General features: G+C 44.2%; 2 protein-coding genes across 9 annotated transcripts in view; both read left to right on the top strand.

Annotated features, from left to right (window-relative positions):
- The first annotated feature begins 28,776 nt into the window (after positions 1–28,776).
- On the top strand, positions 28,777–54,621 carry LRRD1 (leucine rich repeats and death domain containing 1). 6 transcript variants are annotated; one of them, XM_056518358.1, is made up of 7 exons: positions 32,835–32,856; positions 32,955–33,056; positions 35,903–37,466; positions 41,630–41,828; positions 44,522–44,683; positions 48,054–48,174; positions 54,417–54,621. In XM_056518358.1, exons 3-7 carry the CDS (start codon positions 35,964–35,966, stop codon positions 54,598–54,600), a joined length of 2,169 nt encoding a protein of 722 aa, XP_056374333.1. In that variant the 5' UTR covers positions 32,835–32,856; positions 32,955–33,056; positions 35,903–35,963; the 3' UTR covers positions 54,601–54,621. The 6 variants fall into 6 exon arrangements, 5 of the variants coding, with proteins under 5 accessions (XP_056374331.1, XP_056374334.1, XP_056374332.1 ...); XR_008843580.1 differs by lacking the exons at positions 32,835–32,856; positions 32,955–33,056 and adding an exon at positions 28,777–29,164 and having other exon boundaries at positions 48,058–48,174; positions 54,417–54,553; XM_056518356.1 differs by lacking the exons at positions 32,835–32,856; positions 32,955–33,056 and adding an exon at positions 28,782–29,164.
- An 11,811-nt stretch (positions 54,622–66,432) lies between these two features.
- The window catches only part of FAM133B (family with sequence similarity 133 member B), a 21,974-nt gene continuing 18,406 nt past the window's right edge, over positions 66,433–70,000 (top strand). The window contains exon 1 of one of the 3 annotated variants that reach the window (XM_056518354.1): positions 66,433–66,534. In XM_056518354.1, coding sequence (XP_056374329.1) covers positions 66,511–66,534 — 24 coding nt within the window. In that variant the 5' untranslated portion in view covers positions 66,433–66,510. Of the gene's footprint in view, positions 66,601–70,000 lie in introns of all 3 variants that reach the window. The other 2 variants (XM_056518355.1, XM_056518353.1) reach the window with 2 other exon arrangements.

The raw sequence follows: 70,000 nt of genomic DNA, 5'->3' as shown, positions 1-70,000 counted from the left end.
GCGGATATGTACCCCAGTCCCCAGGTGGCGGAGGCTCAGGATTGGCCTGCAGAGCACAAAGAGGTAAGTAGGGTAAGGGACCACAGGGATATAGAAGGACACCCCCAAAATCCTGTTACATATATATATGAGATGATTGCAGAAATGTTGTTTTTCCGCACAGACTCCGGGGGCCGTGACCTCTGATCTGTGATGATCCATTCCTCAGGAGTTCACCCTGGAATGTCAGGAGATTCTTTCCTAATTGCTCGTCCCTCCGCACAGACCGACCAATTCATCCCCTGCCCCTCACCGTATGGCTCCAGACAGCAGCAAAGTGACAAGTCCTCCCTGTTCCAAATGGAACAAATTGTTAGGAGTCACCGGCGGCTGCGGAGCAGAGAGTTTACTTATGTCATCTATTTAAGTGAGAATTATATTTAAATACCCTGCACATGTTTTTTGAAGAGTCCAGGCGAACTTAAAGGGGCATCTGTCCCAGCACAGAGGCCATGATGAGGGAGCAGCTAAGTGTTAGTGTATGTATCCGATCCCTTTACAGGGGTACTCCGTCCCTAGACATCTTATCTTATAAGATGTCTGATCGCGGGGGTCCCGCCGCTGGGACCCCCGCGATCTCTGTGCAGCACCCGACATTCGTTTAGAACTCTTGGAGTGGGCGGCGGTGATCGTGACATCACCGTCACGCCACGCCCCCTCAATGCAAGCTGACACGCCCCCTCCCATAGACTTGCATTGAGGGGGCGTGACGTGATGTCACAAGGGGCGTGGCAGTGACGTCACGACCCCCGCCGCCTGCTCCAAAATGTTTGAACGCTGGGGCAGCAGAGTACCCCTTTAACAACCCCCTCAGAAGCTTACCGTGTATGCATTATATAGCTCCCATAGACTTTAATGGGAGCTGTAAAAACCCATCTGCAGTGACCGCCCCTTAGTGGTGACTATAGCCGCTGGGTCGGGTGAGCTGTTTAGTGCACTATACGCACATAACATTTTATTACATCAAGGGATGAGGAGAATGCGCCTGTATATCGTTGTTAAAGGGCTACTCCGGCCCTAAGACATCTTATCCCATATACAAAGGATAATGGATAAGATGTCTAATCGCAGGGGGGGGGGGGGGGGGATCCCGCTCCTGGGGACCCCCGCAGTCTCTCATGCAGCACCCACCTGTGTAAGCTGCACACCAGGCTCCGTGTCTGAAGCCTCACAACTACGGGGCCGAAGTATCGTGACATCACGACTCTGACCCTGTGTGGTTACGCCCCGCCCCCGCAATGCAAGTCTATGGGAGGGACCGTGACGGTCATTGATGTTTTTAGAGGTGGATTGCTGTAGTGTCTTCCTTACAAAAAATTAAATAATAATTTCACCAATAGTGAACTTTTAACCTAATAAATTGACGCAATGGTGACGCATCCTTATTGATGACAATTCTGGTAAAAATCACTATGTATAAGTATGTTTTACCTATATTTCAGTACCAGACCTAAGTTTTATACTAATCCACCAGAACAGCAAAGGATCCTTCAATGCCACTGTGATAGCCTGGGGGAGTAGGGTATATGGGAGTGTAGCTGTGCGGTTACTAAAGGGTGCTTGCTTAACCCTTTCTATTCGTGACGCCAGGGTGAGGGCTATTCTCTGTATGCTTGTCCAACCGCCACCCTTCCCAAGAGCGATAGGGAGATAGGAAATAATTGATTGTCCACAACCGGAGATTTGCAGAAACTTGTCGGAACTTTTACTGAAGATTTTAGGCAATAATGAACAGGAACAGTCCATACAACAGAGTCTATTGGAGCTTGACAAGTGGTTGGAACATCGTGAGTCTATTGAGGTTAAGAAGGTAATTATTGCGGTGATCCACTGGATTTAGGGGTTTAGATTCGGTCCAGTAATCACGCTAGCTTTAGTGGGGATTTAGATGTTAACTCACGGTTTAGTTTAGGCTGAGGCCGGCAGGTTTTAGGCCCAGCTTGTCTTTGAAAGTTGCGCAGATCCGTCCTGCTAGTCCGGCATCCACGAGAGCAGCAACCCAAGAGAGCGATAATTGGCTACAGCTCCCTTATATGGGCAGGGGCTGGACTAAAGCTCACTGGTCCATAACAACTGTCAATCTCCTGTACATAGAGTTATGGGTAAACATGTGACCCAAGGACCTCCAAAGGTCCTCCAACATACCATAGAGGAATTAACATAATCACATGGCCGAAGGTCCTGCGACGCTAACAAGGTAAGTAGACTTATATACACTATAATAAGTATACACATTATTAAATATATACATAATAGAATTATAAAACTAGGAAAGGATGAGGCGACTAGGGGCTGTCCCACCTGGGAGACTCTACCTGAACGTAGTAACTCTGGCTTTGGGGACCACCACACTAGGTACGGTATGCAATACGGTACCGGGACACCACACCACAATATTGGGGCCCTAAATGTCCAGCATAAGACGACCTCAGTATTGACGTCACTTACCCCTGGGGTCTATTTCTTATGCAATAATTTTTAACTAATCTATGCGATTTTATTGATGATCTGTCTTGTGTGTACAATGATAATCACAAGATTACAAGAAAATAAGTAGTGGAAGGGCACATGTTCCCTATGGATAGAGAAAGGACCTCAGATTCACGTCATCTGTCAAGACCCTACTCCAGTGTTTCCCAACCGGGGTGCCTCCAGCTGTTGCAAAACTACCACTCCCAGCATGCCCGGACAGCCTTTGGCTGTCCGGGCATGCTGGGAGTGGTAGTTTTGCAACAGCTGGGGACACCCTGGTTTGGAAACACTGCCCTACTCTGTGCCAGATACACCAAATGACATAAAGAATGGAATGACACAGAAGCATGAAAGCTCGAGCATTTCTCCCCCGTGCTGGAACTTGTCTGGTTGTTTCTGTAAAAGCAAATGAGAGAACTTTATATTTCCTTCTTTTAATCAAGTTACAACAAATATTTGTCTCTGATTTCCAACTAAAATGGGTCCTCGCCATGCTTCTCAAGGCCCTTCCGACTCACCTAAAGGCTGTTATTATGTGTATTGGTGTGGTGCATGTGGTGTGGTGTGGTGTGGTGTGGTGCGGTACTGTATAGAGCATGTATATAGACTTTTATCTATAGAATGTTTATTTATAAAATAGGAAAGGATATATTACCTACCTATCTATCTATCTATTGTGGAGTCCCGGTACCGTATTGCATACCGTACCTTGGTAGAGGTCCCCAAAGTCAGAGTTCCTAGGAACGGTGGGGTTCCTCTTTTCTAGTTAGCCCCTCGTCACCCCTCAGTTAGCTAATATTCATATAAATATCAGTATAAATATGTATATTTAAATGCCTACCTGTTAGCATTGCAGGACCTTAGGTCATGTGACTCGGTGTTCAGAACTCTATGGTTTGTTGAAGGACCTTCGGTGGTTCTTGTGTCAGGTGTTCACCCACAATGCCATGTAACGGTGAGTGACAGCTGTATGGACCAATCCAAAACCGCTCAGCCCCTGCCCATATAAGGGAGCTGCAGCCAATAATCACTCTCTTGGGTTGCTGACACTGGATGAGGTAGGACCTCCGCAACTTCCAAAGACAATTACTAGGCCAAAGCCTTGCGGCCTCGGCCTACGCTAAAGACTGCGAGTTCTTACAATTACCCTCTCACTCCGCAAGATCACTGGACCTAAACCTACCCCTAAATCCAGCGGATCTATGCTACAAAATCCTCCTAAACTAAAGAGAACTTATCCGGTCCCAACCACTGCCAATCGCTGCTCAGCTGTATATAGACTCTGTTATCTGAACTGTTACCGGTTACTGCTGCATGTTACAGAAAATCTTCAGTAAAGTTTCAATAAGTTTTCAGCTAAGCACTGGTTGTGGACAATCCGTTATTCTGCACTCACCTATCGCTCTTGGGAAGGGTGGCGATAGGCCCAGCATTACCTCAGCATTTAACCCTCACCCTGGCGTCACGAGTGACAAGGGTTAATAAACCCCTGATACCTGCTCAGCATCACCCCAGCTACCCTGCACCCCCCCCGAGGCTTATCACACTATCATATGTAGCTACCAGGTTTCAGGAAGCGAAAATCCCATCCAGTCAAAGCTGGGTGAGATTTGAGGAATCCAGGAATCCATAGCTTATAGAGACCTTGGTAAAGTCTGTTTTTAGGCATGGATTAATATGGGAGGTTGGTAGTGGGGTCTTTCATTCTGTTTCTGAGCCAGTCCAGGTTTTCAGTGCGGCCTAGATCAGCAAAGGTGCTGAAGACAGCTAGGTACTGGCACAAAACTGGGTGTAACTCAGCGTCGCTTAGGATGTCAGCACCAGGGACCCCCAACAATCTATTCTTTTGACACATTACATTTTTTCCAAAACTGCAGGCATGCTTTAATGATAGGAAACCATTCAACTGAATAATAATGCAACAATTGCCAACATATGGAAGGTGCAAGAAGTTTTTCCATGCCCTGCATGTGTACTTGGTATTAGGGATCATGGCATATGCTTGTGGTGGCCCAGTACGGGATTGTGTTTCCCCATACCTTCCCTGCCCTGTCAGGTAGTGTCCCTCAGTGTCCCCAGGGCCCCCTGCAGTTGTTTCCCCCATGTAAATAGGTTATGTATTATATTGTGTATTGTACCTTTAATAAATGTACGATGTGATTGTTACCCAGGAGGTACTAGTGACCAGCTGACCCCAAAGGTGACCTATGGGCTCCCTGCTAGTCTCCCCTATATAAGTCCTGGGTGGAGCTAGCCTCTTTTTCTTTGAGATCTTTTGCTCCAATACTTTGCTGAGGTCAGTCGTGCCTATAGTGTGTGTCCAGAGCAGTGGAGGCTTCAAGTCAAGTTCTGCAGCCACAAGTCAAGTGCAAGCTGAAGTCACTGTCCTGTCAGTCAAGTCAAGTCTTCCATCTACTCAGCGTGGCCTGCATTAAATTCTCCTATCTACTACAAGTCCTAGCAAACCTGCGAGGTCTCTGTGTCACTGGTCACCTCCTTGGGTCCCGGCTGTACTGTATAGACTGTGTCATCTGTCTACCTTCAGTAAAGCTACCATTGTCCGTAACTTGGCATCGGTGTCTTCATTGCCCCCGTGCCTAGCCCAGGATCCAGAGGTATACCTTCGGGTGGTTAAGGCTGAACCATGCCCTGGCGTCACGAACACAAGGGGTTAATACCATCTGCCCCTAGGGTAACAACATCTGCCCTGCACCTCACACCCCGCCGCCATACCACATACTGTATAAAGATGGTGTTGTTTATGCCTATGTAACAGTCAGGTAATGTCTTCAGTGTAATAAAAACGGAAATTCACCTCCAGACATGAGAAAGGTTTCTTGTCATAACATTATAAGATTTTCTCAGGAGGTTTAAAGAAACCGTCCTGCTGGAAATCCAGCCTGACGTCATCTCTTTGTGCCAGCGGAATAAGGAGCCCATTATATATGGAATGTTGTAAGCTAATTAATAAGAAGGGGATGAGCAATAATTATTGTTATAGTGTGAACGCTCCCGTGATCGCCAGAGAATGTGCTGCAATTTTGTGGTCATAAACTTCTTATAGGATCATTAATTTTCTCTTGTGAACAATGTGGGATGGAAAGGATTGTCAGTACTGGGCAGAACGAGTGTATGGTAGGCATACAGCAAAGGAGGGCGCAAAATATTTTAGTGAGGGTGTTTCTTCATTGGGTAAAAAACTGCACGTTAAAGTGTCCATAGAAACTGTCCATACACATCTGATAAAAGTTGCCTACACAGGCCAAGCTGATGTGCATGGCGGCCTCCTATAAAATCTACTCTGATGGCAGATGTCAAGTGAGAGAAGGGTTGGGCATGTTAGATTTCAGCATTCTCAATCCTTTTTTTCTTAGGGAGATTAGAGATGGAGAAATGTCTGGCAGAGTACATGGGGATCGGAAGAGAGATCTGAAATGTATGGCCAGCTGTAGATCCGCACCAGCATTATACAACTGTCACTTTGAGACAGCTATTCTCCAGTCTACTCAAAAAGATGGCAGCCTATTCACACTTGTTTCTTGCCCAGTGATGTGTGTGTGTGGGGGGGATTTGGGGGCAAATGGGTGGTGACCTTAAAGGGTACCTCTCATCAAAAAAACTTTTGATATATTATAGATTAATGTATGCAGAATAACTTTACAATTGCATGTTATAAAAAAAATATGCTTCTTTCTATTTAATTTTCCACTTTGAAGGAATGACCACTAGGGGTCTCCCTACCAGTCCTGGCAGCAAGCATTTCAGACTCATGCTGGAGTCCTAAACACTACGAGCTGCCAGTCTGCTTTGTTCACAAAGGAGAACACTCAGAGCTGCCAGCCTGCTTTGTTCACAGCCTGTTTGACTGTGAACAAAGCAGGCTGGCAGCTCTGAGTGTTTAGGACTCCAGCATGAGTCAGAAATGCTTGCTGACAGGACTGATCGGGAAAAATACAATAGAAAGAAGCATATTTTTCATTAACATGCTATTGGAAAGTTATTCAACATTCATTAATCTAAAATATATCAAAAGTTTATTTGATGAGAGGTACCCTTTAAGTGTCCCTAGTTCAGTCTCCATTTCCTGGGAGTAGGAGTGCACCCAAACCAGTTAGTTAGTAAGTCTGGCCCATCTGTGAACATCTCCTAGCTTCTGCTAGGCATACATACCTAGGCCACATGTGTCCTTTCTAGGTAAAATCCTGTTCTACAATCAAGTTACTGTTCCTGTTACAGTTCCTGTCCTCACTGTGACGATAAAGATCAAGTTTTCATCTCCAAGAAGGATTTTTTGTCTTAGTCAGAGGAGAACAGGAATGCTGAACAAGAGTCCCTCTGCAATACACACATTTTTTCAGTGAGTCTTCTCTTCTCTATGGTCTGATTTAGTGCTGGATGGCTGCCACAGCATAGAAAGTTTTCCTGCATACCTCCATCTAGGTATTGTACTGCAAATAAGAGTTGCGTAAGTAAAGAAAGTCTACATTTTTCACCACAGTTAGCCAACCTGTAAAGATCCTCATCAGTAGAGAACAAGCTATGTGAACAATTGTCTACATCTGCATTAGTTATTGCACTTTCACATGTTAAGAAGCACCTCAGAGACTTCCAACTTCAGTAAATCTGCAGTAAAAACATAATTAAAGGGACAATGATCAAATATCTGTTCATCTGACTAAAAAGCTGTGATACTCTAAGCCATGCCAAACCAACTGTATTATATTGGATTTTAACATGAAGTTGAAATGAACACTGTCAGATGTAAAAACTTTTATATGCTATGTATCTCGGTAGAACATAAACATTTTTGTATCTTCTTTTTATAGAAATTATGGCTTATAAAAAAGACCACTAGGGGTCCCCATACCATCCAGAGCATAATCCCATTTGGCTGCAGCATCATCTTTGTCCCAGCTAAAGCACAGGCAGGGACAAAGTCCAGGAAGTGAGGGTGGGACTAGCACTCCTCTGTGCTTACTCCTGTCCAATCAGACTGCAGCATAAAAACAGAGAGGAGGGGTTAAAGAGCAGCCTGCAGTGACTGGATAAAGAGACCCAGCACAGCACAGCAGACTCAGGGAGAAAGTGAATGCATGGTGAGTGAGGACATGCTTCCTTTAAAGCACAGAGTGACAAACCAAGTGAGCAACAGATAGAAAGATAGAAGGTACTTGTGAGAGAAATATAGGCGCTATACACATAAAATGTTATGCACATGATCATGATTAGGTAGTAACAGGAGTAAGGGTGGGTTCACACTACGTTTTCTCCCATACGGGAGCGCATACGGCAGGGGGGAGCTAAAACCTCGCGCTCCCGTATGCCACCGTATGTGCTCCCGTATGTCATTCATTTCAATGAGCCGGCCGGAGTGAAACGTTCGGTCCGGTCGGCTCATTTTTGCGCTGTATGCGCTTTTACAACCGGACCTAAAACCGTGTACAATAACACTCATGAATAACATACATAGGCATAACTTAACAAAATAATTATAAAAATATGTTAACTCTTGGTAAAGTGCTGAGACATAATTAACACCGCAAGAAGTCTCTCAGTGGGCCCAACACCTGTACCGCAGGGCTGCCCGAGACAGTCTGAAGCCACAGGACACCCTTTGGTGCTGGGACACCCCACTACTACTACTCCCAGCTAGCCTTCAATGTAACATTTAATAACTCCCTGACCTCCACACATATTTTGTGACCCTTTATATACCCTAATGCTCGCTTGCTTAGAGAGGGATATTCCCCCATTGTTCGGCTGCTTTGGATTTACATTTGTCCTCGATTCACTTTTTTTCGAGGCCTGTTCCTTTAAACTCAGGAGACCTAGGATGAAAGCCCAGGGGTGTGCAGGTTATGGAAAATGCACATGAATAAGCCACGTCACCTTCATCTGTAATGAGAAAGTATCCGAATGTTTAGACAGCGCCATTTATCATGTGTGAACTGCGGCGCGTAGCATCAAAGAGCATTGTTCTCTCCCGGCCGCTCTCCAATCACTGTCAGATAAATATTTGTTAACAGCGAGCGATGGATGGAGGAATGCGTCCTTTCATTTCTCCTGCTACAGAATTACAATAGCTTTACTAGGCCGCTAAAACAATCACTTAATATGTTTATCCTCCCCGGAGATGTTGGGTAAATGACTTATGTCTCATCTTGTGAGAAGCATTTGCAATTCGGCTCTGCAGTCTATATACATGACAGGTACAGAATGAAACGAGAGGATTTTGGGGGTTTTCCCAAACTTAAAACTGTGGGGTCTGACAGCCTAATACAGTGGGGGGGAGGGGGGGGGGGATTTACCAATAGTGTGGGTTTGCATTCCTCATGTTGTTATGCTCCCTGCTGAATAAAACCCTTGACATATTAATGTGTCTCATGTTGGACAGAGTTTGGGTGCATCTCAAATTGTGGCTTATTGCACCCAAATCTCTCATGATACATGAAGCATCTTTACCTCACAACTTTATCTTGCATCATTACCTCACACCTTTACCTCACATCTTCACCTCACAACTTTACCTTGCATCATTACCTCACACCTTTACCTCACAACTTTACCTCACATCTTCACCTCACAACTTCACCTCACAACTTCACCTCACAACTTTACCTTGCATCATTACCTCACACCTTTACCTCACACCTTTACCTCACATCTTCACCTCACAACTTCACCTCACAACTTTATCTTGCATCATTACCTCACACCTTTACCTCACATCTTCACCTCACAACTTCACCTCACAACTTTATCTTGCATCATTACCTCACACCTTTACCTCACATCTTCACATCACAACTTTACCTCACATCTTTACCTCACAACTTTACTTCACATCTTTGTAGAGGTCAGAGGAGTAGGGACCGCAGTGCAGGATTCAAGTACGGTACAGCAGACAATGAGGCTGAAGCAGAAACCGGTTTTATTAACCAACAGAGTATAATGGCCGGAGAATGATGTTAACAGAAATAACAGATTACATAGATTTACAGCAAAGTTAACTGTAACGTGATACATAAAATGGCGCTCCCGCCAACGCACACACAGAAATACAGGCTACTCTGTTATATTGTCCTATCTGATTCCCTGTAACCGGGACACGTTGCTGCAACGTTCTGTCTAAGGGAACCTGCTCTATGTCCTACCACAGGTCAGCACCGGTTCACACTCACAGTTCTGTAGGTACAGCTGCTTTATCTCAGTCTCTGTGATGGTGGTTGCAGTCAGGTCTCTGGGTCTCTCCCTTGCTGTCTACAGCTGAAGTCTCTTATGCACTGTTCTGTGTCTCTTTGCAGGTTGCTTATCTTGTTCTGTCACTTGGAGGTCACTGCAGCCTGGTCCCTTGCTCTGTAACTTGCTTGAGGTGTTCTCTGGTTCTCAGCTGCAGTCTGTAGCATCACAGTTCAGCTCTGTCTCCTCTGACAGGATCCTGTTGCTCAGTCCCTGGATCTCACAGTCTATCTGCCCTTTCAAGGCCACTTTATCCAGACTCTTTCCTCAGCTCTGCACAGCCATAGAGAGCCGAACACCACACTATCCCAGGGACTTCCTGCCCCTCCTCCTCCCCAGAAAGATCTCTTCTCTTAAAGCAACAACAACAACAACTGTGTCTTATTCTCACTTACAACAACAGTGACATCTTGTGGCTGAAAGATGCATGACAGTCTGTGGGACTTTCTCAATAGAAGTACAGTGTAAATGGAGTTTAGTCATTCAAGGGGCTGACCCCCTACATCTTTAACTCACATCTTTACCTCACAACTTAAACTTTGGAAAAGAGGAAAGATGGAGGCTTGTGTTACTCGGTGTGGAGACTCTAAGAAGACACCAGAGGCCAAATCTATTTTTAAAGGATTCATAGAGACACATTTCCCTCAGGAGGATGAACTTAGGTGCTAGTGTCGCCAGCAACCAAGATGTGACTCCATCTTCATCTACAAGAACAGCCAGAGCCATAACAACTGAGGCAACCATGGTGGCTGAGGAGAACCCTTCTGGTAATGAGGATGAGACTTGGTTAAGAAGCAGGGGCGTCACTACGTTAAAACTTTCGGGGCACGTGCCCCGAATGTGAACCGCTGGGGGCCAAATGTATGAACTCCCTGCTGTGTCTGTGCTGGCAAACAGTAGCCGCGCAACCATGAGTGTCCCTCATATATAATGGCCCTTTGTCATGTGCCACATCATATATAAGGGCCCTTTTATGTGTATCTGCCCCCATGCAACCGCCCCTGGGGGCAAATGTCGGGGGCCCTTATATATGATGTGGCACATGACAAAGGGCCATTATATATGAGGGACAGATGACAGGGGGATATTATATGTTAGGGGTCATGTGCCTGCCACATATAATGACCCCCTGTTATGTGCCCCTGACTTATAATGTGCCCTTTTATGTGTAAGTCAGGGGCAGATGTCAGGGGGCCATTATATGTGAGGGGCACATGACAGGGGCCATTTTAAGTGAGGGGCAAATGTCAAGGGGGCATTATATGTGGCGGGCACATGACAGGGTGGCTCCCCTGTCATGTGCCCCCTACATATAATGCCCCCTTGACATTTGCCCCTCACTTATAATGCCCCCTGTCATGTACCCCTCACATATAATACCACCCTGTCATCTGTCCCTCACATATAATGGCCCCTTGTCATGTGGCCCTCACATATAATGGTCCCCTGACATTTGCTCTTCACCTATAATGCCCCCCTGTCATTTTCCCCTCACATATAAGGCCTCCTGACATGTGCCACTCATATATGTACTGCCCCCTGTCATGTGCCCCTCACATATAATACCCCCTGTTCTGTGCCCTTCACATAAAATGCCCCATGTCCTGTGCCCCTCACATATAATGCCCCCTGAGGGGCAGGACAGGGGGAATTATATGTGAGGGGGCAGGACAGGGGGCATTATATGTGAGGGGGCAGGACAGGGGGCATTTTATGTGAGGGGCAGGACAGGGGGCATTATATGTGAGGGGGCAGGAAAGGGGGCATTATATGTGAGGGGCACAGCACAGGTGGCATTATATGTTAGGGGCACAGGACCGAGGGCATTATTATTATTATGTGGGAGGGGGTGGGGGGGGGGGCAGAGTGTTTACTCCAGAAATTCTTTATATATACACTATACCTCTGGAATGCTAGTTTGGTTTTTATGGGCCACAATACATTACGGTATTGTATTTAGAGGATGCACGGCAAGGTTATATTCAGAGAGTGCAGTATGTGGTAGTATTATATTCAGAGAGTGCAGTATGTGGCAGTATTATATTCATAGAGTGCAGTAGGTGGTTGAATATAATACTACCACATACTGCACTCTCTGACTATAATACTGAGAGTGCAGTATGTGGTAGTTTTATATTCAGAGGGCACAGTGTGTGGTAGTAATATATTCAGAGGGTACGGTGTGTGCCGGTTTTATATTCAGAGGGTACAGTATGTAGTAGTATTATATTCAGATGGTATGGTGTGTGGCAGTATTATATACAGAGGGTACAGTGTGTTCTAGTGTGTACAGTGTGTCAGAATTATATTCAGAGGGTGTGAGCCAGTATTATATTCAAAGGATACAGTGTTTGTCAGTATTATAATAATTATTGTTTTCATATAAACGATCAGAATGCGCTGACATAGTGAGGAGCCATCTGGGAGTCAAGTTCTGTAGAGAGAACATTTAGCTGGACCCGGTGGTATGTACATCTGAATTAGATAAGGGAAAACTATAGAGAAGGTGTCACCTGTAGTCACTGATATCATTGTGTATTCTCCTCACTATAGAGAAGACGTCACCTGTAGTCACTGATATCATTGTGTATTCCCCTCACTATAGAGAAGATGTCACCTGTAGTCACTGATATCATTGTGTATTCTCCTCACTATAGAGAAGACGTCACCTGTAATCACTGATATAATTGTGTATTCTCCTCACTATAGAGAAGATGTCACCTGTAATCACTGATATCATTGTGTATTCTCCTCACTATAGAGAAGGTGTCACCTGTAATCACTGATATCATTGTGTATTCTCCTCACTATAGAGAAGATGTCTCCTGTAATCACTGATATCATTGTGTATTCTCCTCACTATAGAGAAGACGTCACCTGTAATCACTGATATCATTGTGTATTCTCCTCACTATAGAGAAGACGTCACCTGTAATCACTGATATCATTGTGTATTCTCCTCACTATAGAGAAGATGTCACCTGTAGTCACTGATATCATTGTGTATTCCCCTCACTATAGAAAAGATGTCACCTGTAGTCACTGATATTATTATGTATTCTCCTCACTATAGAGAGGACGTCACCTGTAGTCACTGATATCATTGTGTATTCTTCTCACTATAGAGAAGACGTCATCTGTAATCACTGATATCATTGTGTATTCTCCTCACTATAGAGATGTCACCTGTAGTCACTGATATTATTATGTATTCTCCTCACTATAGAGAAGACGTCACCTGTAGTCACTGATATCATTGTGCATTCTTCTCACTATAGAGAAGATGTCACCTGTAATCACTGATATCATTGTACATTCTCCTCACTATAGAGAAGATGTCACCTGTAATCACTGATATCATTGTGTATTCTCCTCACTATAGAGAAGACGTTACCTGTAATCACTGATATCATTGTGTATGCTGCCTGACTGTCCCATCAGAGCAGTAGTTCTGCAGTTATGAAACAACTCCCAGCATAACCTTTCCACATACTTAAGGTCATACTGGGAGCTGTAGTTTTAAATGGTAAAAATTGGTATATATTTGATTATTACAGTTGAAGTAATTTTCGGCAGCGCTCTACAGCACAAGCATCCATCACTTCACGCCAAGTAAGGGAATCTGTTAAAAACTTGAACCCCCTGCTACTGCTGCTGTCACCTGAACCCCACCTCAGCTTAGAACATAGAGTGGTCTCACCTAATAATCCGTGCTATGGCTATAACGCTCCTCATTTGCACTTGTGTTCCCTGTCCTGAAGTAACATCAGCTGACAGCCAATAAGACTAACCCCTACCTCAAACCCCAATGCAAGGAACAACATTTCTTTATAGTCATGCGACATTAAGTGGCCCCACCCCTTGGCCCCTCCTTTTTGTGGCTCCACCCTCAGCCACGCCCATGGCCCGTGCCCCGGATCTTTTGGAGACCTAGGAACCCCCCCTGTCAAGAAGAAAAAGATATTTGCATATAGTGAAAAATAATTTATTATAGAGGAGATATGTGTGTAATTTCAGATTTATATATGTGTATAAGTGTATTGGCATCCGTGATACAGGCTCCATTCATGGCTCCCACTTAAAGAGGTTATCCAAAAAAAACTGAGATAATTTCTTTCAAAAACAGCAACACAAATGTCCTCAGGTTGTCTGTGATATTGCAGCTTATTTCAGTTGTAGCCAATTTGTAGTACCACAAAAGCATAGGTGTGGCGCTGTTTTTGGAAGAAATTTACTCTTTTTTTCTGTTTCCTATAACCCCTTATGCCTTCTGCTTTAATGCCCAAGCAATTATTTTTTTTGTCTTTCCATCTTCGCCTTCCAAATAATGTAATTATTTTTTTTAATGTATTTATTAATAAAGCCTTTTGAGGGCTTGTTTTTTTTGCACGAAAAGCACCATTTTGGGGTTCATATATATTCTATTGTTTAATTTTATGGCAATATTATGGCTGATCTGTGTATGTCATACTGTGGTGTCCCTGTACTGTATTTCATATTGTACCTTGTATGCTGGGTCCCCAAATTCAGAGTTCCTTAGTACCATTGGGGTCCGCTTGCTGAGATAATCCCTAGTCACCTCTTCGTTCTTTAGTTCTATGTGTTTTATATGTATAATTAGTGTAAATGTATTTATCTATATAGTGTCTGCAGGACCTTAGGTCACATGACTAATATTTATACTGTGATGGTATGTTAAAGGACCTTCCAGGTCACGTGGGTAGTCACATGTTCTACCATAATTCTTTGTGTAAAGGACTGACAGTTGGGATGAACCAATCAGCTCAAGGCCAGCCCCTGCCCATATAAGGGAGCTGCCAGCCAATCCTCGCTCTCTTGCTCCTTAGCTGCAAAGCAAGCAGCATCTCTTGGGTTCCAGACAAGCAGAGAGTAGAGATCCGTGCAACTTTCAAAGACAAGACCAGGCCGAAGCCTTATAATACCGCAACTTACCAAATCGTGAGTTACAATACAACTCCCCGCTAAAGTCTGCGTGACTGCTGGACCTAAACTCAATCCCCTAAATCCAGCGGGACAGCGCATATAAATCTCCTGAGCTTAAAACTCACAAGGTCCCAACCAACTGTCAGGATCCTAATAGACTCTTATTGTACAAAGTTCCTGTTTAATTCTGCATAAAACCTGCAGTAAAAGTTCCGACAGTTTTCTGAAACCTCCGGTTGTGGACAATCATTTATTATACCTCCCTATCGCTCTTGGGACGGGTGGCGATAGGACAAGCATATACAGAGGAGTCCTCATCCTGGCGTCACGACAGTTAAGGGTTAAATCAGCACCCTTTAATCACTGCACAGTCATATACCCTATACCCCCACAAGCTTACCACAATACCCCAGGAGGCCTTCAGAGGTATTGAGAAGTCCCAGGTCCCCAGTTTTGGTGGCCTACACTATATAAGCTTTACTATTATGGCTGATCTGTATATGTGAAATCATATCTAAGCAAGGTTACCAGTTTTAGGGTACGTTCACACGAGCGGATCCTCAGCGCGTATTATGCTGCGGATCCGCCGCTGAAGGAACTCTGTATGCTGCCTTTACAGGTGCCTGCTCAGAGCGGCAATACGCATACTACAAGCAGACACACTGAAGTGCGCTTGCGCGGTGTACACGCACACATCACGGCCGCTCCCCCTGCTCTGTGAGCTAGGCTGAGAGCTGCCGCGGTGTGCAAGTATACTGCGCATGCGCAAGGCAAATCGCACATCGCAGCGTGTCTGCTCGTATCAGCGTTTTGCTGATCCGAGCAGGCACCTGTAAAGGCAGCATGCAGCGGTCCTTCAGCGGCGGATCCGCAGAGTAATTCAAGCTGGGGATCCGCTCGTGTGAACGTACCCTTACAGTGGAATGTTCCAGCTCCGGCCAATTTACACGAGAACAATTTCTGCTGAGTAACTCAGATAAGTCTCATTTTGCAAAAATAACCGGATAGAGACATTGAAAAAGCTACAGTAATGGATATTTTTAAGGGGGAAAAAAAAAAAGTATAGTATAGCCAATGTAAACATATATCTGTAAGAAGAAAACTGCTGGCGCATGTATGAAGAGCCGTAATAATTCATTCCATACTTGGAGAAATGCAAGGAAGGATGACATAATCCTATTACTGCCAGAACAGATCTACAAAGCTGGAGAGAAAGTTCTTCTGCACCTTGGTCCATGTCTGTAGTTATCTTCACTCCTAGGAAGACCTGACAGTTCTCCAAGAATGTTTGTATTAGTTATGGGCAGTAGTCTCCAAACTGTGGCAAAACTACAACTCCCAGCATGCCCGGACAGCCAACAGCTTCTGCTCGCTTATCCTGACATCCACTGCTTAGCAAGGGGTGTGCCTAAGGCAAGCACTGAGCCCACTGTCACTCACCATGCATTCCCTTCTTTCCTGAGTCTGCTGTGCTGTGCTGGGTCTCTTCATACAATCACTGCAGGCTGCTCTGTAACCCCTCCTCTGTTTTTATGCTGCAGTCTGATAGGACAGGAGTGAGCACAGAGGATTGCTAGTCCCGCCCACACTTCCTGGACTTTGTCCCTGCCTGTGCTTTAGCTGGGACAAAGATGATACTGCAGCTAATGTTTTGCCAACATACAAAGAGTATCTTTTTATTCTGACAGAGCCCATTCTAAAAAAAAATTAGCAAAATTAAAAGAGAAAACACAGCAAATGATTCATCCCCTGTAATGTGTGCACTGACGGCTGCTTTTCCATAACCTTAAAGGGGTACTCCACCCCTAGACATCTTATCCCCTACTCAAAGGATAGGTGATAAGATGTCTGATCGCAGGGTTCCCGCAGCTGGGACCCCCCCCAATCTCTGTGCAGAACCCGGCGTTCGTTTACAATGCTGAGTGTGGGCAGCGGAGGTGGTGACATCACGGCCACGCCCCTTGCTACGTCACCCCATGCCCCCTTGATGCAAGTCTATGGGAGGGGGCGTGGCGGCTGCCACGCCCCCTCCCATAGACTTGCATCAAGGGGGCATGGCGTGATGTCACAAGGGGTGCGGAGTTACCCTTTAAAGGGGTACTCTGGTGGAAAACTTTTTTTTTTCTTTTCCAATCAACTGGTGCCAGAAAGTTAAACAGATTTGTAAATTACTTTTTATAGCAAGTGAGAAGAAGATTTCCGGCAGTTCTGGCTGGTAGCTAATTAGCTGAATGGATCGGTGTGGACCGCACTAGCTTATACGAGGCTATGTTTGCTGCAGTATACGGGGGTGCTAGGTAGAGATGAGCGAACGTACAGTAAATTCGATTCGTCACGAACTTCCCGGCTCGGCAGTTGATGACTTTTCCTGCGTAAATTAGTTCAGCTTTCAGGTGCTCCGGTGGGCTGGAAAAGGTGGATACAGTCCTAGGAAAGAGTCTCCTAGGACTGTATCCACCTTTTCCAGTCCACGGGAGCAACGGAAAGCTGAAAGGGAACCTCTCATCAAATAAACTTTTGATATATTTTAGATTAATGAATGTTGAATAACTTTCCAATAGCATGTTAACGAAAAATATGCTTCTTTCTTTTGTATTTTTCCCGATCAGTCCTGTCAGCAAGCATTTCTGACTCATGCTGGAGTCCTAAACACTCAGAGCTGCCAGCCTGCTTTGTTCACAGCCAAACAGACTGTGAACAAAGCAGGCTGGCAGCTCTGAGTGTTCTCCTTTGTGAACAAAGCAGACTGGCAGCTCGTAGTGTTTAGGACTCCAGCATGAGTCTGAAATGCTTTCTGCCAGGACTGGTAGGGAGACCCCTAGTGGTCATTTCTTCAAAGTGGAAAATTAAATAGAAAGAAGCATATTTTTTAATAACATGCAATTGTAAAGTTATTCTGCATACATTAATCTATAATATATCAAAAGTTTTTTTGATGAGAGGTACCCTTGAACTAATTTATGCAGGAAAAGTCATCAACTGCCGAGCCGAGAAGTTCGTGACGAATCAAATTTACTGTAAGTTCGCTCATCTCTAGTGCTAGGTGAAGGTGCACAAGTCGCTATTTCCAATATAAAGGTATGAGAAAAACCGCACTCACTCAAATCTGTAGAAAAGGGAATTATTTCAAATACCTTCGCTACTAAACTATTTCCCTCCACACCTAATTATCCAACCTGGTATTTTATTCCAAAAGTACACAAGACATTGGAGACCCCACCCGGACGACCAATTGTGTCTGGTGTGGGGGTCTCTCTATCTAAGTATATAGACTGGCTTCTTCATCCTATTTTGAATGAAATTCCTTGTATAATAAATGGGAGCAAACGGAGCGGGGGGAACCCCTGGCGTAGTGGCGCCTTGACGGGGGGTTTTAGTGGCCTTCCCAGATGTTAGTAAGGGGTAATGTGGTTAGAGGTATATTTCAAGGAAATGGGGGTTAAAGGGTTAAATGGCTGCTGCTCCTTTAAGGGACAGTAGCAGGTGGCTCGAGAGTGGGGTGAAAGGGAGGTCAGCTGGAGGGGAGGGGGAGGAGTGTATATAGGGGGGTGGGTACTCACCAGTCGGCGTGTAGAAGCGAGAAGAAGGCCCCGCCCTCTTTTAAACGCTTGGTGGGTGGGATTCTGATAAGGGGGAGGCATGTGAAAGGGTCCCGGGGGAGTTAGTAGTTTGAAAGATAAATGTTTGAGATGGTTCAATTGGGCCTCCTGGTGGTGGTTCTGGGCCTCAGGAGTTCGAGGGATTGTGCAGAAGGTTACCGGGGTGCCCCCGGGCCAGGGGTAAGAAGCGTGTTGCACAAATCCGGTTGGGGGAGGGGAGTGCCCTCCAGTTTGGTTATGTTTATATGTAAATATTCAAATGTTATTTATTGGTTTGTTAAATAAATGGGCCACATGACCCAATTTTCCCACAGCAGGTGTCAGTGTCTTTTCTATTGGGTGAAGGGGTTGTTACGTGGTTAAGAGTGGGTTAGAGAGGAAGGGATGTATCTAAAATCCCATCCAGTCAAGATACCAACCATTTCCTTCACGCTTTGGATACGGATAGTTGGAATAAAAAAAAATCCCATATTAGGCGCTATTGATATACAAAGCCTATACACAAACATAAATCAAGAACTCGCCATCCAGTGCGGGAGAGAATTATTGCTGAATGACGGGAAAGGCGTAAAACGTATCGATTTTATATGTGAAGCTTTGGAATTGATATTGACTAATAATGTATTTACATGGTACACACAGACCAGCGGTGGAGCCATGGGTACACCGGCTGCATGTACCCTGGCTAATATTTATGTCGCATTCCTTGAAAAAATATTTATATTTTCAGAAATTAATCCATATAGAAAAGTGTGAAGAAGCAGTAAAAAGGTTTGGGCGCTCTCTCGCGGATGATGGGGGCGTGATGAACTTGTCAAGAATCACTGCACTCTGGGTGGTACGGAAATATTATAACCAGGAAGAGGAGAGTAGAAAATGGGGATACTGGACGAGCGCTACTGCTAGAATAAAAAGGATGCGGAACGCCAATAAAGCACAGGACAGTTTATTGTGGTTTAGAACAAACGGACAACGCGTTTCGGCACCAGCATGTGCCTTCTTCAGGTCCATAAAATAAATGCTAAAAGGGTAGCACAATGGGTACAAGGATACATGTCAATACCTTACCCATGAAATATATGTCAATACCTTACACATGAAAGTGAGGACATTAAAGAGATTGTTATAAAATTGTGTATATACGTGTGTATACGTATATATGTAAAAGCGTCTACAGGGTAGGGGAAACCACATATAGAGTCCATATAGAAAATGTATTGATACAGTAGTAGTCCCTCAAGTTACAATATTAATTGGTTCCGGGACGACCATTGTATGTTGAAACCATTGTATGTTGAGACCAGAACTCTATGGAAACCTGGTAATTGGTTCTGAAGCCCCAAAATGTCATCCAAAAAATAGGAAAAAGTGAGAATTAAAGAAAAATAAGTAGATAACTAATACAGATAAAGCTAATTCTTACATATAAAAGTAATAAAGATCTGCTGGGAGCTGTAAATCACTGTCTATGTCAGTGTTTCCCAAGCAGGGAGCCTCCAGCTGTTGCAAAACTACAACTCCCAGCATGCCCGGACAGCCAAAGGCTGTCCGGGCATGCTGGGAGTTGTAGTTTTGCAACAGCTGGGGGCACCCTGCTTGGGAAACACTGGTCTATGTAGAGGACAGGAGCTTCTTCGGGGTCCTGTACAGAACACGCAATGTCCTAAAAAAGTAACATGGAGTCGCCCTTATCTGGTGTCCAGAGGAGCAGGTAACCCTGGTACAGGTAAAGTGTACAGAACATGTAATACCTCCCTGTACTGTAGGGGGCGCTACCAGACACCAGTCAGTGCATACACTTCAGTAATACAGGTAAAGAGTACAGAACATGTAATACCTCCCTGTACTGTAGGGGGCGATACCAGACATCAGTCAGTGCATACACTTCAGTAATACAGGTAAAGAGTACAGAACATGTAATACCTCCCTGTATTGTAGGGGGCGATACCAGACATCAGTCAGTGCATACGCTTCAGTAATACAGGTAAAGAGTACAGAACATGTAATACCTCCCTGTACTGTAGGGGGCGCTACCAGACACCAGTCAGTGCATACACTTCAGTAATACAGGTGTTTTACCAGTAAATTCCCCATTCTGATTGGTCAGTTCTTTCAGCCATTGACACGTTTCACAGATCTGGACGGTCAGTAGCATTGTATGTTGAGTCTGGTTTCAACTTACAATGGTCCAGAAAAGACCATTGTATGTTGAAACTATTGTATGTTGAGGCCATTGTAAGTTGAGGGATCACTGTAAATACATGCATTTTGTAGATGATGTTCTGATAACTTGGACAAGTACAGAAACTAGATTTATCGAGTTTATACAATGGATTAATAAAACCAACAACACGAATTTATTATTCACAGGAAAAGTAAGTAAACAAGAATCAGAATTACTTGACGTAAAAATGATCATTACAGATAGGGGTTTACGAACAGAGGGTTTTCGCAAGCCCACTGCCGGAAACTCCCTATTGCATTACAAAAGTTACCGCCCACATCATGTAAAAACAGCCATCCCATACGGACAATTTTTGCGTCTACGACGTATAAATGACACACAGGAAAGTTTTGAAAAACAATGTAATGAATTGTCCCTCAGATTACAAGAAAGAGGTTATCGCCTCTCAGTATTAAAAACAGCACATGAAAGAGCCAAAAAAACAAGATAGAGCATCATTATTAAAAAATAGCAGTATGTTTATCAAAAAAAGGTTAAATAACAAAAACAACAAAACAACCCGCTTTTGCTTTGCCTTTAAAGTGTAGCTCCCACCATCCTATTTTTTTTTCTGTCCCTGCCTATTGCACATCTATCCCTAACCCCCTCCCTGCTTTAAATTTTTATTTTTACTATATTAAAAATGCCTTTTGTCTGCCTGGTAGTGTGCTCACTACCAGGCAGACTTCCCCAGCAGGCACCACGTCACTGATGCCTGCTGGGGGGGGGGGGGGGGGGGGGGGGACTTCCGCCCTTACCCTTAGTTCATCTACACAGGGTGCCTCCAGCTGTTTCACCACTACAACTCCCAGCTTGCCCTGACATCTATCGGCTGTCAGGGCATGCTGGGAGTTGTAGTATTGAAACAGCTGGATACACCCTGTGTAGATAAACTATTAGTTACATGCGGTGCTAGCCCGTCCCCTCCGTCTCCCTCCCCGCGCGCCATAACCCGTTCCTTACATCATACCCCCCCCCCCCCCCCCCCCCATTACACTTACTACAGAGTCCGGCAGCGGGCGTGCAGGGACAGCGGCGGTGGCGATGTGCGGGAGGAGTGGCAGGGGAGCCAATGTGCTCGCTTGATTGACAGGCAGGGAGCGAGCGCAGGCTGAATGAAGAAGGACCGATGCCCGGCCGCATTGGTCCTTTTTCAGGTGTGATGTCACGCCAGGCTGCAGCCGGCCACTAGGAGGGAGACCCCTAGTGGCCGGTTTTCAAATGAAAATTAAACAATTTTAATTTAAAAAAAAAATAATAAACGTATATTAGAGATATGTTGTAGTACATAAGTACTACAACATATCAAAAAATAAAGTTGGTGACAGTGCCCATTTAAACACAGTCCAATGTCAGAAATAATCAAGCGTAGTATACACAAAAACTGGTACCTTATTCAACATGATCCCATCCTAAACAAACAACTACAGGGAAAACCACTCATTGCCTTTAAGGCCAGGTTCAGACTACGGAATCTCCAGGCAGAAAATTTCCGCCCGGAGATTCCGAGTTCTGCCTGCGCCGACTGAATTAGTCGGCGCTAAGACCGCGCGGACACTGCAGTCTCCTATAGACTGCTATGTGTTCCGCTAGGATTTCCGCCTGAAGAAAGAGCAACCCCATTCTTCAGGCGGAAATTTTCTAGTGGATTTTTCATCCGGATTTTCCGCTTCACAAATTCCGAAGTGTGAATTTGTGAACGGAAAACCATTCACTACACTAAGCATTATAGTAAGCGGAATTTCTGCCGGAAATTTTTAAGTGAAAATTCCGGTGGAAATTCTGTAGTCTGAACCTAGCCTAAGAGAGTAAAAAACCTAGCAGATATACTCACAAGTAGCAGGTATACCTCAAGTAGCGAGAGAATTTAACAAGGGAGAGAATTTAACATCGGAGGAGAAAAAATGAAAGTAAGAGAATTAAAGCGGTACTCCGCCCCTAGACATCTTATCCCCTATCCAAAGGATAGGGGATAAGATGTCAGATTGCTGGGGTCCCGCTGCTGGGGACCCCGGGGATCGCTGCTGCAGCACCCCGCTATCATTACTGCGCAGAGCGAGATCGCTCTGCACGTAATGACGGGCAATACAGGGGCCGGAGCATCGTTACGTCACGGCTCTGCCCCGGTCAATACAAGTCTATGGGAAGGGGGCATGGCGGTCGTCACGCCCCCTGCCATAGACTTGCATGGGACGGGCCGTGATGTCATGAGGGGCGGAGCCATGACGTCACGCTGCTCCGGCCCCTGTATCGCCCGTCATTACGCACAGGGCGAACTCACTCTGTGCAGTAATGATAGCGGGGTGCCGCAGTGGCGATCCCGGGGCTCCCCAGCAGCGGGACCGCGGCGATCTAACATCTTATCCCCTATCCTTTGGATAGGGGATAAGATGCCAGGGGCGGAGTACCCCTTTAATAAACTGTAAATCTAATTATGTTGTATATGGTATGGTATGTGATTGCGGGCGTTTTTATGTTGGTAGCACCACTAGGTGTCTCAAGATAAGATTCCGCGAACACCTCTACTCAATTAAATCAGGAAAGGGCTGCCCCCGCATATTGGAACATATGCACACTACACATAACAATGACCCTACAGCATTGCGTTTTTTTGGGGATAAAAAGAATGATGCCTAAGGAAGGACAAGATAGAGAAAAAAAAAGTCCTCTTGCAAACAGAAGCCGAATTAATCCTGCGCACAAATGCGCCGGGGAATCTCGGCATGAATGATAAATTAGACTTTAGTGTATTCTTCTAAATCAATCTAATAGATTGCAGAGAGTATTGGTTTTAATTCACATTATTGTTATAAATGTTTTTAACGTCACTTTTTCACCTTTTTGTAAACGCCCTTCCCGGTGACATCAGTGAAAGATGTGTATAAAATACACCTGACGCCACCAGAAAGGCGTGGTCTGACGAAGCGGGCTGAGACTCGTGAAACAGCTGTCACACCTGATGGAACGCTCCTGAGAGTCCTAGCCGACCTGCCACTTCTGTGTTCCATGGACTCTTTTGTCACTATGTTGGAATAAATTTTATCCTGCACGAAGATATACGGGTGAGTGCGGTTTTTCTCTTACCTTTGGATTTGTAAATGACTTCTATTTAAAAAAAAAAATCTTAATCCTTCCAGTACTTATTAGCTGCTGAATACTACAGAGACAATTCTTTTCTTTTTGGAACACAGAGCTCTCTGCTGACATCATGACCACAGTGCTCTCTGCTGACATCTCTGTCCATTTTAGGAACTGTCCAGAGCAGCCTATGTTTTCTATGGGGATTTTCTCCTACTCTGGACAGTTCCTAAAATGGACAGAGATGTCAGCAGAGAGCACTGTGCTCGTGATGTCAGCAGAGAGCTCTGTGTTCCAAAGAGAAAAGAATTTCCTCTGTAGTATTCAGCAGCTAATAACTGGAAGGATTAAGATTTTTTAATAGAAGTAATTTACAAATTTGTTTAACTTTCTGGCACCAGTTGATTTTAAAAAAAAAAACTTTTCCACCGGAGTACCCCTTTAAGAGAACACATTAGAAACTGCCACTATTTATACATATTTTACTTACTGCTGCTTTTTTGTTTTTATTTTAGAACCCAGTCTGTGCTGAAAATTACATTATACACTAGGGGTACTTTGGCACTAAGACATCTTATCCCTTATCCAAAGGATAGGGGATAAGATGCCTGATCGCGGAGGTCCCGCCGCTGGGGACCCCGTGATCTTCCACGCCACACCCTGTTAGAATCAGACCCCAGAGCTTATTCGCTTCTGGTCTGATTACTGGCGATCACGGAGATGGAGCATTGTGACTTCCCATGGGGGGCGGAGCCATGACATCACTATGCTCCGCCCCCGTGATCGCCAGTAATCAGACCCCGAAGCGAGCATGCTCCGGGGGCTGATTCTAACGGGGTGCGGCGTGGAAGATCGCGGGGGTCCCCAGCGGCGGGACCCCCGCGATCAGGCATCTTATCCCCTATCCTTTGAATAAGGGATAAGATGTCTTAGCGCCGGAGTACCCCTTTAAACTGTATCTTCCAAATGAAGCCATTTGAAGTCACAGTTTTGACATTTTTCCATGGAACCCTTTTAACCCTTTTATAGTCTACACTCCCTGATTGAATAAGCAAGCCCTGTTTGCAGGATCAGCGCTGCATGTTAGTGAATCGGTGCTTTGATGGGACTGGGTCTTTCAGTAAATCCTCTGACTATACACGACTATACACACGTCATGCAAAGGGGTCAAATTTATTTATTTTTTTTTTTAAATACTTAAAATGTTTCTATCGGAAAAAAAAAAAATCTATTTAGCTGATGAAGACGGTTCTACCGATATAGAATTATTATTTTTTTTTTTTTTAATAATTAGTAGCTAAAAAGTAAATAATCTATTGAGCAATCAACCAGTTCCGGGAACAACCTGATATCTGTACATACTGCAAAACCTATGCTGGAAAGTATCACCTCTATATAAATAGAGCGATTTACCCATTCAGATGTTATGGGTGTAAACTGCACAAACAGCTCTTGTAAATTTAGGCAAAATATTTGCTGAAGGCTATGGACGCCTTTGAAATGGAAAATATGATTTTTATATATATAGATTATTGGTAGCGTTGAGTTAAAAAAAACAGTAAATTTTTATTGTTTCACATTATATTGTATGGTAACGCAAACAGTGGCGTTAAAAAATAGAGAAAGTCTAATTCAAGGCTCAAGAAATAAATAAAAGTAAAAAGAAAAAAAACAAAACCGAAAATTGCTAAAAGGTTAAAAAGCATTGACTTGCGCTTGTCTACTGCCATCTAGTGGTCACAAATGGAAATTCATAATTGACTCATAAACCATATGATTCACATGAATAGTTGCATTTCTATAAATGTACTTTCTGTATGATTAATAGAAGTTACATACGTGAGTCTCTACAGCAGTGGTCTCCAATCTACGGACCTCCAGATGTTGCAAAACTACAACTCCCAGCATGCCCGGACAGCCAACGGCTGTCCGGGCATGCTGGGAGTTGTAGTTTTGCCACATCTGGAGGTCCGCAGGTTGGAGACCACTGCTCTACAGTATAAGAGTGCATTCACACTGCGGAATCTACGCTCGCTGTATTTAGCGAGCGGAGAGTCCGTCTGGCTGCCACCGCCGAAAATACTTCGGCGCCAGGGCCGCGGGGCACTGAGCCGTCACCATTGATGGCTATGCAGTGCTCGCGGAATCCGCGCAAAGAATTAGCATGTTCTTTCTTTGCACGGAAACTATTTCGGCGGCGGAATTGTCCGCCGCTGAAATTCTGCAGTGTGAACGGGTCTTGCAGAGACCCATTCACTCTAATGTTAAATTCACACGGAAATTCCGTAGTGTGAATGTACCCTAAGAGGATGAAACTGCGGAAGATGCAGTAATTCCTTCTATTATTGTGCAGGCTTGACTACAACATGAATGGAAGAACTAGTGAGGGTGTGTTTTGTATTAGGGTTGTAAAGCCATGTTCACACGTCCGGAATTGCGCCGGAGATTCAGCAGCAGCAGAGTCCATCGCGTTCAATGGAATTCTTCTGTTCTGTGCAGATGGCATAATTTCCGCGCCAGATGTTTATTGCTCGGAAATTATGATTTCCTTGTCCGCAGAAAGAACAAAACTGTCCATTCTTTCGGCGGAACCCTAGCACCGTGCGGCTGAGCAGACACAGAGGGAGCTGCGTGTCACCCGCGCCCTTGCTTGCGCAGTGTACTCCAGACATCGCGGACACTCTCGGCCTATAGCTCAGGGAGCAGCGGAAGCAGCCGTGATGTCTAGAGAGCTGCGCATCGGTGCGCAATTCGGAGCTCCCTTTGTGTCTGCTTGTAGCGGCGGATTGCTGCTTCAAGCAGGACACAGGGGGGAAACAGCTGGAGGCACACTCTAGGGAGGGGCAGTAGTGCATCCGCAGCGTCAAATACGCAGCGGATGCGCTAGATGTGACCCTACCCTACCCTTAGAGTGCCCCTGTCACTTTTAACATTTTACAGACAAAACTGTGCAAAGGAAAAGCTGACTAGTTGTCCATAGATACCAATCAGATTGCTTCTTTCGTTTTTACAAAAAGCATCTAGTAAATAAAAGAAGCGATCTGATTGGTTCCTATGGGCAACTGGACAACTTTGCACAGGTTTAGATAAATCTCCCCCAGTGGCTCAAAATTAAGAAACCGCATTGGCAAAGTATGAATAACAAACCAAAGCCAAATACTTGTCAGTCTTGTCATTTTAGGTCAGGTTTTTTTTTTATTTTTTTTATTGGAAATAACTTTATTAGCAATCAGTCGTAATAAACATCCAAAAGTCCTTCTAACAGTTCGTAAGTTGCCAGACCTCCTGAATAGCCCCAACCGTGCCATGTCCAGGAAATAGGGGGAGATTCATCAAAACTTGTGCAGGGGAAAAGTCAACCAGTTGCCCATAGCCAGGGCTGCCATCAGAGATTTTGGGGCCCCTTACATGACTCAAGGCCTGAACCCCCCCATTCCCGTGGCCCACCACCAAGTCTGCCCCCAGTGCCCACCCAAGAAAAATAAGAGCCTTTTAGAAGCAGTCCAAATAGAAGTAGCACATCCAGTAATGATACACAGCAGCGATGGGTGCCGGCACACTAGAACCTCGGCTCTCCAGTTCTCCACTATAGAACAAATAGATGCAGCAAACCAATATACGTAGAAGAATGTGTGGTTTATTCCATGATGCAGCAGACAACGTTTTGGTGACCTCACTCCACCATTCTCAAGTGTGAGATCACCAAAACATTGTCAACTGCATCATGGAATAAACCACACATTCTTCTACGTATATTGGTGCGCTGCATCTATTTGTTCTATTGTGGAGAACTGGAGAGCCGAGGTTCTAGTGTGCCTGCACCCATCACTACTATGTATCATTACTGGAGGTGCTGCTTCTATTTGGACTGTAGATAGATAGATATGAGATACAAAAAAGGATGAAACAAAATAGGATAAGTTGAAAAGGATAAGTTGGCCAGCACATACTGATACCAAACTACTGCATGGACCCGGCATACAGGTGCACGCTGCTAGGCTAAATATACATAAACAGGAGAATACAGCAGCACACTGCTAGCACAAAGATACAGATAAAACATGAAATGCTATATTGCTACAATGCAAAAAATGAAAAATTGAGATACTTTGCTCACCATTTGGCCAAATAGTTTGGACCATCCCACCGCGATAAGGTGACCTCATTGGGACGGACCCTACACTGTGAATATGCCTCTGTGCAATCAGTTATCAGGCTTGTAATTTCTGGAACATCCAGCACCTTATAAAGATGGGTGGGGTGCAGGAGCCAACATGGAGGTAGCCACTCCCCCATATGTATAACACAAAAAAGGATAAGTTGGCCAGCACATGCTGATACCAAACTACTGCATGAGGCACATTCACAGTGTGAGGTCCGTCCCAATGAGGTCACCTTATCACGGTGGGATGGTCCAAACTATTTGGCCAAATGGTGAGCAAAGTACCTCAATTTTTCATTTTTTGCATTGTAGCAATATAGAATTTCATGTTTTATCTGTATCTTTGTGCTAGCAGTGTGCTGCTGTATTCTCCTGTTTAGATAGGAGATAGATAGATATGATAAAGATAGATAGATAGATATGAGATAGATAGATACATAGATAGATATGAGATAGATAGATAAGAGATAGATATGAGATAGATGAGATAGATAGATATGAGATAGATATGAGATAGATATGAGATAGATAGATATGAGATAGAGAGATAGATAGATATGAGATAGATAGATATGAGATAGAGAGATAGATAGATATGAGATAGATAGATAGATATGAGATAGATAGATAGATAGATAGGAGATAGATATAGATAAATAGATATGAGATAGATAGATACTGTATATAGATTGATAAAAAGCAAAATACGACCATAGCACTCTCAAGTTGAGGTGAAGGAGTAGCTTTATTCCATCACAACCGAATGGTGATGTTTCGGCTACGGAATTGCAGCCATTATCAAGCAACAAGCAAGTGAACAAATGGTAGTATACATATGTATATGCACAAAAAGTGATTGGTCAATTGGTATACACAAAAAAGGTGAAACATACACAGAGAAATAATTAAGCATACAGGCGGTACATATGCAAATAACAAACCTAGTGTATCATCTCCAAAGGGGAGTGCCATGAACAGTGTACAGTGATAAAGTACATAAAAACTCACTAGGGCTTCCTTTTTTGCTGTATTAAATTTTTTTATTTTTTTATTGATAAAACAATAAATAAACAGTTTAAAAAAAAAACTCACTAGGGGCGGCGCTGAAGTGGGGTTGCACATGCGTGGTATGCGCTGCAAAGCCGGCAGATGGATAGGCAAGATGGTCAGGTGTTGCCTCAGTGCTGTAGAGGAATAATGACGGCCATATTGTGAGCTGGCAAACTAGCCAGAACAATTTTCTCTCTTGTTGTTTTCTTGACCCTTAGTTCAATATCCCCATCTCAAAAGAAAAAGGACAAACCTGGATGGTACCCCCACATCCAAGAACCCCAATAAAAGGGACACGGTCTCTCTCAGAAGCATGCCGGTCCTACTGCTCTCACCCCACTCTGGTATAGTCACCAGGTGAGAAGACTGTTTGATGACCTCCTACCCCGTCCTTCCTGTCTGGCCAACTCAGGTAGATGGCTGTTATAAATCTCTATACCAGCCTGACCAGATTTTCTAGAGTGGAGCAGTGGTCTGTAACCTAGGCAACAAGCTGTCAACAAGAGAAGGGACAAGGAATATAAGGAGAAGGAGGCAAGTATGCTAGATAAATGTGTTTGCAAAAACACTTACCTACACAACTTCCTCTGGAGCATACAGCAGCTGATAAGTACTGGAAGGGTTAAGTAATTTACAAATCTGTTTAACTTTCTGGCAACAGCCGCCAGGACCCATGTCTAATGCCAGACATCACCAATCGTGGTTATGCCAAGCATTAACCTCTTAGACACCGCAATTAAATTTGATCATGGTGTCTAAAATGAAAAAAAAATCCATTCCGGCAGCTCAGCATAGCTGATCGGGACTACCGCGGTAAAACCCTGGTGTCCCGATCAGCTGAGAGGATGGCAGGAGGGCTCTTACCTGCCTCCTCGCCGTCCGATCGGTGCTCTGATGCTCCAGGAGGCCTCAGAGTGCCAATAACACTGATCAATGCTATGGCATATCATTGAACGGTGTATGCAATCCAAGGATTAATGTAATAGTCCTCTATGGGGACTAAAAATGGTGTAAAAGAAAGGTAAAAAAAAAGTTAATAAATGGGAATCAACCTAATAAAAGTTTGAATCACCTCCTTTTCCCATTTAAAAAATTAAATAAAATTGTAAACAAAAAAAAACATTAACATATGTGGTATCGCCGCATGCGTAAATGTCCATGCTATAAAAATATAATGTTAATTAAACCGCAAGGTCAATGGCGTATATGTCAAAGTCCTAAATTGCATATTTTTGATCATTTTGTATACCCTAAAAAAAAGTCTAAAAAGCGATCAAAAAGTCCCATCAAAACTACAGATCATGGCGCAAAAAAATGAGCCCTCACACATCCACATATACGGAAAAATAAAAAAGTTATAGGGGTGAGAAAAGGACAGGAATATTAAATGTACAAATTTTCGTGCACAATGTTATAATTTTTTCACAAAATTAAAACGAAATCAAACCTATATAATTTGGTTACAAAATAAAGATAAGGTGTCATATTTACCAAAAAGTGCACTGCGTGAAAACGGATGCCACTAAAAGTTAATAAATGTTTTTTTTTGTTTGTTTTTTGTTTCGCCATACATTTTGTGGTGAAAGGATTGATGTCATTACAAAGTAAAATTGGTAGGGCCTAAAACAACCCCTTATATAGATCTGTTGGTGGAAAACTGAAAGCATTATGATTTTTAGAAGGTGAGGAGTTAAAAACTAAAGTGCAAAAATGGACTGCAGCCGAGACACAGACAAGCTCAGCTGGCAGCTCTGAATCTTCTCCTCTCTGTTTACAACTGCATGTGCAGAGAGAAGAAAGATCGGAGCTCAGATAGTAAAATGAATGAGAGAATGCAGTAAGGCAGAGTCAGGAGTATGCGGAGGTCAGGCGTACCTAGAGCATTTGGCACCCGGGGCGGACCCTTTGTTTGGCACCCCCCACACACACACACACCCACACACACACACACACGCATCCCCCCTTAATTACACCCCCTCCCTCCCCTCCCCCCAGGGGAGGACTGACAACACTCGGGGCCCCTGCTAGGCTCTGCAGCTCGTCAATTTTCTGCCGCGCTCCTATTCCACCCAAATCCCACACACAATAAATTAAAATTTATATATGTAAGAAACACTTTAACGTAGGCAAATTTCCATGACCAATAATACTGGTATACAAGGAGTAAATATATATCACCACACAATAACTTTATAATACGGCCATACTGTACTGAATAAAACCACTATATACAGACCAGTATACTATAAAGAATCTGTATACAATATATACATAGTGTCCCGGACCTCAGCAGCGGCGGTGGCGGGTCAGTCCGCCCCTGGCACCCCCCTTGAGAGTGGCACCCGGGGCGGGCCGCCCCCCCCCTTGGTACGCCACTGCTGTTGTGCTATGAGCACAGTGCTGGCTCCTGCCTGAGCTTGTCTGTGTCCCGGCTGCTGTCTGAGATTTAGGACTCCAGCATGGGTCTGAAATCTATAAAAAGGGCTTGTGGCCAGGACTGGTGGGGAGACCCCTAGTGGTCATTTTTTCAAAGTGGAAAATTAAATAGAAAGAAGCATATTGTTTAATAACATGCAATTGGAAAGTTATTCTGCATACATTAATCTATAATATATTTAAAGTTTTATTTTATAATAGGTACCCTTTAAGGGGTTAATATCTCTTGGCTGGAAGCGGTCTTATGAGCTGTCATATCGTTTCCCAGTAGTTGGCGCTGTTGTGCAGTATATTGCAGACAGCTTTATGTTATGCTGTAATGTGGAATCTACTACTGTACATAAAAATTCACTCGGATTAGGCTAATGTGAACCTGGCCTTAGAGCGTGTTTGTGAGTCGCCTACAATCACTATGTATATATACTTGCCGTCATTGTAAAGTCCACAGTGACTGGGTGTATATATTGTTATGCATTTCAGCCTTTTCCTTAAATGGGCACTGTCAGATACAAAAACTTTTGATGTGTTGTAAAGCATGTATAACCAATAGGTTTTGCAGTTGCTTTCATTAGAAAATTTTCAGTATTTCATACAGAAAAAGCCAGTCAAACAACTGCCCCCCCTGCCTGCTTGGACACATATTAGTCCTGCTGTGTCCATGCGTCATCACCTATGTCATGGACACACTTCTTTGATTGACAGCTGTGAGCGCAGGGAAAAATCCTCCCGCTGTCAGCTTGTGTCCCGCTACTGTCAGTGAGGACAAGCTGGGAGTTGTAGTTTTGCTAAGGCTAGGGGGGATGTGAGCAGACAGCATACTGAGGGAGGGGGCGGAGACCTGCACAGTGAGACCACGCCCCCTCCCTTTGAGAGGAATTCAGACTAGTGAGCTAAATTAAAAGTGTAAAAATAAATAAATAAATAAAGGTGCTAGACACATAAAAATTGGATATACATGGTCAGGATTAGGTACTGAGTGATATATTTAAAAAAATGTTTTTTTTGTTGGACCTGACGGGTACACTTTAAGGAACGGTAAAGTTAGGGTAAGCTTTTGTTTTCTGTTATCTTTTATTTCATAGGCGAGAATGAGAGTTCTTTCCATCCGAGACCCATGTCTTGCATTTGTTAGATGTGTCTGTGAAGCGGATTACTCTCTAAAACAGTGTTTCCCAATCAGGGTGCCCCCAGCTGTTGCAAACCTACAACTCCTAGCTTGCCCGGACAGCCAACGGCTGTCCGGGCATGCTAAGAGTTGTAGTTTTGCAACAGCTGGAGGCACCCAGGTTGGGAAACACTGATGTTACATAATAATTATAATTCCTTTATTTATATAGCACCAACATATTCTGCAGCGCTATACAGAGCTTGTTGGTACCTGCTGTTCTAACATGTAGTTTTGCAACAGCTGGAGGCACCCCCGGTTGGGAAACACTGTTCTAGACCAAGGGTTGCTAGGGGACAGCTTGGAATGGATGTGTTTACTGGCATACCAGAACATAGGCTTGGCCTCCTGGTCTCAGGTCAGCTGTGGCCCTCTATAACCCCTCATAGCTTCTCCAGGGGCGGCAGCCATGCCAGGTTTTAACGTTGTCAGCTGATAAGCTTGTATTGTAAGTTCTATGGGCAGGAATGGTCAGGGATGGGTTGTAATACAAGTTATTACTTGCTGACCACAGTGCTCAAACACCAACACAGTGTTTATGTACAGCTCTCCATAGTGACCGCTCATCTGCTTGTGTCTCCAGTCACTATGCAGAACGTTCCTCCCATGGAATTGTGACTTTCTCCTGAGTCCTACTCCACAATCCAGGTAAGTGCACATGCCCTCATTACAGTAGCTTCAGACGTAGTCACCTGGGGGGGTAGGGTTGCCACCTGGCCGGTATTTTGGCCACCCTGCCGGTATTTTTATATTAAAAACATGCTGAGAGTTGTAGTTTTGCAACAGTTGGAGGCACCCCGGGTTGGGAAACACTGATCTACACTATATAGTCCGACATGCTGGGAGTTGTAGTTTTGCAACAGCTGGAGGCACCCCTGGTTGTAAAATACTGAGGTACCTATACTATATACTACTATATAGTCTAACATGCTGGGTGTTGCAGTTTTGCAACTGCTGGAGGCACCCCTGGTTAGGAAACATTGATCTATACTATATAATTCTATATAGTCCAACATGCTGGGAGTTGTAGTTTTGCAACAGCTGGAGGCACCCCTGGTTGGAAAACACTGACCTATACTATATACTACTATATAGTCCAACATGCTGGGAGTTGTAGTTTTGCAACAGCTGGAGGCACCCCTGGTTGGAAAACTCTGACCTATACTATATACTACTATATAGTCCAACATTCTGGGAGTTGTAGTTTTGCAACAGCTGGAGGCACCCCTGGTTAGGAAACATTGATCTATAATATATACTACTATATAGTCCAACATGCTGGGAGTTGTAGTATTGCAACAGCTGGAGGCACCCCTAGTTGGAAAACACTGACCTATACTATATACTACTATATAATCCAACATGCTGGGAGTTGTAGTTTTGCAACAGCTGGAGGCACCCCTGGTTGGAAAACACTGACCTATACTATATACTACTGTATAGTCCAACATGCTGGGAGTTGTAGTTTTTATTTGGGGCAGCTGCTGAGCCACAGGCTGTATCAGGGCATGCTGGGAGTTGTAGTTAGTAACTAACTGCATCTCCTGAATTAAAAAAAAATTGCAACTTCTGCTTCAGTCCTTTTAACAAAACTCCTTGGAGGAGATTTATCAAAACCTGTCCAAAGGAAAAGTTGCCCATAGCAACCAATCAGATCACTACTTTCATTTTTAACAAGGCCTCTGCAAAATGAAAGAAGCAATCGGATTGGTTGCTATGGGCAACTGGGCAAATTTCCCCCTTAGGCTTTGTTCACACAGCAGAATTTCTGCTAAATTTATTGCACATTGTATTGAATGCGGATTCTTCTGTCTCACAGGGTGGACTTTCCGCAGCGGAAATTCTGCTTTCCAGATGCTGCAATAACATTGGGGGAGATTTATCAAAACCTGTCCAGAGGAAAAGTTGCCCAGTTGCCCATAGCAACCAATCAGATCACTTTCATTTTGCAGAGGCCTTTTCAAAAATGAAAGCAGCGATCTGATTGGTTTCTATGGGCAACTCAGCATGTATTTAAACTATGCGGAATTCTGGGTGGAATCCCATTTGAATTTCGGAGTTTTGAACACACAAAAATTCAGCCGGAATTCCGCTCAAATTCAGCAAAACTGCAAAATTCTGCAGAACGGGATTTGAGCAGAATCACAGAATTTCTGCCGTGTGAACATAGCCTTAGGATGAAGTCAAACATGTTTTGAATTTTGCAGCAGCAGCTGATTTATCGAACGAGACTATTTCAAATTGTTGAAAATTTTCGTAAAATGTAAAAAATTTATGCACAATCTTACTCCAGCCAGGACCAAACTTTTGAAAATTACTTAGATCTTAGCCATTTATGAAGAACATGTGCCTTTTTGATAAATTTGGGGGAAGTACAAAATAATAAGATTGATCACTTCAATTACTGGAATTGCACATTTAGTCGGAAATAAGCACTGGCAAAATTACTGGATTTACACAAATACAGTGGTCCCTCAAGTTACAAAATTAATTGGTTCCAGGACGACCATTGTATGTTGAAACCATTGTATGTTGAGACCAGAACTCTATGGAAACCTGGTAATTGGTTCTAAAGGCACCAAAATGTCTTCCAAAAATAGGAAAAAGTGAGGATTAAAGAAAAATAAGTAAATAACTAATATAGATAAAGCAAGTCCTTACATATAAAAGTAATAAAGAGCTGCTGGGAGCTGTAAATCACTGTCTATGTCCGGGCATGCTGGGAGTTTTAGTTTTGCAACAGCTGGAGGCACCCTAGTTGGGAAAAACTGGTCTATGTAGAGGACAGGAGCTTCTTCGGGGTCCTGTACAGTACACGCAATGTCCTAAAAAAAGTAACATGGAGTCGCCCTCACCTGGTGCCCAAAGGAGCAGCTAACCATGGTACAGGTAAAGTGTACAGAACATGTAATACCTCCCTGTACTATAGGGGGCGCTACCAGACACCAGTCAGTGCATACACTTCAGTAATACAGGGGTTTTACCAGTGAGATGTCCATTCTGATTGGTCAGTTCTTCCGGCCATTAACACGTTTCACAGATCTGGACTGTCTGTACATTGTATGTTGAGTCTGGTTTCAAGTCACAATGGTCCAGAAAAGATCATTGTATGTTGAAACTATTGTATGTTGAGGCCATTGTAAGTTGAGGGATCACTGTAATGATTATCCCCCCCATGTTAACTGATACAACAATATGGGCGATAGTATAAGGCCTTGTTCACATAGGAGAATTTTGGTGGAATGTCGGGTCCGAAAATTTCACATTCCGAAAAAAACAAAAACATAACAGACCGAATCTTATGCAGCGTTTTAATAATGTTATATGGACAACATCTAATGGTGATCACATCTCAGTTACGTATGGTTCTGTCCAATGGTTCAGTCATTCAGAACAACTTTAAGACTTTCCTGATAATGGCAGTGGAGGTTTGTCTGTATATCTGAGGTTACCAGTTTATTGTACTAGTATAAGGATCTTGGTATCATTTACAGGCCATACACAAGAAGAGATTGGTCCTATGATTGTCCCCGATGTGGTGAATTCCAGTCAACCATGTTATCTGAGGCCCTCACAGTCTTTAATCTGAATGACAAGCAGTTGACTGAGATACCAGAAGACATCCTCACCTCTCCAGACATAAAGTATTTACAGCTCAACCACAACGCAATCAAGGAGCTGCCACGAGATCTACAATGTCTCCACAAATTAGAGATATTGTCCATGGAAGGAAACATGCTGAAGTGTCTACCTCCAGAAATAGGTCATCTATCCCAACTCCAAGCCTTAAACCTCAGCCATAACCTTATAACACTTCTACCGGATGACATCTCTTGCTTCCAACATATCAGACAGCTCTTTGTCTCCCATAATCACCTCACACAATTACCTTCATGTATAGGAAACCTGACAACGTTACAGATCCTGGGGTTGAGCGGAAACCACCTGAAGTCATTGCCAGAGTCAATGGCCAACCTCAAGAAACTTCATGTGCTTAACCTAGACCATAATCAGATGTCTATCCTACCCAAATGCATCTTCAGGCTCCCACAATTAGTTAAGCTCTGCCTTTGTGGTAACCAGATCAAAAATTTGCCAAAAGAAATTGGAAGCCTGAAGAACCTGCGCGAACTCTCTCTAAGTAACAATCAGATCGCGTTCTTGCCAATACAGCTGTATAACTTGACCAACCTAGAAGAACTGATGATTGATGACAACCGACTAACTGGACTATCAGACAAGATTGAGCGGCTGCAACAACTCAAAGTCCTTTCCATTGCCAATAACTTACTTCAGACTGTCAACGATAAACTGTGTGGCTGTCAATGTATGCAGACTTTAATCCTGACTGGCAATCAGTTGTGTTCTCTTCCTGAAAAGATCCACAAGCTAACCAACTTGACAGAGCTTTACATTGACAGAAACGTGTTGGAGGTCCTACCTGAGCAACTGGCGCACTTGAAGAATCTATCTGTGATGGCTTGTGGAGACAATCACCTGCTTCATCTCCCAATTGAACTGAACAATTGTTCTCAGATAACCAAATTAGACTTAAGTAGTAACCGGCTGGCAGAATTCCCCGAAGCTTTGTCCTCCATGTTTGCTCTGCTACATTTGAACCTCAACCATAATGGGATTCAAGAAATTCCGCAAACCATCATTTACAACTCGAAGCTAGAAGTTTTAGAGATCAGTGGAAATAAATTACAGGAATTCTCTAGCTACATTTGTACACTTCACCAACTCATTTACTTGGATCTGAGCAAGAACGAGCTTCAAGGTGTCCCATCAAATGTGTCCGCCATGACGTCCTTGTGCGATCTTCTTCTCCATTGTAATAACTTGATAAGTTTTCCTCTTGAACTGTGCAGCTTGCAAAATCTTCAGAGACTCAACCTGTCGGGAAATCACATTCAGTCTCTACCTGCGCAGATCTGTCAAATGGAGTCACTGAAGGAGCTGGACCTTTCCAACAATGATTTCAGAGTTTTCCCAAGAGAAGTGTGCCGTGTTCTGTCCCTGGAAACTCTACATATCCGGCATGGCAGTGGCATGAAGGTAAACTGTGTTTTTGTCATTTACTTATCAGTTATAGCATTTCTACCTCTTAAGATGGCATCATTTGCATTATCTATAATACTGTGATAAATACAACTAAAATATAATATACTTTTGTACTTTATCATATTGTTACCCAATCCCATGATGTTAAAGGGGTACTCCGCTGGAAAAAAAAATATTTTTAAATCAACTGGTGCCAGAAAGTTAAACAGATTTTTAAATTACTTCTACTTAAAAATCTTAATCCTTCTAGTACTTCTCAGCTGTTGTATGATCCACAGGAAGTTCTTCTCTCTTTGAATTTCCTTTCTGTCTGACCACAGTGCTCTCTGCTAACACCTCTGTCTATTCTAGGAACTGTCCATAGTAGGAGCAAACCTCTCCTGCTCTAGACAGTTCCTAAAATAGAGGTGTCAGCAGAGAGCACTGTGGTCAGACAGAAAGGAAATTCAAAAAGAAAAGAACTTCCTGTGGAGCACATAGCTGATATGTACTGGAAGGATTAAGATTTTTAAATAGAAGTAATTTACAAATCTGTATAACTTTCTGGCACCGATTGATTATAAAAAAAATCTACAACTCATCTCTGGAGAACCTTTCACAGACTAACATTTTACAGCAAAAGTTGTGCCCAGAAAGCACTCAACCCCTAATGTGTCCTTACCCAGTAAAACTTTTATTAAAAGGCTACTAAGATGTTAAAGTGCAACTGTCACAAATTTGTACACCCATAAACTAATCACAAGGTAACAAAGTTCTTTAGAATTACTCTCCAGGTATACCTTTTACTGCTTTCTAGCAGCTTTTATCAGGCTAAAAAAATGCTTTATAAGGCTGCATTCACACCACGTTTTGTACATACGGGTGCCGGATCCGGCGGGGGGAGAGGCAAACCGGGTGCTTCCGTACCCCGGCCGGATCAGCCTGTGACTCCATTTACTTTAATGATCCGACCGGAGTCAAACGGTGACTCCGGTCGGCTCAGTTTTGACCCGTATGCGGTTTCCTGACCGGACTTATAACCGTAGTATCCTACGGTTTTAGGTCCGGTCCAAAACCGCATACTGGTCAAAACTGAGCCGACCGGAGTCACCGTTTGACTCCGGTCGGATCATTAAAGTAATTGGAGTCACGGGCTTATCTGGCCGGGGTACGGGAGTACCCGGATTGCCCCTCCCCCCGCCGGATCCGGCACCCGTATGTACAAAACGTGGTGTGAATGCATCCTAAGTCGGATAGGCGTGGCTATGGCCGCCACGCCTATATCCTGTATGTCAGCGCTAGGATCACTGTGTGATTGGTCCCAGCACATAGGCCCCTTTATTATCCTTATCTTTGGCGGCGAACATACAAATGTATAAGTAAAACAAGTTCCCATTTACAATGCCCGTTCTCCTATTCGGTTACAGTGCCGTCACAGCGGGTTAGTTCGCATAGCAAGAGGCAGAGCATTACGCTGCGCACTGGGGCCGGGAGCGAGCGCTTGCTATGAAAACTAGCCGCCCACAGCGCCGGTGATGGTATCACAGCATACTGGGGCCATCAGGAGAGATCGCTTGTGGCCTGCAGCACCAGGAGGCAGTTTTCTTCACATTACCGGCGCTGTGGGCGGCTAGTTTTCATAGCAAGCGCTCGCTCCTGGCCCCAGTGCACAGCGTAATGCTCTGCGGCTTGCTATGCAAACTAACCCGCTGTGACGGTGTGAGGTGAAAAAATTGGACCGCTCCTCCCCTTCGCTCTGTAACCTTATAGGAGAATAGGAGAACGGGCACTGTAAACTGAAGAATGGGCACTTGTTTTACTTATACATTTGTATGTTCGCTGCCACAGATAAGGATAATAAAGGGGCCTATGTGCTCGGACCAATCACACAGTGGTCCTAGTGCTGATGTACAGGATATAGGCGTGGCAGCCGCAAGCCATAGCCACGCCTATCCGACTGTTGCTGACTGTCTTATAAAACATTTTTTAACCTGATAAAAGCTGCTAGAAAGCATTAAAAGTATACCTGGAGAGTAATTCTGAAGAACATTGTTACCCAGTGATTAGTTTATGGGGGTACAAATTCGTGACAGTTGCGCTTTAATTATACTTATTAGTGTAAGTGAAACAAAAATGATTAAAAAGCCAACTCAACAACACGTGCTGAATGTTCCAATCACTAAATCATAATGAGTATTGCACTAAATACTAGAAATGAAGCCTCAAGGTAAGCTGTGGACCACATTCAATAAATGGCCTTATAGACAAAAGGATTATTGACTCAACAAGACACTGATGCCTGTGAACACATTAGATACCATATAGTGACAATTCAGTAACTATTTGGCTTCTTCTGTAGGCAGCTGCCCCCCCCCCCCCCCCCCTGTAGATAGCTGGCCTCCCTCAGTAGGTAGCTGTTTCTCCCTGTAGATAGCTGCCCCCCCCCCCCCCCAATGTAGCAAAGTAGATAGTTGGTCCCTCACCAGAATTATTTAAAAAAACAAAAACACCCATACTCACCCGCTGGTTCTCGTGCAGTCCACATGGCCTCTTCCCCCTCCTCTCTCTCATTTATTTATTTATATAGCGCCTACAGATTCCGCAGCGCTTACAATTATGGGGTACAAACAAAGACAAATATCAGACATGATATTACACTATAAATATTCAAACAAGAGGTGTGGGGATATATTGAGGATATGTTGGGGATATGTTGAGGATATGTTGGGGATATATTGAGGATATGTTGGGGATATATTGAGGATATGTTGGGGATATCTTGGGGATATGTTGGGGATATGTTGAGGATATGTTGAGGATATGTTGGGGATATGTTGAGGATATGTTGGGGATATGTTGGGGATATGTTGAGGATATGTTGGGGATATGTTGGGGATATGTTGAGGATATGTTGGGGATATGTTGAGTATATGTGGGGGATATGTTGGGGAAATGTTGGGGATATATTGAGGATATGTTGGGGATATGTTGGGGATATGTTGGGGATATGTTGAGGATATATTGAGGATATGTTGGGGATATATTGAGCATATGTTGGGGATATGTTGGGGATATGTTGGGGATATGTTGGGGATATGTTGGGGAAATGTTGAGGATATGTTGAGGATATATTGAGGATATGTTGGGGATATATTGAGTATATGTGGGGGATATGTTGGGGAAATGTTGGGGATATATTGAGGATATGTTGGGGATATGTTGGGGATATGTTGGGGATATGTTGGGGAAATGTTGAGGATATGTTGAGGATATGTTGAGGATATGTTAGGGATATGTTGGGGATATGTTGGGGATATGTTGGGGATATGTTGGGGATATGTTGAGGATATGTTGAGGATATGTTGAGGCCAATTAGAGACTGTTATAGGCCTGTCTGAAGAGATGTGTTTTCAGGCCACGTTTGAAACTATGGATGTTGTGGTTGAGTCTGAGGGATTGAGGGATAGCATTCCAGAGAACCGGTGCAGCACGAGTGAAGTCTTGGAGACGGGAGTGAGAAGTTCGGATTATAGAAGATGTTAGTGTGAGGTCATTAGCAGATCGGAGAGAACGTGTAGGATGGTAGACGGAGATGAGAGAGGAGATGTAGGGAGGTGCAGCATTGTGGAGAGCTTTGTGTGTGAGACTGAGGATTTTGTACTGTATTCTGGACTGAATTGGTAACCAGTGTAGTGACTGGCACAGGGAGGAGGCGTCGGTGTAGCGGCTGGAGAGGAAGATGAGTCTGGCTGTGGCATTAAGGATGGACTGGAGAGGAGAGAGTTTGGAGAAAGGAAGGCCTATTAGTAAAGAGTTACAGTAGTCGAGGCGGGAGTGAATCAAAGCAATAATGAGAGTTTTAGCATGCACACGATAATATCACTTGTGCACCGGAGCAGAGGGAAAGAGATGCTCTTCCTCTTGTGACTGCCGGCATAATGCTGCCGGCGTATGCAAGAGTGATTGACAGGATGAGGAGCCATCGGCTCTTTGTTCTGTCAGTCATACAGTCTAGCCAACAATTCTGTGGATAGGGGATAAATTTACTTTTAACTGCATAACCCCTTTAAACCAGCAGAATTGTGAATGCAGCTCTGAAGACCAGGAAATTAATTTCAGATGTTCACAGATTCACTAATATTTTTCTAATAATGTTATATGGATTGTGCTTTTCTTAGATTGCAGATTTTCCTGGAGAATTATGTACAATGAATAATCTAAAGAACCTTGATATTTCTGACAACGCTATAAGATCCATTCCAGAAAGCATTGGAGGAATGAAAAATCTTGTCAACATTACAGCTTCTAATAATCAGCTATCCTGTCTTCCTGCATCTGTTTCTGTGATGGAGGGACTCCAGCACATTAAACTGAATGGTATGTAAACTTACGGCATCCTGGCCATATTGTCATGTGTATGGCCGCCAATAAGTCAGGTTGTGGGGTTATAGGGGTATTCCAGTGAAAACATTTTTTTTTTTCATATCAACTGGGTCCTGAAAGTTAAACAGATTTGTAAACTATTTCTATTAAAAAATCTTAATCCTTCCAGTACTTATCAGTTGAGTTGTTCTTTTCTGTCTGACAACAGTGCTCTCTGCTGACACCTCTCTCTGTCTCAGGAACTGTCCAGAATAGGAGAAAATCCCCATAGCAAACCTCTCCTGCTCTGGACAGTTCCTGAGACAGACAGAGGTGTCAGCAGAGAGCGCTGTGGTCAGACAGAAAAGAACAACTCAACTGATAAGTACTGGAAGGATTAAGATTTTTTAATAGAAATAGTTAACAAATCTGTTCAATTTTCTGGAGCTAGTTGTTATGAAAAAAAAAAAAAAAAAAAAATAATAAGTTTTTCACCAGAATACCCCTTTAAATTCCTTTTCAGATGCCCTATTACTAATATGTAGAACACATTGAAAGTCTAAAATTTGTATTTGCTAATTTGAGTAGAAGTGCTCAAAATATCTTGGAGGAATAAATTAATATAAATCCATAAAATGTCAAATGATGGAGGCAGTAACCTACCAACCAGCTCAATCTTTGCAGAATTAAGGCTGGGTTCACACTATGGTGTGTAATTACGGTTCCCGTATACGGCTGGGAGGAGGGGTGGGTGGGGCTTAATCGCGGCGCCCGCACTCAGCCGTATTCGGGAACCGTATTTAATGTATGTCTATGAGCCGACCGGAAGGTGAACCGCAGCCTCCGGTCGGCTGCTTTTTCGGCCGTATGCGGTTTCCCGACCGCAGGCAAAAACGTGGTCAACCACGTTTTTGCCTGCGGTCGGGAAACCGCATACGGCCGAAAAAGCAGCCGGCCGGAGGCTGCGGTTCACTCCGGTCGGCTCATAGACATACATTAACTACGGTTCCCCTATACGGCTGAGTGCGGGCGCCGCGATTAAGCCCCGCCCACCCCTCCTCCAAGCCGTATACGGGAACCGTAATTACACACCATAGTGTGAACCCAGCCTTAGAGAAATGGGGCTCAACTGTGCCCCAAAAAGGGATTTGCAGGAGTCGTCGTTGGGCTACAAAGAGAGAGCAAAAAAAAAAGAAAAACACTCCAAGAGACCTAAACCTTTTGCCATAGAACAGTGGTCTTCAACCTGCGGACCTCCAGATGTTTCAAAACTGCAACTCCCAGCATGCCCGGACAGCCGATGGCTGTCCGGGCATGCTGGGAGTTGTAGTTTTGCAACATCTGGAGGTCCGCAGGTTGAAGACCACTGCTATAGAACATAGGGGGAGATTTATCAAAACCTGTGCAAAGGAAAAGTTGCCCATAGCAACCAATCAGATCACTGCTTTCACTTTGCAGAGGTCTTGTTAGAAATGAAAGAAGCGATCTGATTGGTTGCTATGGGCAACTGGGCAAATTTTCCTCTGCACAGGTTTTGATGAATTTCCCCCTATGGGGGTATTTTATCTTTGCATTTAGAACATTATTTTTGCTTACTTCGAGCAGACATCATGTTGCACATGCACCTAAGCACTTTTTTTGTCACTTTTCTGGGTACTCCTAAAGTAACACACAGCCTTTCAGTTTTCACTTTGCAGTGGTTGTAAATTTATGAAGTGCGAATGTAAAAAAAAAAAAAAAGTCACAAACCCCTCCAAAATGTCGCAAGTCAAAGCCAGGTCAGACCTGGCATCCAAAACTGCCTTTGTAGGGAGTCTAACAAAAGTGTACAACTCCCTGTGATAGTATAATAAATGTGCCACACATAAGCAAAACCAAGGCAAAAAAAAGGCTTTAAAACTTTCCAAAGACAACAATGATAAATCTCCCCCTTTGGGTCTTAAAAGGGTACTCCATATGTTAAAGGGGTACTCCGGTGGAAAAGGTTTTTTTTTTTTTTTTTTAAATGAACTGGTGCCAGAAATTTAAACAGATTTGTAAATGACTTCTATTAAAAAAAAATCTTTATTCTTCCAGTACTTATTAGCAGCTGTATGCTACAGAGGAAATTCTTTGCTTTTGGAATTTCTTTTTGTCTTGTCCACAGAGCTCTCTGCTGACACCTCTGTCCGTGTCAGGAACTGTCCAGAGCAGCATAGGTTTGATATGAGGATTTTCTCCTGCTCTGGACAGTTCCTGATACGGGCATCAGGTGTCAGCAGAGAGCACTGTGGACAAGACAAAAAAGAAAAAAAATCAAAAAGCAAAGAGTTTCCTCTGTAGCATACAGCTGCTAAAAACTACTGAAAGGGTAAAGATTTTTTTAATATCTGTTTAACTTTCTGGCACCAGTTGATTTAAAAAATAAAATGTTTGCCACCGGAGTACCCCTTTAAAGGATTTCCCTGTAGTCATGAGTTGGCCCTTTTAAGGGGTACACCCATTCCCCAGCGTTCTGAACATCCTGTGAAGTTACGGCCACACCCTTCATGATGTCACACCACACCCCCTCCATTCATGTCTATGGGAGGGGGTGTGACGGTCGCCATGCCCCCTCCCATAGACATGAATGGGGGGGTGATGTCACGACCGTGGCCACCTTCACGCTTTCCATAGGTATTAATTTTCCTTCTTAGTTTCAGCCTAAACTCTTATCTAAATCTATTTAGGCAACAAGCTGACATCATTGCCTGGTGACATCCATCGTCTGAAGAATCTGACGGAGATAAGTCTTGATGGCAATCCCATGATGAAACCCCCGCGCCTTGTGTGTGAAGGAAAACAACTGTATCCCATTGGGCGTTATCTACAGGCAGCTGACCTTATAGAAGGTGCAGTATGGACTCTCAAATTCTTATTTGATTCCTGAATTTCTGTTGTTTTTAACATTTTTGATGGGCTCCATCTCAGGGTTCAGGATCAGGGATGTAGGCAAACATGCTGCGACTGACTGACACAAATTTTTTATCCAATAGCTAGGACCAGTGTCACTTTTTGTGTTTTATTGCTTCCTGGATTCATGGTCAATTTGCCCATAACAACCCCCCCAAAAAAACTGGATGCAAAAACGTAGTGTGACTATGCCCTTACCGCTACTAACGTCCAGTTCCTTTTCATGTCCTTCTGGCTACAGGACCCTCAAAAAAGTAGGACCTAGGTGTAAATTAAAGGATCTCATTTAAATGGGTATTCCAGCCATATACATCTTATCCCCTATCCAACGGATAGGGGATAAAATGTCTGATTGCGGGGAACCACTGGGACCCCCGGCCCCATCCCCCCCCATGGGATCGGGGTGTCTGCTTCAGTCTTGGAAACGCAGGGTTTCCGGGACTGGAAATGGGACTTCATGCCACGCCCCCTGGTGACATCACGCCACACCCCTCTATTCATGTTTATAGGAGAGAGCTTGACCCAGCGTTTCCAAGACTGGAGTAGAAAGGAGATAAGGAATAAGATGTATATGGCCAGAATACTCCTTTAAAAGGGTACTCCGCTAAAAACATCTTATCCCCTATCTAAAGGATAGGGGATAAGATGTCTAATCGTGGCGGTCCTGTTGCTGGGCACCTCCGCGATCTCCGCTGCGGCACCACTGTCATTCGGTGCACGGAGTGAACTCCGCTCCGTGCCAAATGACTGGCAAACACAGCTGCCACGCCCCCTTCATTTATGTTTATGGGAAGAGGCGTGACTGCTACGTACTAGCCGTCATCCCCCCCTCCCATAGACATGAATGTTGGGGGCTTGGCGTGGAAGCTCTAAGCTTCCGTGTTCCAGACGCAGCTGTCGCTGGCCCGGAGATCGCAGGGGTCCCCAGCTGCGGGACCCCTTTGATTAGGGAATAAGATGTTTTCAGCGTAGTACCCCTTTATGGTTTGATTGCCCCCCTCCCCCCCTAGATCTCGCTTGGCTTGGTTTATGTTCTGGGGCTGGAATAAATTTGGTGCCTGGTCTGGAGTCTGAAATAATTTCAGGGCCTGGTCTAGGGTCTAAATGTATTTTTAGAGTCTTGTCTGTACAGTAGTTTGGGCAAATGAGGTGGCACAGTATATATCTGAGGCACATCTGTGGAACAAAGTAATTAGACAATGATTAAAGGGGTATTCCGGGATTTCTTTTATTTGACTATGCTACAGGGGCTGTAAAGTTAGTGTCGCCCATAATATAGTGTCTGTACCTGTGTGTGACGGTTTTCTCACAATTCTGTGATTTTCACCCCAATATTTATTTTTACCAGCATACAAAATGACTGCTGTGTCAGATTTTTCCCAGGTTGCAATGCGGCCGAGACCTGACATCACTAGTCAGCTGATGACAGGGAGCCTGTCTGCTTCAATGGGTGGAGGGATCAATCTGCAAGTAATGCAACAGCTGGAGGCACTCTGATTGAAAACCACAGCTCTCCAGCCCATTTATGTTTCAATGGGTGGGGTGGCTGATGTGTGGGAAGGAGGAAAATGGTATCATGGGATTTGTAGTCAAACAAGAAAACTGAAAACAGGAAATGCAAGTTCAAGTTCCCGCGGAATTTCGCGGTGTGAACTTTAACATTAGTGTGAACGGGTTTCCGCGAGACCCGATCACACTGCGGAATTTCCGCGCAAAGAAAGAACATGTTCAGTCTTTGCGCGGATTCCGCGAGCACTGCATAGCCGTCAATGGTGACGGCTCAGTGCCCCGCGGCCCTAGCGCCGAAGGATTATCGGCGGCGGCCGCCAGGCGGGAGCTCCGCTCGCGGAGTTCATCCTCGAGAATTCCGTAGTGTGAACGGGGCCTTATGGTAATCTCACAGCATAGCCATTTAGCCCAAGACAAGCGCAGATCCTTCCTAAGCATGTCCATTACTGTCTGCCAGGTACATACTAAAATCACCTTATGGTGGAGAACCCCTTTAAACCATGATGGGGGTTGTATTGTTTTTTTTTTTTGTTTGTTTTTTACATCACATGCAAACATGTGTGTTATTACACTAACTTTTACCTGAGGCTGGTAAATTCTCAAGCGGTAGAATTCAAAAGATTGTTATGGGACTAAGCAATTTTTAGTTAAAGGGGTACTCCGGTGAAAACCTTTTTTCTTTTAAATCAACTAGTGGCAGAAAGTTAAACATATTTGTTAATTACTTCTATTAAAAAATCTTTATTTATTGTTGTCCTTAGTGGGATTTGAACCTAAGTCCCCAGCACTGCAAGGCAGCAGCGCTAACCACTGAGCCACCATGCTGCCCTTAGCATACATCTGCTATGCATGGTTGCTAAAATGGACAGAGATGTCAGCAGAGAGCACTGTGCTCGTGATGTCATCAGTGTTCCAAAAAGAAAGGAATTTCCTCTGTAGCATTCAGCAGCTAATAAGTACTGGAAGGATTAAGATTTTTTAATAGAAGAAATTTACAAATATGTTTAACTTTCTGCCACCAGTTGATTTAAAAGAAAAAAGGTTTTCACCGGAGTACCCCTTTAAAACCCTACACGGGACCTAAAATAGCTGACAAATAGGAGCAGAAGACAGAAAATCTAAAGACCACAAATAGCCAAGAATACAAAACTTGTTGATAGCTTAAGATTTCTTGTGAATACCTGCAGCTAGAAGTAGGAGAATCAATGAAATAGTAACAAGTGATTCTTAAAGGGGTATTCCAGTGGAATTTTTTTAATTTTTTATTAATTGATGCCAGAAAGTTAAACGAATTGGTAAATTACTTCTATAGAAAAATCTTAACCCTTCCAGTACTTATCAGCTGGTGAATGCTCCACAGGAAGTTATTTTCTTTTTTAATTTATTTTCTGCCTGACCACAGTGCTCTCTGCTGACACCTCTGTCCATGCCAGTAACTGTCCAGAGCAGTATAGGTTTGCTATGGGGATTATCACCTGTTTTGGACAGTTCCTGACATGAACAGAGGTGTCAGCAGAGAGCACTGTGGTCAGACAGAAAAGAAATTCAAAAAGAAAAAAACTTCCTGTGGAGCATACAGCAGCTGATAAGTACTGGAAGGATTAAAATATTTTAATAGAAGTGATTTAAAAATCTGTTAAACTTTCTGGCACCCAACAATTTTTTCCACCGGAGTACCCCTTTAATAGTGGGTTCACAATTTTTTTGTCAAATATTTTTCTTATTTTTTTCTTTTTTTTTCTTTAATGTGTGAACATATCTGAATTCTTCAGGAAATTACTGACTAAGTGCTTCTTCTAGACAGGATCATGCAAAAAATCTTCAAATTAGTCTCTCGTAAGGTGTTCATGGAAGATTTTACATTTTTCTGCAAGAAACTTCGGGTTGATGATGAAGACGTCAAAGCTATAGTAAAGAATCGGTAAGAAAGGCAATTAATATTAAAATACTTAGATAAGTCCCGTTAAGCCAGCGGTCTTCAAACTGTGGCCCTCCAGCTGTTGCAAAACTACAACTCCCAGCATGCCCGGACAGCCAACGGCTGTCCGGGCATGCTGGGAATTGTAGTTTTGCAACATCTGGAGGGCCACAGTTTGAAGACCACAGAGAATAGATTACCAGTATGTTTATTGGTTCAGCACACAAAATGGCAGTGATCCGAAGCACTGTAGTACCCTGCACCCCCAAGGATGTACTAATTTAGTACCCACATCCCCCACAGATGCAAAAGTTTATGGGGCCTATAATAGCACTGTTAAGGACGGTTTTTATGCTGGTGCTGTCATATGGATGTGTACCATATTAAGATTTCCATGGTTTTCATTATTTGAAAAATTTGAAGTGAAATGTCAGGTATCACGAACAGCAAAAAGCTGCAAATAAACAGCAGACTATTGCCTAAGCCTTTTCACACGGGTTCCACTATAATACTGCCTCCTATATACAAGAATATAACTACTAAAATACTGCTCCTATATACAAGAATATAACTACTATAATACTGCCTCCTATATACAAGAATATAACTACTATAATACTGCTCCTATATATACAAGAATATAACTACTATAATACTACCTCCTATATACAAGAATATAACTACTATAATACTGCCTCCTATATACAAGAATATAACTACTATAATACTGCTCCTATATACAAGAATATAACTACTATAATACTGCTCCTATACACAAGACTATAACTACTATAATACTGCTCCTATATACAAGAATATAACTACTATAATACTGCCTCCTATTTACAAGAATATAACTACTATAATACTGCTCCTATATACAAGAATATAACTACTATAATACTGCTCCTATATACAAGAATGTAACTACTATAATACTGCTCCTATATATAAGAATATAACTAGTATAATACTGCCCCTATGTACAAGAATATAACTACTATAATACTGCTCCTATATACAAGAATATAACTACTATAATACTGCTCCTATATACAAGAATATAACTACTACAATACTGCCTCCTATATATAAGAATATAACTACTATAATACTGCCTTCTATGTACAAGAATATAACTACTATAATACTGCCTTCTATGTACAAGAATATAACTACTATAATACTGCCTTCTATGTACAAGAATATAACTACTATAATACTGCCTTCTATGTACAAGAATATAACTCCTATAATACTGCCCCTATGTACAAGAATATAACTACTATAATACTGCTCCTATATACAAGAATATAACTACTATAATACTGCTCCTATATACAAGAATATAACTACTATAATACTGCTCCTATATCCAAGAATATAACTACTATAATACTGCCTCCTATATATAAGAATATATCTACTAGAATACTGCTCCCTATATACAAGAATATAACTACTATAATACTGCTCCTACATACAAGAATATAACTACTATAATACTGCCCCCCTATATACAAGAATATAACTACTATAATACTGCTCTCCTATATACAAGAATATAACTACTATAATACTGCCCCTATATACAAGAATATAACTACTATAATACTGCCTCCTATATACAAGAATATAACTACTATAATATTGCTCCTATATACAAGAATATAACTACTATAATATTGCTCCTATATACAAGAATATAACTACTATAATACTGCTCTATATACAAGAATATAACTACTATAATACTGCTCCTATATACAAGAATATAACTATAATACTGCTCTTATATACAAGAATATAACTACTATAATACTGCCTCCTATATACAAGAATATAACTACTATAATATTGCTCCTATATACAAGAATATAACTACTATAATACTGCTCCTATATACAAGAATATAACTACTATAATATTGCTCCTATATACAAGAATATAACTACTATAATACTGCCACCTATATACAATATAACTACTATAATACTGCTCTTATATACAAGAATGTAACTACTATAATACTGCCTCCTATATACAAGAATATAACTATAATACTGCTCTTATATACAAGAATATAACTACTATAATACTGCCTCCTATATACAAGAATATAACTACTATAATATTGCTCCTATATACAAGAATATAACTACTATAATACTGCTCCTATATACAAGAATATAACTACTATAATATTGCTCCTATATACAAGAATATAACTACTATAATAATGCTCCTATATACAAGAATATAACTACTATAATACTGCTCTATATACAAGAATATAACTACTATAATACTGCTCCTATATACAAGAATATAACTACTATAATACTGCCCCCTATATACAAGAATATAACTACTATAATACTGCCCCTATGTACAAGAATATAACTACTGTAATACTGCTCCTATATACAAGAATATAACTACTATAATACTGCTCTATATACAAGAATAGAACTACTATAATACTGCTCCTATATACAAGAATATAACTACTATAATACTGCCTCCTATGTACAAGAATAGAACTACTATAATACTGCTCCTATATACAAGAATATAACTACTATAATACTGCTCCTATATACAAGAATATAACTACTGTAATACTGCTCCTATATACAAGAATATAACTACTATAATACTGCTCCTATATACAAGAATATAACTGCTATAATACTGCCTCCTATATACAAGAATATAACTACTATAATACTGCTCCTATATACAAGAATATAACTACTATAATACTGCTCCTATATACAAGAATATAACTACTATAATACTGCTCCTATATACAAGAATATAACTACTATAATACTACCTCCTATATACAAGAATATAACTACTATAATACTGCTCCTATATACAAGAATATAACTGCTATAATACTGCCTCCTATATACAAGAATATAACTACTATAATACTGCTCCTATATACAAGAATATAACTACTATAATACTGCCTTCTATGTACAAGCACTCCACCTATGTAACCCATTGCAAGTGATCCCGCATTAAATCCAATGTGTGTTGTGTTTTCTTGAGGTAACCTTATAGTATTATGTATGTGTTGTCATCTGTGCATTTACCATAAGTATTAGCAGGATTACTTTTAATTACTTAATTTCATTGAGATATATATAAACTGCTCAAAAAAATAAAGGGAACACTCCAAGTCAATGACACTTCTGTGAAATCCCACTGTCCACTCAGGAAGAACACTGATTGACAATCAATTTCACATGCTGTTGTGCAAGTGGAACAGACAACAGGTGGAAATTATAGGCAATTAGCAAGACACCCCCCAATAAAGGAGTGGTTCTGCAGGTGGTGACCACAGACCACTTCTCAGTTCCTATGCTTCCTGGCTGATGTTTTGGTCACTTTTAGAGATGAGCAAATTTACAGTGATTCGATTCGTCACAAACTTCGCGGCTCGGCAGTTGATGACTTTTCCTGCATAAATTAGTTCAGCTTTCAGGTGCTCCTGTGGGCCGGAAAAAGGTGGTTACAGTTCTAGGAGAGCCGCGAAGTTCGTGACGAATCGAATCACTGTAAATTTGCTCATCTCTAGTCACTTTGGAATGCTGGCGGTGCTTTCACTCTAGTGGTAGCATGAGACGGAGTCTACAACCCACACAAGTGGCTCAGGTAGTGCAGCTCATCCAGGATGGCACATCAATGCGAGCTGTGGCAAGAAGGTTTGCTGTGTCAGCGTAGTGTCCAGAGCATGGAGGCGCTACCAGGAGACAGGCCAGTACATCAGGAGACGTGGAGGAGGCCGTAGGAGGGCAAAAATCCAGCAGCAGGACCGCTACCTCCGCCTTTGTGCAAGGAGAAGCAGGAGGAGCACTGCCAGAGCCCTGCAAAATGACCTCCAGCAGGCCACAAATGTGCATGTGTCCACTCAAACGGTGAGAAACAGATTCCATGAGGGTGGTATGAGTGCCCGACGTTCACAGGGGGGGGGGGGGGGGGTTGTGCTTAAAGCCCAACACTGTGCAGGATGTTTGGCATTTGCCAGAAAACACCAAGATTGGTAAATTTGCCACTGGCGCCCTGTGCTCTTCTCAGATGAAAGCAGGTTCACACTGAGCACATGTGACAGTGACAGAGTCTGGAGACGCCGTGGAGAACGTTCTGCTGCCTGCAACATCCAGCATGACCGGTTTGGCGGTGGGGCCGCACAGCCCTCCATGTGCTTGCCAGAGGTAGCCTGACTGTCATTAGGTACCGAGACGAGATCCTCAGACCCCTTGTGAGACCATTTGCTGGTGCGGTTGGCCCTGGGTTCCTCCTAATACAGGACAATGCTAGACCTCATGTGGCTAGAATGACAGCAGTTCCTGCAAGAGGAAGGCATTGATGCTATGGACTGGCCGCCCGTTCCCCAGACCTGAATCCGATTGAGCACATCTGGGACATCACGTCTCACTCCAACCACCACAGACTGTCCAGGAGTTGGCGGATGCTTTAGTCCAGGTCTGGGAGGACATCCCTCAGGAGACCATCCCCCACCTCATCAGGAGCATGCCCAGGCGTTGTAGGGAGGTCATACAGGCACGTGGAGGCCACACACACTACTGAGCCCCATTGTGACTTGTTTTAAGGACATTACATAAAGTTGGATCAGCCTGTAGTGAGGTTTTCCACTTTGATTTTGAGTGTGACTCCATATCCAGACCTCCATGGGTTGATAAATTTGATTTCCATTGATAATTTTTGTGTGATTTTGTTGTCAGCGCATTCAACTATGTAAAGACGCAAGTATTTCATACGATTAGTTCATTCATTCAGATCTAGGATGTGTTATCTTAGTGTTCCCTTTATTTTTTATACACATATACAGTGATCCCTCAACTTACAATGGTCTCAGGTTACAATATTTTTGGTCTTTTCTGAACCATTGTAACTTGACCAATCAGAAAGGGCATTCACTGGTAAAACCCCTGTATTACTGAGGTGCGTGCACTGACTGGTGTCTGGTAGCGCCCCCTACAGTACAGGGAGGTATTTCATGTTCTGTACTCTTGACCTGCCCCAGGGTTAGCTTCTCCAGGTGAGGGCGGCTCCATATTACTTTTTTAGTAACAGGACCCTGAAGAAGCTCCTGTCCTCTACATAGACAGTGATTACAGCTCCCAGCAGATCTTTCTTACTTTTAAATGTAAGGATTTGCTTTATATATATTAGTCTTCTACTTATCTTTCTTTAATCCTCACTTTTTCCTATTTTTTGGATGACATTTTGGGCTTCAGAACCACTGGTCATCCTGGAACCAATTAAAGGGGTTCTCCACCATAAGGTGATTTTAGTACGTACCTGGCAGACAGTAATGGACATGCTTAGGAAGGATCTGCGCTTGTATTGGGGCTAAATGGCTATGTTGTGAGATTATCATAACACTGTGGCTAGCTGTTTGTGAACTGGTATTTCCAGTTTGACTTTTCTTTTTTTGATTACAAATCCCAAAATTCCATTTTCCTCCCTCCCACACATCAGACACCCCACCCATTGAAACATAAATGAGCTGCATCCATTCAAAAGACCTGTGTTTTTCAATCAGGGTGCCTACAGCTGTTGCATTAGTTGCAGATTGATCCCTCCACCCATTGAAACAGACAGGCTCCCTGTCATCAGCTGACTAGTGATGTCCGGTCTAGGCTGCTTTGCAACCTGGGAAAAATCTGAGACAACAGTCATTTTGTATGCTGGTAAAAATAAATATTGGGGTGAAAATCACAAAAGAATTGTGAGAAAACCGTCACACACAGGTACCGACACGATATTATGAACTACATTAACTTTACTGCCCCTGTAGCATAGTCAAATAAAAAAAACTCCTGGAATACCCCTTTAATATTGCATGGTGAGGGACCACTGTGTCTGTGTGTCTATATATATATATATATATATATATATATATATATACCGTATATATATATATATATATATATATATATATTCCTACTTTGCAGTGTAGTATCCTTATGCCCATATTCCCATATTAAGGTGATATGTGGGGCTCCACCTTTTAACACCAGGCTGCAGTAGGTACACATTTTTTAGATTTAGCACTGGTGTACCCTCTCTTTCTTTTCTTTTTTTACATATATGAGTTTTTTGATAGTAGGTGATGAATGATGCAGAATTGCGACAATGTTATCTAAGACAGTATTATTCTGTTTAGTGCCACATAATAATACCATGTGCAATGTCTCTGATAGAGCGCTACAGTATCCGGAGAAAATCCTGCAAGTGTTAAACCTATGGAGGGAACAAATACAAGCGGATATGGGCCCTGCCGCCATTACTGAGCAGCTGATTCGAGTCCTGGTGATGGCAGATCTACATGAAATTGCCCTAAAAGCCAAGATGTTAAAGCTTTCTGTAAAAGCAATAAAAATCTAATGTCTCATCACCGGTCTGTACAGAAAACTATTGTCTCGCTTTGTTTTTTGGTCTACAACAGGACTGCAACATCCATGAGGCGAGTTGAACTTCTCACCTCTTGCAACAATCCACTATGACTGCAGGGACAACAACTTGGCCTCTAACCCTGAACTCCCCAGGGGGGCTACTGCTGCCTACAGAGGGGCTCCTACTACTGTGGTGGCCCGGTACGGGAGGTGTTACCCCGTGCTCCTTCTGTCCTGTCAGGCAGCCTCCTTCAGTGTCCCCAAGGCTTCCTGCACTTGTTTCACTGGTCACCTCGTTGGGCCCTGGCTAAACTGTGTAGACTTGGCGTTGGAGTCTCTATTGCCCCTGTGCCTAGCCAAGGATCCAGCAGAATACCTTCGGGTGGTTATAGGCTAAACCACGCCCTGGTGTCACGAATACAAGGGGTTAATGCCATCTGCCCCTAGGGTCAACAACATCTGTCCTGCACCACACACCCCGCCACCACACTACCTAATGGTAGGGCACTATTATTCGGGATCTTGGCCAAATAGGGCTATTTTATCATGTGTAATCATTTGAAGAACGAGCATACAGTATTGGGTCTGCACATGTATTAATATAATATGATGAATTAGTCAGACCAATGATGTCCTTACAGACACTACAGATGTGACATTTTCTGTGTGTCGATATTTCTACCAGCCATGCAGGTCCGCCATCAGGGCAGTACAGGCAATACTGCCATCACAGGCCTGGGCCAGGAGCACTGTGCAAAGGGGCCCGCTGCTGCCGACTCCGTCACTTTCCTCTCACACTGCATGTTGGTAAAAAGAACAAGCCCCTTGCAAAGCAGTAGGGCTTATTCTTTTTTACTGAGCTGAAATCATGGGGGCCCATCCCCTACCCCTGCCTGGACTTTGCAGGGCCTACCTGCTCCTAAGCTCAGCACTTCCCCACATATGGGCAAGATGATGTACGGGCCTTTCTCCTGAACACCTCTCCTCTCTTCTGGGCCCTTACCCTGAAACTCTATAAGTTCCCCGGCCTCCAGCTGTAAACAGGGAATAGGAGGAGGGGAGGGCAAACAGGTAGGGCAGTCAGGGAATAGGAGGCTGCACAATACTCAATCCCATAAAAGTAGGATATCATTTTAATCGTATGGGCTTACAGAATAGAGATAATGTGTAATTTATTTTTTTACCAAAAAATGTACTGCGTAGAAACAGAAGCCCCCAAAAGTTACAAAATGTTTTTGTTTTTTTCAATTTTGTCGCACAATGATTTTTTTTCCTGTTTTACTGTAGATTTTTGGTGAAAATGACTGATGTCATTACAAAGAAGAATTGGTGGTGCAAAAAATAAGCCATCATATGGATTTTTAGATGCAAAATTTAAAGAATTATGAATTTTTTTTAAAAGGTAAGGAGGAATAAACGAAAGTGCAAAAACCGCAAAATGCCGGGTCCTTAACCACTTAAGGACCCAGCCATTTTACACCTTAGGACCCGGCCATTTTTTGAACATCTGACCACTGTCACTTTAAACATTAATAACTCTGGGATGCTTGAAAATTTAGCATTTTTCTAACTTTGAAGCTCTCTGCTTGTAAGGAAAATGGATATTCAAAATATATATTTTTTTTATTCACATATACAATATGTCTACTTCATGTTTGCATCATAAAATTGATGAGTTTTTACTTTTGGAAGACACCAGAAGGCTTCAAAGTTCAGCAGCAATTTTCCAATTTTTCACAAAATTTCCAAACTCACTATTTTTCAGGGACCAGTTCAGGTTTGAAGTGGATTTGAAGTGGATCATCTTAGAAATACCCCACAAATGACCCCATTATAAAAACTGCACCCCCCAAAATATTCAAAATGATATTTGGTCAGCCTTTTAACCCTTTAGGTGTTTCACAGGAATAGCAGCAAAGTGAAGAAGAAAATTCACAATCTTAATTTTTTACACTCGCATGTTCTTGTAGACCCAATTTTTGAATTTTTACAAGGGGTAAAAGGAGAAAATGTATAATTATATTTGTAGCCCAATTTCTCACGAGTAAGCACATACCTCATATGTCTATGTAAAGTGTTCGGCGGGCGCAGTAGAGGGCTCAGAAGCGAAGGAGCGACAAGGGGATTTTGTAGAGTACGTTTTTCTGAAATGGTTTTAGGGGGGCATGTTGCATTTAGGAAGCCCCTATGGTGCCAGAACAGCAAAAAAAAACACACACATGGCAAACCATTTTGGAAACTAGACCCCTTGAGGAACGTAACAAGGAATAAAGTGAGCCTTAATACCCCACAGGTAATTAATACCCTTAATAAGCCTTAATACCCCACAAAATAATTTTTTTACTATAATGTGTGTTTCCCCCCAAATTTCACATTTTTGCAAGGGTTAATCGTAGAAAATACCCCCCAAAATTTTAAACCCCATCTCTTCTGTGTATGGAGGTACCCCATAAGTTAACCTGAAGTGCACTACGGGCGAACTACAATGCTCAGAAGAGAAGGAGTCATATTTGGCTTTTTGAGAGCAAATTTTGCTCGGGGGGCATGTCGCATTTAGGAAGCCCCAATGGTGCCAGAACATCAAAATAACCCCCACATGGCATACCATTTTGAAAACTAGACCCCTTGAGGAACGTAACAAGGGGTATAGTGAGCATTTACCCCCACTGGTGTCTGTCAGATCTTTGGAACAGTGGGCTGTACAAAATTTTTAATTTGCACAGCCCACTGTTCCAAAGATCTGTCAGACACCAGTGGGGTGTAAATTCTCACTGCACCCCTCATTACATTCCGTGAGGGGTGTAGTTTCCGAAATGGGGTCACATATGTTTTTTTTTTTTTTGCGTTTGTCAAAACCGCTGTAACAATCAGCCACCCCTGTGCAAATCACCTCAAATGTACATGGTGCACTCTCCCTTCTGGGCCTTGTTGTGCGCCCCCAGAGCACTTTGCGCCCACATATGGGGTATCTCCGTAGTCGGGATAAATTGCATTACAAATTTTGGGGGGCTTTTTTCCCTTTTACCTCTTGTCAAAATGAGAAGTATAGGGCAACACCAGCATGTTAGTGTAAACAATTTATTTTTTTAAACTAACATGCTGGTGTAGACCCCAACTTCACCTTTTCATAAGGGGTGAAAGGAGAAAAAGCCCCCCAAAATTTGTTAGGCAATTTCTCCCGAGTACGGCGATACCCCATATGTGGCCCTAAACTGTTGCCTTGAAATACGACAGGGCTCCAAAGTGAGAGCACCATGCGCATTTGAGGCCTGAATTAGGGATTTGCATAGGGGTGGACATAGGTATTCTACGCCAGTGATTCCCAAACAGGGTGCCTCCAGCTGTTGCAAAACTCCCAGCATGCCTGGACAGTCAACGGCTGTCCAGCAATACTGGGAGTTGTTGTTTTGCAACAGCTGGAGGCTCCATTTTGGAAACAGTGGCGTACCAGACGTTTTTCATTTTTATTGGGGAGGGGGGGGGCATGTGTAGGGGTATGTGTATATGTAGTGTTTTTTACTTTTTATTTTATTTTGTGTTCGTGTAGTGTAGTGTTTTTAGGGTACAGTCACACGGGCAGGGGATTACAGCGAGTTTCCCGCTGCGAGTTTGAGCTGCCGCGCAAAATTTGCTGCATCGCAAACTTGCAGCCTGATACTCACTGTAAGCCCCCTGCCCATGTGAATGTACCCTGTACATTCACAGGGGGGGGGACCTCCAGCTGTTGCAAAACTACAACTCCCAGCATGCACAGTCTATCAGTGCATGCTGGTAGTTATAGTTTTGCAACAGCTGGAGGCACACGGGGTTGGGAAACAGAGTTAGGAAACAGACAATGTTTCCCAACCAGCGTGCCTCCAGCTGTTGCAAAACCACAACTCCCAAACATTCTCAGGCATGCTGGAAGTAGTAGTTCGGCAACATCTTTAGAGACAGATGTTGCCGAACTACAACTCCCAGCATGCTTGGAGTTGTAGTTTTGCAACACCTGGAGGACTACAGTTTGCAGACCACTAATACAGTGGTTCCCAATCTGTGCCCTTCCAGATGTTGCAAAACTACAACTCCAGTATGCCAAAATTGTCCAGGCATGCTGGGAGTTGTAGTTCTGCAACATCTGAAGGGCCAGATGTTACAGAACTACAACTCCCAGCATGCCTGGACAGTAAGGGCATGCTGAGGATGTGTAGTTTTGCAACATCTGGAAGGGCACAGTGGTCTCCAAACTGTGGACCTCCAGATGTTGCAAAACTGCAACTCCCAGCATGCCCAGACGCCAAGGGCTGTCTGGGCATGCTGGGAGTTGTAGTATACAGGGTCCCATTACAGCAATGCATGTCGCTTTACGGCGACGTGCATTGCTGTAAAGGGCCCGACCGCGGCTGAAGAGGAACTCACCTGTCGCCGCCGCCGTCTTCACGCCGGGATCCGGGTCTTCAGGGACGAGGTAAGTACCGGGGCCGGGCCCCAGCACTCCCCCGTCCCCCGCCACGTCCTCCGGTCTTCCTTACGTCCTCTCCGGACTTCGAGGGGCCTGGCAGGGCGGGAGGAAGTAACCCCCCCCCCCCCCTGCGATTGGTCGGTTAACTAACCTAAGAATCGCAGGGGATCGGAGGAGGTGGCAGGCTTGCCACCTCGCTCCTATACGTTATCATGGTCCTGGCTGTCTGCGACAACCGGGATCATGCAAAATTACCGGGCGGTCGGGTCCCAGAGACCCGATCAGCCTGGTATCGCCGCAAATCGCAGGGGCGATTTCCCTCGCGATTTGCGCCGATCGCCGACATGGGGGGCAGACATGGCCACCCTCGGCGTTTGCCCTGGATGCCTGCTGAAGGATTTCAGCAGGGATCCGCTTCCGATCTCTGCCCGGCGCGTGGCAGGGACCGGAAAACGCCAGGGCGTATGGATACGCCCTGGGTCCTTAAGAGGTTAAAGGGGTTAACAAATAAAGCCAGCACAAAGTAGACATATTGTGGATGTGAATTAATAATTACATTTATTTGGCATGACTATTTCTTTCACAAGTAGAGAGTTTCAAACATAGAGAAAAGAAAAAGTTTCCTATTTTTCAGAATATTTTTGAATTTTTCACAAAAACGGCTTCATGTATCCACAAAAATTTACTACTAACATAAAGTACAGTATGTCTCGAAAAAACATTCTCTGAAGCACTTTGCCAGATAAAAGCAGTCCAAAGTTATTATAACTTAAAGAGACACATGTCAGATTCATAAAGGTCAAAGCTAGCTGGGTCATGAAGGGGTTAATAATGGGAGTGATGGGGGATGGGATCAGTTGATGGGTGGGGCTATACAGCCGGGGGGGGGGGGGGGGGGATGTTGTACATTGAGGGCCGTGTCTAATACACACCCCCTGACTGTATAATCCCGCCCATCACCTGTCACTCCCATTATCAAAATTAATTTCACGCCCATCTGACTGATTCCCTGTATCGACAAATATAAACCCTATATTCTCAGGAACAGGAGGGCGTATCAAGAAACTGTAAAGGTGTGTGATCAGGGCACCTTAAGCTATTGACAGATAAAAAAAATCTAATTTTTGGTTTGGTTTATATAGGACTTTATGATCTCTCTCTTTTTTCTGATAAATGATTAAAACAATCAAAAATTACCAAAAATCTCCAATTGTTGTTTTTTGTTCACTGTACAGGATTTATTGTTATATTTTAATAGGTTAGACTGTCATGAACGCGGGGCAGGGAGAGGTGAACCCTAAGATGTCCCTAAATGACAGATCGACAACTTGGAGCCTGTCCCTTCCTTGCGCTAAAGTGTTTGAAGTCAACAAAACAAACAGAACTGTACAAAGTCAGGAAACAAGTCAGGAACATAATGGAACCAACAAACAAATATAAATACAAATAAGGCAAGATATAGCATATTAACAAACAGTTCAGGAACCGGAATCAAAATAAACAACAGATAAGATAATATGAACAAGACTAGATATGAGGATAAGTTTACAGCAGACAAAACCAGGAGATGCAGGGGATAAACAGGTTTACTGAATGTCAGAACACTGAAAATGGGTCAGGAAGTCAAGAGCACTGTTCACACTGGACTTAGAACAGGGAACACACTGGACACCCCACTCCAAGCATGGAGGGGCATCAATACCAAAGCCAAATAGGCTTCTAGCCAGCAGGCACTCGCCACTGAGTGATTAGGATACTGGCCTAGGAGGAAACAAAAATCCTAAATACAAGCAAACACGGGTACAGACACAAGACTCACTCACTCCTAGATAGACGGATTAGCACAAGGCTCAGAACAGGATTCTATCCTAGGAGATCCAGGCTCAAACAAGGGTCAAAACAGGACTGACAAAACATATGACTACTGACTCAGGAAACACACAGCAAATGCAGAATGAACAATACAAGAATACTAAAACCCGACAAAGTTACTTAAACAAGACAAGCTAAAATCTATATATCAAACAGGACAGATAACCATGGTTAAAACTCAGGATAGATGTGCTCAGACAGACATAGTGAACATAAAGCAAACATGGTCAGAGTACAGGTCTAATCACCAGCCCAAAACAGCACCTGAAGGGGCCTTATATATCCTGCCAGTGCTGAAGGGTTAACTCTTCCCAAACCAGGGAGAATAAACACACAAACTGTTCAGACACAAACCTAATGTCTGTACAGGACTCAAAGAGGAAAAATGCAAAACACAGACAAACGGACATTACAAAGACAATTCCAAATATGTTTTTTATTTGAAAAATAGAAAAAAGGGGGTGATGTAAATTAAAAGGTGGTATTCAGGAATACAAAAACAGAGCTAATTTCTTTCAAAACCCACTCCACAGACGTGGAGCGGTTTTTGAAAACCCCTTTAATGTGGAGGTTGTTTCATACTGTTATTTTTTTTTTTTACTATACAAATCCCTCTAGGAGGCTTTTTATAAGCAAACATTAGATTGCTTATACTGATCAATACTACCGTGTTTCCCAGAAAATAAGACTGATTAAAATTTTTGCTTCCAAAGATGCGCTAGGTCTTATTTTCAGGGGAGGTCTTATTTTTTCCCATGAAGAAGAATTCACATTTATTCATAAACACAGCATATAGAAAATAATGCAGGACACTCATCATAGGCATTAAAAACATTTTTCCTTAGTCTTATTCCATAAGAAAGTGCGGTGCATACAGACAGGAAAGGACAGACAAGGTGCGAGAAGTCTTGCAGGCAACGCTGCCGTTTCACGCGGTATGTGCTTCTGCTGGCCCACATTTATTGTTGAACAAAAAATAAATATATTAACATTACAAGGGCTGTAAAGTCCTGGAGACTGTAACCTTCTCCCACGGCAGTTCCTGGACCACTTGTACAGCAGGGACGGTATTGCAGCTTCCAGTCACCAGGGGGAGCTCATCACAACAGACTTGCACAGCAGGAACAGAGCGTACGGTATGGCGGCTTCCGGCCACCAGGGGGAGCTCATCACAGCACACTCGTACAGGACAGCAGGGATAGCGTACGGTATGGCGGCAGGTGACGGTATAACAGCAGACTGTGTGCGGTCCTACATCTGCATGCTCTGGTGTTCTGTCCGGTGGGCATGCTTCCAAACAAAAACTTTGCTAGGTCTTACGTTCGGGGGAGGCCTTATATTTATTTAACTGGGTATGTTATTGCATAGCATTGATCAGTCAGATCTGCACTTGCCTGAGACAGACCCTATTAGCCCATGGGCAGCACTAAAGCCTTTAGGAATGTTGTGGGTTTTAGACTATATCCTTCACTCTGTTTCATAATTGTTTTAAAGGGGTACTCTGCTGCTCAGCGTTTGGAACAAACTGTTCCAAACGCTGGAGCCGGGAGCTTGTGACATCATAGCCCCGCCCCCTCGTGACATCATGCCCCACCCCTCAATGCAAGTCTATGGGAGGGGGCGTGCCATTGGCTGTCTGGGCATGCTGAGAGTTGTAGTTTTGCAACATCTGGAGGTCCGCAGGTTGTAGACCACTGGTATAGAGGGTCAGCGCCGGCGGCCGCAACAAACAGGAGGAAGAGGAGGGCAGCGCTTGTGGGTGACATATGAGTATTTACCCCGATGGGGACAGCGCTAGGCTGATAATTAATTGGGGGGGGGGGGGGGGCGCGTTCCTGGGTGACATGTGAGTAGTTCCCCGATGTGGGGACAGTGCAGCACTGGGCTGATTCATTTCTTCCCGAGGGGGAGGGGCCAAACCGGTATTGCGGTATGGGTTAAAATTCATATTGTGCAGCACAAAAATTTTGCTATTCGGTATGAACCGGTATACCGCCCAGCCCTAACAGAGATGTCAGAAGAGAGCACTGTGGACAAGACAAAAAAAGAAATTAAAAAAAGAACAGAATTTTCTCCCTAGCATACAGCTGCTAAAAAGTACTGGAAGGGTAAAGATTTTTTAATAGAAGTAATTTACAAATCTGTTTAACTTTCTAGAACCAGTTGACTTATAAAGACCTAAAAAAAAAAAAAAAAAAGTTTCCCACCGGAGTACCCCTTTTAACCCCTTAAGGACCAAGGACGTATCGGTTTTTTTTTTTTTAGTCATATCACGGCGGGCGGCTAAAAGTGAAAGTGGCCGGCTAGCTCAGTCGGGCTGTTCGGGATAGCCGCAGCTAATCGCGGCATCCCGAACAGCTGACAGGACAGCGGGAGGGCCCCTACCTGCCTCCTCGCTGTCCGATCGCCGAATGACTGCTCAGTGCCTGAGATCCAGGCATGAGCAGTCATCCGGCAGAATCATCGATCACTGGTTTCTTATGAGAAACCATTAATCAATGATGAAGATCAGTGTGTGCAGTGTTATAGGTCCCTATGGGATAATAATGATCAGTATAAGAGATCAGTGTGTGCAGTGTTATAGGTCCCTATGGGATAATAATGATCAGTATAAGAGATCAGTGTGTGCAGTGTTATAGGTCCCTATGGGATAATAATGATCAGTATAAGAGATCAGTGTGTGCAGTGTTATAGGTCCCTATGGGATAACAATGATCAGTGTAAGAGATCAGTGTGTGCAGTGTTATAGGTCCCTATGGGACCTATAACACTGCAAAAAAAAAGTGAAAAAAAAAGTGAATAAAGATCATTTAACTCCTCCCCTATTAAAAGTTTGAATCACCCCCCTTTTCCAATAAATAAAAAAACACAGTGTAAATAAAAATAAGCATATATGGTATCACCGCGTGCGGAAATGTCCGAATTATAAAAATATATCATTAATTAAACCGCGCGGTCAATGGCGTGCGCGGGAAAAAATTCCAAAGTCCAAAATAGTGCATTTTTGGTCACTTTTTATATCATTTAAAAATGAATAAAAAGCGATCAATAAGTCCTATCAATGCTAAAATGGTGCCGTTAAAAACTTCAGATCACAGCGCAAAAAATGAGCCCCCATACGGCCCCATACACAGAAAAATAAAAAAGTTATAGGGGTCAGAAGATGACAATTTTCCTGCATGTAGTTATGATTTTTTCCAGAAGTGCGACAAAATCAAACCTATATAAGTAGGATATCATTTTAATCGTATGGACCTACAGAATAAAGATAAGGTGTCATTTTTACCGAAAAATGTACTACGTGGAAACGGAAGCCCCCAAAAGTTACAAAGTGGCGTTTTTTTTTTAATTTTGTCGCACAATGATTTTTTTTCTGTTTCACCGTAGATTTTTGGGCAGAATGACTGACGTCATTACACAGTAGAATTGGTGGCACAAAAAATAAGCCATCATATGGATTTGTAGGTGCAAAATTGAAAGAGTTACGATTTTTTAAAGGCAAGGAGCAAAAAACGAAAATGCAAAAATGGAAAAAACCCCGGTCCTTAAGGGGTTAAGGAGGTTAAATGGGCACTGTCACCAACTTTATTTTTTGATATGTTGTAGTACTTATGTACTACAACATATCTCTAGTATACTTTTATTATTTTTTTTTAAATTAAAATTGTTTAATTTCCATTTGAAAACCGGCCTCTAGGGGTCTCCGTCCTAGTGGCCGGCTGCAGCCTGGCGTGATGTCACACCTGAAAAAGGACCAATGCGGCCGGGCATCGGTCCTTCTTCATTCAGCCTGCGCTCGCTCCCTGCCTGTCAATCAGACAGGCCGGGAGTGAGCGCATTGGCTCCCCGGCCACTCCTCCCGCACAATGCCGCTGCCGCTGTCCCTGCTCGCCCGCTGACGGACTCTGCAGTAAGTGTAATGGGTGGGGGGGGGGGGGGTTTGTGATGGAGGGAACGGGGTATGGCACGGGGGGGGGGGGGTTCAGGGAGACGGAGGGGACGGGCTAGCGCTGCATGTAACTAATAGTTTATCTACACAGGGTGCCTCCAGCTGTTTCAATACTACAACTCCCAGCATGCCCTGACAGCCAATAGATGTCAGGGCAAGCTGGGGGTTGTAGTGATAAAACAGCTGGAGGCACCCTGTGTAGATGAACTAAGGGCGGAAGTCTCCCCCCCAGCAGGCATCAGTGACGTCATGCCTGCTGGGGAAGTCTGCCTGGTAGTGAGCACACTGCCAGGCAGACAAAAGGCATTTTTAATATAGTTAAAATAAAAATTAAAAGCAGGGAGGGGGTTAGGGATAGATGGGCAATAGGCAGGGACAGAAAAAAAAATATAGGATGGTGGGAAAAAAAATAAACATAAGGCTGCACTATGATTCCAGCTCTGGGGTCCGTGCACTACAAGCAGTCATCATAGACTCCATATAACAGACATGCCTGTAGCTACAATCCTCACAGCTGCCCCTGTCAATGTCGGCCCGCGCTCCCACACCTCCTGCTGAGCTCGTTCACCCGGTAACGGGTGTCTGGAAGCCACGACGTCACTACTCTGCGCCTACCAAGACCTGGAAGCGAGAGAACTCCTGGCAGCTGTGACGTCATCTATGTGAGCCGACGTTACTAGAGACGCTGGCGGCTCAGGAAAGTGACGTCAGCGTCATGGATGACAGCGGCAATGCACTTCCTCCAGTACTGTCAATTGCCCATAGACTAATAAAGCTAGTTCTAGTGGTTTTGTTGGATGCTGGTGTCGTCTATAGACCAGTGTGTCTTCAGCTGTTGCAAAACTACAACTCCCAGCATGCCCAGACAGCCGAAGGCTGTCTGGGCATGCTGGGAGTTGTAGTTTTCCAACAGCTGAAGACACACCGGTTGGGAAACAATGCTCTATAGAGCCTTAATAAGAAGCATTTGCATACAATAAGAATATAAAAATGTCTATAGACAGATCAATAAGGCTGGGACTACACACTGTCTTTGGTCATGTGACATAAATATTGCAGAGTTGCATTAGGATAGAAAAATAAAAACCTTATGGGAGAGATTTATAATAAAAAAAAAAGTGCCCAGTTTCCGATAGCAACCAATCAGATTGCTTCTTTCATTTTTGAAACATCCTCTCAAAAATTAAAGCAGCAATCTGATTGGTTGCTATGGGCAACTGGTCATCTTTTCCCTCTACACAAGCTTTGATAAATTTCCCCCAAGAATTTTAGAAGGCAAGGAGTTAAAAAAAAAATAAAAGTAAACATAAAAATGAACCTGGTTTTGTCCTTATGGCTGTGCCATAATGGGTTGTTAATTAGAGACAAATCAGAGATACACAGACATGAGAGAGATCTGAAATACAATATTAGATACTAGATAAATGATAGATACATTAGTCAGACTGATACATAATAAGGATCCAGGATACAGATTATACAATGGTTTCCCCATGAATTCCTCAGGCTGTAATTAGCGCTCCTATCCTGTAGGTGTCGCTGTCTCGTTCTGACTCCGCTCACTATTCAGGGCTCCGCGCTTTCCAGCCTCGGAGGCCTCGGTCTCGGGAGACGTCACAGCTAAGGGAGCTCGGAATATCATGGGGAAGCGGGATAACCGGGTGGTAGGTACAGAGCTCGGGCCGGTGTATGCACCGGGGCCCTCACGTTACTGCATCCATCTCTTATATGTAGGTAGCCATGGCCAACTGCTGTGTATGACTGATGGGGGGGCTGTGCTGTGTATGACTGATGGGGGGGGCTGTGCTGTGTATGACTGATGGGGGGGCTGTGCTGTGTATGACTGATGGGGGGGGGGCTGTGCTGTGTATGACTGATGGGGGGGGGGGGGCTGTGCTGTGTATGACTGATGGGGGGGGCTCTGTGCTGTGTATGACTGATGGGGGGGGCTGTGCTGTGTATGACTGATGGGGGGGGGCTGTACTGTGTATGACTGATGGGGGGGGCTGTACTGTGTATGACTGATGGGGGGGCTGTGCTGTGTATGACTGATGGGGGGGGGGCTGTGCTGTGTATGACTGATGGGGGGGCTGTGCTGTGTATGACTGATGGGGGGGGCTGTGCTGTGTATGACTGATGGGGGGGGCTGTACTGTGTATGACTGATGGGGGGGGCTGTGCTGTGTATGACTGATGGGGGGGGCTGTGCTGTGTATGACTGATGGGGGGGGGGGCTGTGCTGTGTATGACTGATGGGGGGGGCTGTGCTGTGTATGACTGATGGGGGGGTCTGTGCTGTGTATGACTGATGGGGGGTCTGTGCTGTGTATGACTGATGGGGGGGCTGTGCTGTGTATGACTGATGGGGGGGGGCTGTGCTGTGTATGACTGATGGGGGGGGGGCTGTGCTGTGTATGACTGATGGGGGGGGGCTGTGCTGTGTATGACTGATGGGGGGGGCTGTGCTGTGTATGACTGATGGGGGGGCTGTGCTGTGTATGACTGATGGGGGGGGCTGTGCTGTGTATGACTGATGGGGGGGGCTGTGCTGTGTATGACTGATGGGGGGGGCTGTGCTGTGTATGACTGATGGGGGGGGCTGTGCTGTGTATGACTGATGGGGGGGGCTGTGCTGTGTATGACTGATGGGGGGGGCTGTGCTGTGTATGACTGATGGGGGGGCTGTGCTGTGTATGACTGATGGGGGGGCTGTGCTGTGTATGACTGATGGGGGGGGCTGTGCTGTGTATGACTGATGGGGGGGCTGTGCTGTGTATGACTGATGGGGGGGGCTGTGCTGTGTATGACTGATGGGGGGGGCTGTGCTGTGTATGACTGATGGGGGGGGCTGTGCTGTGTATGACTGATGGGGGGGGCTGTGCTGTGTATGACTGATGGGGGGGGCTGTGCTGTGTATGACTGATGGGGGGGGCTGTGCTGTGTATGACTGATGGGGGGGGGCTGTGCTGTGTATGACTGATGGGGGGGGGGGGCTGTGCTGTGTATGACTGATGGGGGGGGGGGGGCTGTGCTGTGTATGACTGATGGGGGGGGGGCTGTGCTGTGTATGACTGATGGGGGGGGGGGGCTGTGCTGTGTATGACTGATGGGGGCTGTGCTGTGTATGACTGATGGGGGGGCTGTGCTGTGTATGACTGATGGGGGGGGGGGCTGTGCTGTGTATGACTGATGGGGTGGGGGGCTTTGCTGTGTATGACTGATGGGGGGGCTGTGCTGTGTATGACTGATGGGGGGGGGGGGGCTGTGCTGTGTATGACTGATGGGGGGGGGGGGGCTGTGCTGTGTATGACTGATGGGGGGGGGGGGGGGGCGCTGTGCTGTGTTGTGTATGACTGATGGGGGGGGGGCGCTGTGCTGTGTTGTGTATGACTGATGGGGGGGGGGGGGCTGTGCTGTGTTGTGTATGACTGATGGGGGGGGGGGCGCTGTGCTGTGTTGTGTATGACTGATGGGGGGGGGGGGGCGCTGTGCTGTGTTGTGTATGACTGATGGGGGGGGGGGCGCTGTGCTGTGTTGTGTATGACTGATGGGGGGGGGGGCTGTGCTGTGTTGTGTATGACTGATGGGGGGGGGCTGTGCTGTGTTGTGTTGTGTATGACTGATGGGGGGGGGGGCTGTGCTGTGTATGACTGATGGGGGGGGCTGTGCTGTGTATGACTGATGGGGGGGGGCTGTGCTGTGTATGACTGATGGGGGGGGCTGTGCTGTGTATGACTGATGGGGGGGCTGTGCTGTGTATGACTGATGGGGGGGCTGTGCTGTGTATGACTGATGGGGGGGGGCTGTGCTGTGCTGTGTATGACTGATGGGGGGGGGGGCTGTGCTGTGTATGACTGATGGGGGGGGGCTGTGCTGTGTATGACTGATGGGGGGCTGTGCTGTGTATGACTGATGGGGGGGGGCTGTGCTGTGTATGACTGATGGGGGGGGGCTGTGCTGTGTATGACTGATGGGGGGGCTGTGCTGTGTATGACTGATGGGGGCTGTGCTGTGTATGACTGATGGGGGCTGTGCTGTGTATGACTGATGGGGGGGAGGCTGTGCTGTGTATGACTGATGGGGGGGGGGCTGTGCTGTGTATGACTGATGGGGGGGGCTGTGCTGTGTATGACTGGGGGGGCTGTGCTGTGTATGACTGATGGGGGGGGCTGTGCTGTGTATGACTGATGGGGGGGGGGCTGTGCTGTGTATGACTGATGGGGGGGGCTGTGCTGTGTATGACTGATGGGGGGGGGCTGTGCTGTGTATGACTGATGGGGGGGGGGCTGTGCTGTGTATGACTGATGGGGGGGGGGCTGTGCTGTGTATGACTGATGGGGGGGGGGCTGTGCTGTGTATGACTGATGGGGGGGGGGCTGTGCTGTGTATGACTGATGGGGGGGGGGCTGTGCTGTGTATGACTGATGGGGGGGGGCTGTGCTGTGTATGACTGATGGGGGGGGGGGCTGTGCTGTGTATGACTGATGGGGGGGGGCTGTGCTGTGTATGACTGATGGGGGGGGGCTGTGCTGTGTATGACTGATGGGGGGGGCTGTGCTGTGCTGTGTATGACTGATGGGGGGGGGCTGTGCTGTGCTGTGTATGACTGATAGGGGGGGGCTGTGCTGTGTATGACTGATAGGGGGGGCTGTGTTGTGTATGACTGATAGGGGGGGGCTGTGTTGTGTATGACTGATAGGGGGGGCTGTGTGTGTATGACTGATAGGGGGGGCTGTGTTGTGTATGACTGATAGGGGGGGCTGTGTTGTGTATGACTGATAGGGGGGGGCTGTGTTGTGTATGACTGATAGGGGGGGGGCTGTGTTGTGTATGACTGATAGGGGGGGCTGTGTTGTGTATGACTGATAGGGGGGGCTGTGTTGTGTATGACTGATAGGGGGGGCTGTGTTGTGTATGACTGATAGGGGGGGCTGTGTTGTGTATGACTGATAGGGGGGGCTGTGTTGTGTATGACTGATAGGGGGGGGCTGTGTTGTGTATGACTGATAGGGGGGGCTGTGTTGTGTATGACTGATAGGGGGGGCTGTGTTGTGTATGACTGATAGGGGGGGCTGTGTTGTGTATGACTGATAGGGGGGGCTTGTGTTGTGTATGACTGATAGGGGGGGCT

This window comes from Hyla sarda, chromosome 5 (genome assembly GCF_029499605.1).
Source record: "Hyla sarda isolate aHylSar1 chromosome 5, aHylSar1.hap1, whole genome shotgun sequence".
Classification (NCBI taxonomy): domain Eukaryota; kingdom Metazoa; phylum Chordata; class Amphibia; order Anura; family Hylidae; genus Hyla; species Hyla sarda.
The sequence above is the reverse complement of the archived record's forward strand: the minus strand, read 5'-3'. Positions and strand labels throughout refer to the sequence as shown.

What these genes read in the sequence shown, in the direction of transcription:
- LRRD1 (XM_056518356.1), top strand. Translation starts at nt 29,121, where the DNA reads ATGCCGGTCCTACTGCTCTCACCCCACTCTGGTATAGTCACCAG. An exon ending in GGCATGGCAGTGGCATGAAG is followed by an intron (nt 37,467 to 41,629) that starts GTAAACTGTGTT and finishes TGCTTTTCTTAG; the next exon opens with ATTGCAGATTTTCCTGGAGA. An exon ending in CCAGCACATTAAACTGAATG is followed by an intron (nt 41,829 to 44,521) that starts GTATGTAAACTT and finishes AAATCTATTTAG; the next exon opens with GCAACAAGCTGACATCATTG.